Source organism: Megalobrama amblycephala, linkage group LG20 (assembly GCF_018812025.1).
Source record: "Megalobrama amblycephala isolate DHTTF-2021 linkage group LG20, ASM1881202v1, whole genome shotgun sequence".
NCBI lineage: Eukaryota > Metazoa > Chordata > Actinopteri > Cypriniformes > Xenocyprididae > Megalobrama > Megalobrama amblycephala.
Genome location: NC_063063.1, coordinates 25624044 through 25696132, shown reverse-complemented (window position 1 = coordinate 25696132; position 72089 = coordinate 25624044). Strand labels below are relative to the sequence as shown.

General features: G+C 36.3%; 2 protein-coding genes across 3 annotated transcripts; both read left to right on the top strand.

The window, feature by feature from the left end:
- The first annotated feature begins 24441 nt into the window (after nucleotides 1-24441).
- On the top strand, nucleotides 24442-31496 carry tekt3 (tektin 3). The gene is made up of 8 exons (XM_048171544.1): nucleotides 24442-24660; nucleotides 25296-25894; nucleotides 26675-26758; nucleotides 27442-27512; nucleotides 27638-27781; nucleotides 27965-28187; nucleotides 30774-30928; nucleotides 31066-31496. The coding sequence occupies exons 2-8, from the start codon at nucleotides 25322-25324 to the stop codon at nucleotides 31280-31282; spliced, it is 1467 nt and encodes a 488-aa protein (XP_048027501.1). The 5' UTR covers nucleotides 24442-24660; nucleotides 25296-25321; the 3' UTR covers nucleotides 31283-31496.
- Nucleotides 31497-45946: 14450 nt separating this feature from the next.
- Nucleotides 45947-59006, top strand: pmp22b (peripheral myelin protein 22b). 2 transcript variants are annotated; one of them, XM_048170571.1, is made up of 5 exons: nucleotides 45947-46104; nucleotides 46790-46884; nucleotides 47068-47161; nucleotides 54039-54179; nucleotides 56568-59006. In XM_048170571.1, the coding sequence occupies exons 2-5, from the start codon at nucleotides 46807-46809 to the stop codon at nucleotides 56726-56728; spliced, it is 474 nt and encodes a 157-aa protein (XP_048026528.1). In that variant the 5' UTR covers nucleotides 45947-46104; nucleotides 46790-46806; the 3' UTR covers nucleotides 56729-59006. The 2 variants fall into 2 exon arrangements, with proteins under 2 accessions (XP_048026528.1, XP_048026529.1); XM_048170572.1 differs by having other exon boundaries at nucleotides 45985-46133.
- Nucleotides 59007-72089: the final 13083 nt, after the last annotated feature.

Sequence of the window (72089 nt, the reverse complement as noted above, 5' to 3'; positions counted from 1 at the left end):
AGTAAATGAAGAGTGCATTGTCCTTTCTGGGTGAACTGTTCTTTGAGAAAGTAAATAGGATCAAATTTGTCTTTATGTCGAGTTTATTGCTTTATTAAAGCAAGATCTTGGTACTGTACTTGACATGTGGCTACTGTGCTTGTGAGAGCAATATTGGAGATGATAGGGTGTAATGTGGCTTGGAGGATCAGTCTGAGTGATAGAGTTTCATGTACAGCACCAGTAGAAATATGGAATGGATTGCAGGAGAGTTGGCAATACAGTATACAGTGTGCCATACAGGGGCAAACCACAACTGACCCCGGAGACCACGTTCCTCCTGAGCACTCGTCTCCATAGATGGAGTGAATCCTGCAGCTGTTTCTAAGGGCGGGAACTCCTCTGAATTTCAGCAGGTCATTAAAATACGGCCATGATTACGCCCCTGCTATCCCAGGCAGCCATGGGGCAGAGGTTAAGGGAGGACTCTCTGAGGGAGCTCCATCGTGGGAGGCCCGGCCTGACTCGTGATGGGCACGTGGAACATGAACGGAGATCAACAACTGAAGGTTCACCGCAGCAGTTAGTGTTTCACTCCAAGGGCTGAACAAGAAGAACCACACAGAAGGAGAGGGAATAGAGAGGGAAAGAATAACAAAAAGAATTTTAGCACAGTTCAGTTTGGATGAAATTATGGCAATATTTCAGTTTCCAGATGTGACTCCGCTGGAAAGGCCAGCTTAGAACAGCATGCAGGTCCATGATGGTTAGTGCTGCTGTAGGACCAGCATTGCCCTGTATTTCACCAGAATAAAATGGTCTTTCTGATCAAAGTGGACATCAAGTTGTCAGTGGGTTTACATGTTTCCTAACATAGGAGAGAGGTGTACAGCACAGCCTCTCGTCACGTTCTCCTAAGGTTTGCGTTCACATACTGTAGCTCTGCATTCTCAGCTGTTGGGATTCGGTCTGTCTGCATACTATGAACTAAAACCATGAACTAAAGATGGGCCCCTGAATTATCTTACAACTTCAAGGAGCAAACACCTAATGTACAATGTGCCATTAAATCAATGTTTGACCAACTTCAAAGCTTTAACATAAAGGAACAACACTGGGCATCATTAAAAAAAAAAAAAAAATTAATATACTTTAATTATTATAGTTTATTAATTAATCAATTAATATAAAAATTAATTAATTAAACATAATAATTCATAATTAATAAACTATATAATTTTAGATTTTATATTAATTTAATTAATATTAATATTAATTTATTATAGTTTATTTATTAATATAATATAAAAAATTAATTAAAAATATAATAATTCATAATTAATTAATAAAACATTATATATAATTTTAGATTTTATATTAATTTAATTAATATTACTTTATTCAAGTTTATTTATTAATTAATATAATACAATATAAAAATAATTTTAAAATAATTATTATTTTTACTAATTATTAATATCAAGAGTTCATAATTAATTAATAATTTATATATGAATTTTAAATAAAATGATAAAATGAATTTTAGATTTTATATTAATTTAATTATAGTTTTACTACACTTTTTCAAAAATCAAATATATAATTTGTTCTGGTTAGAAAAATATAGTAATAAACATATATTAATCTTTTTTAGTCTGAATTTATCTTGTTTTATGGATGTTTAGGGGTTTCAAAAACAAGATAAATTCAACTTTTGTTTAAAATTGACTAATCTTTTTTAAGCATTAATCTAACAACGTTTAGTTGATGCTGTTTATGCTCAAAACAATAAAAAATAAACAAACAAAAACAAATGAAATTTCTGAAATAAGTTTTTGTCTCGTTTAATTGAGTTTTATATTTTTTACTGGAAAATGACAAACATACAGATTAAGAATTTATTTATTTAGTTAGTAGTTATTTATTGTCTTGTTTCTAGACAGAAACGGAAAGTGATTGAGCATATGTTGAGTCCCATTCATCCAGACTGTTGATGATGAGAGAAATTTGGTGTGTTACAATTGCCTACTGTTCCCACAACTACAGTTATATCCTCACAAACACTCATCCTTCATTGTCCAGTCACCTCAGTGAAAGCAGTATCAGGACAGGATGGTCAGACAAACCACTGTTTTCATGAACCAGCCTTCTCTCCCAAATTTCTGTCCTCCCTTCTGGCTGAAAGAGAACCTCTGTTCTCTACCGGACAACATAGTGCAGCAGATACATCAGGAAAAGGACAGTCTTGTTAGCGGCTACACGAGCGGAGACACATGGCATTTCAGAATTATAGACTGAGTGGGTGGATGGATGAAAGGGTGAAGAGACTGGAAAAATGTCACCCCACAAATAGAGACAGGCTCAAATGTTTTGTCCCCTTAATGGACCACAGATATGGACATTCCAGTATAGCTTTTTTGTTAGATTTTTTGGGATTTGATTTGGACTAGAACTGAAGAATGTGAAAGGAGGGCTGGCCAAAGTGTAGCTTGTTTCACACAGAACTGAATCTTTCCAGACAAGTGATGTCTGTTTTCTGGCTGAGAGATATTTACAAAAAGAAAAAAAAAAAGAAGAAGAAAAACAACTTCATATCTTAGATATAGTTCACGGAAATGTTCTGGTCAGGACTGAGCATGTGTGCTGCAGAGCTATATATTTAGTTTACAATAATGAAGTTTTTTTTGTGTCACTAAGGCTGCATTTATATGATCAAACATATAGTAAAACAGTAATACTGTTTTCTATTTGAATATACTTAAAAATGTAATTTATTCCTGTGATGACAAAGCTGAATTTTCAGCATCATTACTACTTCAGTCACATGATCCTACAGAAATTATTCTAATGTGCTGATATAAGCAAGAACATGCTGCTTTACTGTATAATAATATAGTATGCTAAAGCATAGCAGGATCAAAAATTCACATTCCAAGCCACAGCCATAATTCTAGATCTCTCCCAATTAACACGTTTGATTGACAGACACACAGTGTACTGCATAGGGTGTGTCTAAGGGGGCTAATTTGAGATCACGCTCGTAAATTCATCCAAAACGTTAAACGTGACCTTCTGAAACATATATTGTAACTTATCCTGCTTCCGTTCACTGTCAGAATAGTTTTGGTGGGTGTTTAATCAATGTTTTGCCTGCATTTTGTCTGCTGATGTAAAACTGAGGTTTCTTCTCATTTGTACTCTCATTTTCAACTCATTTGTACTCTAATTTGACATGGAGTGGCAGTCTGTGTGTGTTCGGGTTTGATCTGGGCAGCCATCCAGGACTGCGTGCGGATGGATGAGCAAGCTGTAGCACTAGACCATGATTCATTGTGCCTGCTGCTGCTGAAGTCAGCCACTGACCACAGTACCCAGTTCTGGGCATATTAGAGTGGTTTTGCTCAGTCACACGGTTTGGAGAAACAGTATGCCAATATTCCCAGCATAGAACTGTGAATCTGACCTCGTATACTTTAGGGCAGTGGTTCTCAGCTGGTTTAGCTTCAGGACCCAGATTGGATTCTCTACCAATATAGGCAGCAGCTATTTACACAATAGTGGTAGATGCTGTTTGAACCAAGTATAAATAGCAACAAATGCATCTTGTTTAAAAGTGCAAGTAATGATGGATGCTACATGCAAAGTGTAAATAAAAACACAATGCTATGTAGACTAAAGGAAAAATTATGGTAGGCAGCAATGGTGGACAGAGTTAAATAGCATTTGGAATTTAGAATTTGGCTATTGCACTGACTGTTCTTTTTTTCTTTTTCTTTTTTTAACATGAAAGTTGTTAATATTTCCATAAACTGTTTTCAAAAGACATTAAAAGTAATCATTCTGATATGTTGATTTGATGCTCAAGAAACATTTCTTAATGATCACAATTGAAAACGGTTGTATGGCTTAATATTTTAGTGGATACCATGATACTTTTATTAGGATTCTTCAATGAATAGTGTCACGACTGCTCAGAGACTCAAATGGTTGAGGATCCAAATGCATTTTAATTAAGGGTAATCCACAATCAATGTCAAGAACAGGCAAAGGGTCATAAATACACAAGAAGGCAGTCCAAAACATACAACATGGCAGAAACACAGGGCAGGCTGGGTAATCCAGAAAACAGGCAGAGATCAAAACCAAGGGCAAGAGAACACAGGATAAATGCTCAGAATTGCAGCTGTGACACTAGACAATACTTTGCAGCTAGGGAATGGATGCGTGAACCAGGCTTATATAGACAGAAACTATCAATGAAATGAGGAACAGCTGAATGCAATCATGGCTGATAAGTCTGGGCAAAGGATGATGGGAACTGAAGTCTTTGATAGTGATAATAGTCTGGGGTGGAGTGCCCTCTGGTGGCTATCAAAGGCACTCCAGCTGATAATCATGACAAACAGAAAAGTTCAAAAGAACAGCATTTATTTAAAATAGATTTTTTTAAATGGACTTTACTCTCTATTTTGATTAATTTAAATGCATCTTTCACTAAGTAAAAGTCTTAAAATTTCGTAAAAAAAACTCTTACTGACCCCGAACTATTGAATGGTAGTGCAGAAAAAAAAGCTAATTTATAAACACATAAACCAAAAAAAGACAATGCAACAAACAGCAAATATTGTATTCGAGCCCCGCACATGACATGCAAGAAAAAAAAGTAAATTGTGCGCACAATTTACTAATTCGTTCCCTCGATTTGCAAAATAATGTGCACGATTTACTAATTCGTTCCCTCGATTTACTAAATCATAATAAAATTGACTGATATTCATTGTGAGGTGTAAAATACTGTAATTTCTTTCTTACGTTGCAATCTAATGGTTATTTTTCTTAAATGAGACTGCCTCGATGATGTATGCAGCCTTCGAAGGGTGCAGCGCCTGAATTGGGACAATTGTTGAAGCAATTGTTGAAAAATCTCTCGGCTTCCGTATCCCGAACGAAACGCGTTGATGGGCGTGCTCTTTCTTTTGCTCTGGGTGATGTGTGTGTGAACGCTTATCAGGGAGAAGTGCCTATACAAGGAATTCCACTCTCTTTTGACGTCATACAGGACACACTCGAAAAAAAACCTCTGAATTCTGTACCGAAACCCGAAGTAGAGGATTTGGCATAGAAATACTCCGTCATACGTCCAACTCGTGTTTTAAAACTTTGGCCATGTTTAACATGAGAATGCAATTCTTTAACAGTGTAAATAAGTCACAATGCATGAAATAGCATTACACCCCCCCTTTAAGTATGGAACACAGATGTAATTTTACTTTTTAATGATTCATACACAGACATTTTGGTGCTTTCCATGAGTTATGATGTGAGGTATTGCAAAGCTCAGTCCCAAAAAATGTGGACAGAATTACTCACATTTACATACCAAATAGTTTTCTCATGTACTCAGAGCATGTCCGTTTGGAAGAGCGGCCCACACCCCTTCCACGGTCACACCAACCCACCAGCCAGCACAAGAGAGAAAACGCCCACCGTGGCCTGCCGCTGCTGAGTCAGTACACATGACCCGCTCTGAGTTACATACTTCCATGACAACTACGAGTAACTAACATCCTACATAATGAAATCCCGCTCAATCCTAATTTCCAGGAACTGAGTAAAATATCCTTCCTGAAAGTGAAAAAAGCATGTTTGTGTTTTCTTTTTTTTTTTAGGAAATTAAAATGCATGCATGGTGCATTTGTTCTTTTTCATTGCTGACTTGCAAACTCTAATTTGATATTTGTTGACAAATTGCATAAAGTAATACCTCTTGTGCAGAGTGATTCATTTGAGATCCGTAATTATGTTTATGTAAAAACAACAATTGCCATATGTTACAGTAACAGTTTGGTTTGAGAGAGACATCATAATACACATCAAATTAGTATTTTTGGACTTGTGTATAAATAATATAGTATGACTGTGTAAATCACATCAAGAGCTCAGATTACCTGCTTCTCTTTTTTTGTGTTTATATTTGTATGTAGAATTCTGCTGGATGACTCACTCCTTCCATTAGCTGGCTGAGATCCAGGGATTAAAACACGGAGTTGCCCATCCCTTCTGTAGTAACACTAACTGACCAGAGAGGGCAGAGTTCCTGAAACAAAAACCAGACACAGTGTTGCCAACTTAGAAATTATGTTGCTAGATTTAGCAACTTTTCAGACTACCCTAGCAACTTTCTTTCAAAAAGCACCTAGCAACAAATTTAGCTATTATTAAAATTTATTTGGCAACTTTTAGCAACTTTTGAAAAGTGCCTCAAACTATAAAAAGGCACATATTTTCATCTAAATTACACAAAAAAGCAGCACTGTAGAGAGCTGAGGAAAGATGCCTAACAGTACATCATTGCTAGTTGCAAATTAATTGTTCAATAATAATTGTTCATTTATGATACAGTATGTTATTAGCTTGTTCCTATAATTGTTGTTCAGTTAGGTACACTGTAAGAAGAAATACGTAGAAAAATGGAAAAGGTACTGGTAATTTTCTGCCCGGATATTATCCCTTAAGCTGTGTAACCCTGTAATCCTAAAACACAAAATGCAATGCCTAATTTAAAATACAGGTAAAACACCTGTGAAAAATCAATACGGATAATTTCTTCATATTAACACAGTACACTGTGCCCTATTTTTAGCACACTAACTACCAATACACTGCTTAAAACTATAATTGCTCAGAATGTTTTAGTAGTTAATAAGAAAATACATCAAATGTAATTGTTCAAAAATGTGTAAATCTTCAATAATTCAAAGTTGTATTTAAAGATAAAAAAATCTGATCATAAAAATGTTGTTTATATTACTTTTACAAATAAAATGCTAATATTTTTTACAAATTATTTTTTTTTTACAAACAAATCTAAATTAACATTTTAAATCATATTTTTCACTGAAATTTAGGTTATCTCATTGTGTATTCTATGCAATAATGCATTTTTTTGCATCATGATTACACAATGACGTCATCACGCAATGACATCACATCATCATTTATCAAGTTTTAGCAACAAATCGACCTGCCTTTAGTAACTTCCACTGAAAATTAGTTGGCAACACTGACCAGACAGCATTGATTTTCCCGTGACAATCAAAAAATTACTTTGATGCAATGCACTGCCAAAACAAGATCACTGTTCCTCATTTTAATGCACTTTAAGGCAGCTGATGGAAAAAGTACCGCACCCTAATGCAACTCCAAAATATATTCAATTCAGCACTTAATCAGCTGTTTTGAGGTGGAACACCCATGGAGGGATTTTTCTGCACACAATTAAAGGCCATTAAAAGTATTAAACTGCATCATCAGATGTTTCTTATAGCTGAAGGAGCAGGTTTCTGGGTATACAGCAGAAGTTCTGACATGTCACGTAGAAAATCCTGTACAAATCATGGGAAACATGTTAATGTTTACTGGTCCTTTGAGTCAAAAGTCAAAAGGCCATGAAGGAAACACAATGAGGAACCAAGAGCAAGACATCATGCTCAAAGACCCCATTAGATCAATTTTGTGGATTTTTAGTCCATGTGTTAGAGGTCATTTAATGTACACTGAAAAAAAGCTGTAGAAATGATTTTCACAAACAATTTCACAAACAATTACAAGGAAACAAGTAACACATTAAATCAAATGTTGAAATTTTTAAGTAGAAAAACTGAAATATTTAGTCTTTATCTTTCAGGAAAACAAAGCAAAATTTTTTAGGACTCATCTTGTAACTACAAATAATTTTTCTGTAATATAATTATAATATAATATACACATTAAATTAAACATGAAAAGTAGAAAAACTGAAATAGTATTTTCTTGTAAAATGTACCATCATTGGTCCCACTTTATATTACGTGGCCTTAAAGTATTAGTTCACTTCAGAATTAAAATTTGTTGATAATTTACTCACCCCCATGTCATCTAAGATATTTATGTCTTTCTTTCTTTAGTCAAAAAGAAATTAAGGTTTTTGAGGAAAATATTAAAGGATTTTTCTTCATATAGTGGACTTCAGCGGCTACCAACAGGTTGAAGGTCCAAATTGTAGATTCGATGCAGCTTCAAAGGGCTCTACATGATCCTAGACGAGGAATAAAGGTCTTATCTATAGTGAAACGATCGGTCATTTTAAAAAAAAATTATATACTTTTTTTTTTTTAACCACAAGTGCTCGTCTTGCACTAGCTCTGTGATGTGCCACGCATTACGTAATCACGTTGGAAAGGTCACACATGACGTACCACGGCTTGGGGGCAAAAAACTCAAAAAACTTTGACTTATTCTTTGCACGTTCACTTTGTAAAGACTTGCTCTGTACTTCCGCCTACGTCACGCGTGACCTTTCCAACATGATTACATAATGCGTGGTGCATCACAGAGCAGTGCAAGACAAGCATTTATGATTAATTAATTTCTCAATTAATTTGTGTAATTTAATTTCTGTAATTACATCTATAATTACACTGTTGACCCATCCCTTACACCTTCCCATACCATCAAACCTGTCCCAAACCTTAACCTTATCCCACCTCAATAGCAGCAAAAGTGTTTTGCAATACAACAATAATTACATTGTACTTTGTTTTTTTTTTGTTTGTTTGTTTTTTATGTAAGTACATAGTAGTTAAGGCCACCTAATATAAAGTAGGACCCAATCATTTTTTACGGTGTACTCCTTAAAAAAAATTCTCTAATTTCTCTAATGAGAATGTCCCTTCCCCTAATGATTATAATAATATAATACTAAAGAATCATAAGTCAAAGTAGCTTGTTCTACAAGGAAAATACCAGCTGTCATATATTTGTCCATTATTTATTGGTTGTCTGACTTTTACTGGGAACATAAAACTCTGTTGTAAGTCTTTTGCTGTATGAATCATCATGATTTGATTATAGCTATATGAGTTTCTCAACATAATGTCTATTCTGGTTAGTAAAACTACCATTTACCATGCTAGTTTAATCTCAAAATGAGTGTTTAGTGACCAAGTGATCCCTGAGGACTACAATGCGCTTCACACCTACGTCAGAGACAAACCGCCGGACAATGAGCTGTGACATTTTGGGAGTATGACAGGGTTGTTGGCAGGTCTGTGTGCAGACTGGATGTATTGTAAGTCAGATCCTGGCCAGGATCCACGGCTGCTGCCCTCTCCTCCGCTGGGCCGTGTGGCTCTGAAGGAATGTGATGACTGGGACGGTGAACAGAGCCCTGCATTCATGTTTAGCAGGCAGGAACTTTGGCTCCCTGACTCCTGCCCGAGCGCGCTGTCAGACATGTGTGCTGGTTTCTGTCTGTCTGTGCTTGATATCGATCTCTCAATCTAATGTCTTTGTCTGTCTGTCTAATCTTCTTCTGTACCGCCTTTCTCAGTCTGTTGTCAAACTTTCTCACACTATTTTCTGACTGTCTGATCTGATCTACATGTACTTGCTATAGAGTTACAGTTAGGGTTAGGGTTTGGTTTAGGGTTAGTTACTTGTAATTATGCATAATTTACTGTTATTACTATAGTAAGTACAATGGCACTGTAAAATAAAGTGTTACCTTAGTATTTTCCTCCATGAAACAAATTTCTATTTGGCTGAATATTTAGGCTTTTTATGTGATTTATTATTTAAATTTAAAGTTATTTAGTTTGTTTTAAGCTGCTGCTGCTTTTTTTTTTTTTTTTTTTTTTTGGCTTTTGCATACAATAAAAATAGGGCAGTCATTTTCCAAAAAGGACTAAAAAACAAACAAACTGTAGTTTACCTACAAGTGGGTAATAAAACATTGGTAACAGTAATATGAAAACGGATAAATGTTGAAGACTTGCAATGTTATGCTTAATGTATTATTAATAATATTAAGAAACAATTTTCTGCTACGTATAGTTAATTGCTCTACATGTATGTTTGAAAAGCAGTTATTGATGTGTTAAAATGTATTATTAAATCACATATTGTGTGTTAAAGGTGCAATATGTAAGAATTTTGCAGTAAAATATCCAAAAACCACTTGGCTAGTGTTATATATTTTGTTCACTTGAGTACTTACAATATCCCAAATGTTTCCAACTATTTGTAAATCGTGAGAAAATTGCAATTTTAACCAAGGCTCCGGGAAGTGTGAGGAGTCGCCTGTCAATTGCGTCATACCCGCGTTTCCAGTTTTATTTTGTAGAAACAATGGAAACACCAAATACGCTTTAATACATTACATGTTTTATTAGACAAGGGAACAACTGTTTGGTTACATTTATAGACAGAAAACGTATTGTTGTTATATAGCTCAACACGTTTAGTCTTATTGGGTTTTTTTTGTGAGTACCATACTTTACCATGCTTCAGAGAAAAAAAACACTATTTTGTCAAGTAGCTAACATAGCATAATCAGATGCAGCTTCATTTTTAGTAACAGTAATACATAATTTTCTCCATCATACAATACGTTTGAAAATTAATTGCATGCCATTTATCAACACAAGCCATCCAGCATTTAATATATTCTAAAATCGATCTAGCTTACTGAAGTGTGCAACAAGTGTCTCACAGCAGCCGCCGAGCACACACACAGAGTAACGTTATAACATCATTTTCAACACTCTCAAATGTATCTAATATGATAAACAGAGGTGCGTTACTTCATACTCATGACCGGAAAAGCGGAAGCGGCGCCAGCGACTGTGGCATAATAAAAGTTCCGCTGCTCACTGCGTGTGTTGCTCAATCGCTCCAGCGGCCTCGTTCAGCTCCCACAACACTCGGTCCTGCTCTGCTTCATAATACAGTAACGTTAATAATCGCATTCATGAACATGATTTCTTCCCGAGTCCTATATCAATTCTATTCCACCGGCTGTTGAGGTGGAGACCACATGTCCCAAGATTCCACGCTCAAACTTGGCATCATCAAGCTACGCCTTTGTTTTGAATAGGCCTCTAGCGACCTCTAGCGGACAGAAAATATTACGTAGTGCACCTTTAATTGATGAAAATTATGTTAATTGAACACACCTTGTTGTGGTCCACCTCCATATAAACGCCAATCTTATAGCCTATAATACGAACATCAGTAAAGCACTGAACAAGTATTTGGAATAAGTACTTTCTTAGTTCAGATATGCTTTATTTTGATGTTCTACTATAATCAATATTATATCTAAAATTTTGATATGCATTGTTTACCCCCGGATGTTGTCTTCTGTGGTCTAGCTGTATGTCTAGACCGTATATTAGGACCGCCACTTTTCAAAAGCACAAATGCACCATACTAAGGTTTATCTGCCATCCCTTTCCCCTGTGGTTTAACCTAATCTGATCATTGGCGCCTGTGCCGTTCCACTATGTAATCCAATACTGTACCATTCTTGGTACCTCCAAAGATTTTCCAGCAGACCTACAGAGAAGAATGCAAAAGTACTCCAAACATTAACACTGCATGATGGTCTACTGTAGACAGAGACCTATCTTTGTCCATGAGCCAAATTAGGAGCACTAATGAGCACACTGCTAACCAGTGATAAGCTCTCTGCTGAAAATATAAGAGGAAAATTGAACTAAAGAGATAGCAAATGTGCTTTCTTATAAACAAACCTTAATTAGGATCTCCTCAAAGTAGGAAGAGGCTTTGGCTTCTATATGCCATTAAAGAGACCACCCATTGAGGATATTTATAGGAGATTCACTGAGGCTTAGAATGTGGCAGTTAAGTATCTAAATGGCACATGATCCAACACCTGAACTGTGACATTCCAAACATCACGCAGAATGCTTCTCACGTCGCCACATGTTTTCCATTCAAGACGTTTTTTAATGCATTGAAACAGATTTATCCAGACAAAAGCAAACACCATTAGTAAAGAGCAAATACTAAATATGCAAGAGTGCTCTGACTGTCACTGTTGACTTTGCGCACTTCTAGTGATATGCACAGTAACTTAAACAGACTTCTATAATTAAAATGCCTATGCTTATACCCCACAATTTAATGTATACAGTACCTGTCAAAAGTTTGAAATCATTAAAAAATTGTAAATGAAAGACATCATTTGTGCTCACCAAGGCTGCATTTATTTAATCTTTGGGGCTCTTAAAGAAGAATGATATACCAGATGCCTATGTCTCAGTAGGGGGCAGTTATTGGCCAATCAGATTTAATGCCTCATTTACTCTCCTGTTCAGGTGTGATGGTTCATGTCCTTTGTATGTGCTTCATTAAAAATAGAGCTGTTTTATTCAAGATGCTTTCAAAGGAGCAAACAAAGATGAGCATAACTAATGATGTCCATGCAAACTGAATTCTAAAAGTTTATTTTTCTTCTTACCAACATTCGAATATTAAAACTGCATACAATGCCCTCCCCAAAATAACTAGCTAGGTTACCTTAAAAGTCCATAGCTATCGCCAATATAAGTGCATACTGCTGTTAACACTTTCTCTCTGACAAGCAGATACGTTGACACATATTTTTCTGTTTGTTCATATGACGTTCGACATTAAGCCATTCTGAAAAGATACACACAGAAAACGAGCGTATGCCACTCTTTCAGATGTGAAATCTATTAATCACAAATGACCTTGAACTTGCGCGCAGCTGAATGGTTTCAGTTCTCCGCATTGTAAACGACGCCTAATTAATGTCATTTACATATAAAAGATCACCAGTCATTGTCCAAATCCTTTGATCCTTGAGTCATTGTCCCAATCCTTAGAATGGTGAGCTGCAAGAATAGTTTAGATTTCCAAAAACCTGCAGAAATCTTCCAAAGTCTGTTTTTAAAAATATGAGAGTTGGTGTGGATTTAAGCATACGCACACTCTAAAGATCAAATCTGTGCATACGCACGCTTAAATGAGGCCCCTACTTCCTCTATCCAAATCATTGTTCATTAGTAAAGAAACTGCATGACTATGTCATAATAGTCTGAATAGTCAGCTAGAGGAAAGAGAGGCCACTATTTTAACAAAGCAGGATGTTCGATCTTCCGTGACTGATACTTGATGGATTCCAAGAGGAAAGGTAAACATAGACCCTCCCCAAATTTCTGGAGACCCAACCGAGCCCTTTCCTGATGCAATGTCCCCTGGATTTCAATGGTGTTTAAATAGTAAATAGCATCACTTCCTCTATGCCAGAATTTCCAGACTTCATGTGTTCTGTGTAGAAGTTCATGGAAGAGGTGAATTGTGAGTTATATTGCCCAGTAACGAATAGGAATAGATGGAATGGTTCATCCTTACCTCACCTCAGATAGCCAGCCATCAAACCCTCTGCAACATGGAAACCTGAACCCTGCAATGCCGTCATTTGAGTGATCAAGAGTCAGGTTCTCTCTCTCTCTCTCTCTCTCTATCCATCTGATCCTCTGGAATACCAGTCTGTGTCAGGTCTCACAGTGTTAACATGAAAACCAACCTGCCTAACCCTCAGGGAGCATTGATTCATAATAAAAGCACAGCAGTTTATCCATCAATATCCATTTTGCATGTGGCAGTTTAAACCGCTCCTGTCAATTATCAATGCAAATTGTGTTTTTTGTCTTTTTGATGACCCAAAAGAATAAGAATCAGTAGAGGCAGCTCATGGCAACCATAGCTGTCAAAAACACCATAAAAATGGCCCATATGACTCATTGGAAGTCTTTTTTCTCTACTTTATTCAATTCGCATTTATATATATATAGCACTTTTCATAATACTTATCGTTCCAAAGCAGCTTTACAGAAAATGCATGTCAACATTACAATTTAGAGTAATCTGTTATCAGAGGCGACAATTTCAGAAATGTACAAAGCTAACAATGTATTAATTTGAACAATGTCTTCATTTAAAGGGTTAGTCCACCCAAACATCATTGAAAATGATGTCATTTATTACTCACCCTCAAGTCGTTCTACAAGACCTTCGTTCATCTTCGGATTAACCTTTTGGGTTCTTTTAGTACCTTTTTGGACATCTGAAAGTGTTAATTATCTTGCTGGCAATAGAGGCCTCACTGAGCCATGGGATTTTATCAAAAATATCTTCATTTGCATTCCAAAGATGAACGAAGGTCTTACAGGAGTGGAACGACATGAGGGTGAGTAATAAATGACATCATTTTCATTTTTGGGTGAACGAACCCTTTAAGGCAGAAACTATGAGCTTACTGAAGTAATAAATACATGTTAACAATGATTATGATATAGCAACATTTGGAATGTAGAGTTCGCGTCATCTGAAGTCCTCGCAGGGGTTGGGGTCATCTTTCACAGGTGTTGAGGCATCTGACGTCTTCATGAGAGGCCTCCCGAGATAAAAACAGAAAAGCAAATGGAGAATAATTAGCATAGCTGCTGTCCATAACATTAAGCAAAGGCAGTCATGTGCATTTGATCTGATATAACTGGAGTACAAGGTTATGAGATGCATTATGTCAATGTTTGGCAAAAGAGATTAGATTTAAACTGGGAGAGTGAATCTGAGCCCCTAACACTATCAGGAAGGCTGTTCCAGAGTTTAGGAGCCAAATATGAAAAGGCTCTCCTTCAGTGGACTTAGATATAGGTACAACTAGAAGTCCAGAGTTTTGTGATCATAAAGAGCAGGAAGGATTGTAGGGCGACAGAAGATGGGTTAAATACACAGGAGCCAAACCTTATAGGTCAGTAGCAATACTTTATAATTGATACGTAACTTAAAAGGTAACCAATGTTCAACAACATTCAAGAGTCATACATTTATTTACAAAATACAATACATTAATGCAAAAACAATCAATACATTTAAACCACATCGATACATTGAAAAACAAAATACAGTTATTCAAAAATAATCACTACTCTTCCCAAAGACTCTTTTTAGGAAAGTAGTGATTCTTTTTGAGAAGAGTAGTGATTGTTTTTGAATAAATATAGATTGTTTTTGAATGTATCGATGTGTTTTAAATATGTTGCGATTCTTTTTTTAAAAGTAGCGATTCTCTTTTAAAAGTAGTCATTCTTTTTGGAAAATTAGTAGTGTCAATTGAGTGCTTTTTGAATAAATGTATCAAATGTTTTTGAATAAATGTATCAATGCTGTTCTTTTTGAAAAATGTAAAAAAATGTTAGAGTCTTTAGTCAACATTTAGAGTTTAGTTAAAGTCTATTAGACTTTCTCAAGCCAACTTAATAATTTCTCGTACACAGATGTCGAACACTTCAATGTCTGCCTCAGCGCTGTAATGCGACAGGTTTTTGACTTTTGCTCCTTTCCGGTTGCTCTCTTTACCAACAGACCAGAGTTTCTCAATGTGAGCTTCCCCAAGCGGAGCCCCTCTCTGTTATCCCACTGTGGTTTTCTTCCTGATGACTGTGCTTTTACTAAAATAACACTGCATGAATTCACAGTTAGGCCAGCTAATAGCCTATAACAGGGAAAGAATCTTTTTTATTATTATTCTAATGTAGATGTTTGATGGATCCAGATCTGAGCAACTCACTCAGATCTTACAATGTGACTTGTTTTCTTATTTCAATAAGCATTTATTTACTTAGAGATTGAAACAGACTTCTATTTGCTAACTTGACCATAGAGACGTTTAGACTTTGTGCTGTTGAGCCGCAGCTTCTCACCAGGTGGTCTTATATCACGACTGTCGGTTTTCTATGTCAACAGAGTAAGCTGAGATTCAAAAGGGCATTGTGCCAGTGGTCTACTGTATCTCTTGACACACATTCTGAAGTACACACACACACACAAACACATCAGACCTCATGTCATTGCCTCTCCCCATGTTGAATATGCCCTGTAAAGGCCCACGTTGACATCCTTTGCTCTCCAAACAGCAAACACCTCCCCAGTGCCCACTGGCTTCAGCCTAGAACGTGAGTGTAACTTTAGAGTATCCTATATTTACCCTAGTACTGTGCGTCTGGAGGGTCTGCGGTGTACTACTGCATGCCATGAATGTGTGAGAGGACAAACCCATTTTTTGAACGCTATGGAGTCTTGCAAAGAGTATTCTGAGTATAGGTTTTCATGAAGGTGAAATGCGGATTGAATTGCGTTATAGTTTTGCAGAATGCGCTCTTAGGGGCATATTGGTCCGGTTTCACAGACAGGGCTTAAACTAAGCTAGGGTTAGGCCTTAGTTCAATTAGGGGCATTTAAGTAACTTTTATAAATGTTCTCCCGTGGCCTCATGGGATAGTAAAGTGTCCATCGTCTGCACACTTTAGAATCTCGCCGGAGGTAGTACGTACTTCTGGGTACTTTTTGTCTACTCTTTTATGAGTAGTGACTTCGGACATACTTTTATCACATACTGTTTTTCATCTTCTTATAGTAGGGAAGTTTTTTGGATTTTGGATGCTGCCCAAATGTTTTTGAGAATGTATGACCATTTCATCTGGTCGTGTATTTCATCATGACCAGATGAAATCTCTAAATTATCAAAGTTGACAGAGTGTGTTAAAGATATAAAATATTGGCTGGCTAGTTCATGCATTTTCTTCAGATAAGACTGAACCACAAACCTGTACACAGAATCTCTTAGATTACAATTTGCATTTAGGATATACTGTTACTTCATCCTCTACATCCTCTTCATCCTGGGTGTTATATTAGACAGCAACTTGTCCTTCGAAAATCATATTTCATGCTACAAAAACAGCCTTCTTCCACCTCAGAAACATCGCTAAGTTACGGAATATGTTATCCGTTTCTGATGCAGAAAAGTTCGTGCATTCATGACCTCTAGACTAGATTACTGTAATGCATTACTAGCTGGTTGTCCTGCATCCTCAATAAACAAGCTACAATTAGTCTAAAATGCAGCTGCTACATTTCTTACTAGGTCAAGAATATATGATCATATAACAACAATTTTATCATCTCTACATTAATGTTTTAAATATGTAGCATTTAATTTTTTAAATGTTGTGATTCTTTTAAAAAGCAGTGATTCTTTTTTACTTTTAGAAGAGTAGTGATTCATTTTGGGAAGTTTTTGAAATGTACTGATGCATTTCGAATAAATTTATTGATTGTTTTTTAATGTATTGATGCATTTTAAATGTATCGATTGTTTTTCAATAAATGTATCGATGCGTTTTGAATAAGTAATGATTCTTTTTTCAAATATAGTGATTATTTTTGGAAAAAGTAGCGATTCTTTTTGGGAAGTATATTGAATACTGTAACTAGATTATTTTTGAATGACTATCAATGTTTAATAAAAGTATTGATGCATTGTATCGATTGTTTTTGAATAAACTGATGTGCTTTGAATAAATGTATTGGTGTTTTAAATGTTTGTTTAAGTGATTGTTTTTGAATAAATGTAGTTTTGAATGACTATCAGTGTTCTTTAATAAAAGTATTGATGAAAATTGTATTGATTGTATTATTGTTTTTGAATAAATATACTGCTGTATTTAGAATAAATGTATAAAATATTTTTAAATTAATGTATTGATTGTTTTTGAATAATTTTTTGAGTGACTCAATGTTCTGTAATAAAAAATATTGATAGATTTGTATCTTGTCTGTTAATGAATATATCAATGCATTTTAAATATGTAATGATTTAAAAAAATGTAGTAATTCTTTTAAAAAGTGGCTATTCATTTGTAGAAATGTAACGATTCTTCAGGGAAAAGTAGTGATTCTTTTTGGTAAAAAGTAGCGATTCTTTTTAGTGAAAAAGTAGCGATTCTTTTTGAAAAATTATCGATTCATTTGGGGAAAGTAGCAATTCTTTTTAGTAAAAAGTAGCGATTCATTTGGGAAAATAGCTATTCTTTTTGGGAAAAGTAGCGATTCTTTTTAGTAAAAAAAAGTAGCGATTCATTTGGGAAAAGTAGCTATTCTTTTTAATAAAAAGTAGCGATTCATTTGGGAAAAGTAGCGATTCGTTTTTTTGGGGGAAAGTATCGATTCTTTTTAGTAAAAAGTATCAATTCATTTGGGAAAAGTAGCGATTCTTTTTAGTAAAAAGTAGCGATTCATTTGGGAAAAGTAGCAATTCTTTTTAGTAAAAAGTAGCGATTCTTTTTGGGAGAAGTAGCGATTCTTTTTGGGAAAAGTAGTGATTCTTTTTAGTAAAAAGTAGCGATTCATTTGGGAAAATAGCGATTCTTTTTAGTAAAAAAGTAGCGATCCAGTTGGGAAAATAGCGATTCTTTTAGTAAAAAGTAGCGATTCATTTGTGGAAAGTATCGATTCTTTTTAATAAATTAAAAAAAGTAGCGATTCATTTGTGAAAAGTAGCGATTCTTTTAGTTTAAAAAAAAGTAGCGATTCATTTGCAGAAAGTAGCGATTCTTTTTTGTAAAAAAAAAAAGAAGAAGAAGTAGCGATTCATTTGGGAAAAGTAGTGATGCTTTTAAGTTTTAAAAAAAGTAGCGATTCTTTTAGTAAAAAAAAGTATAGATTCATTTGTGAAAAGTAGCGATTCTTTTTAATAAAAAGTAACGGTTCATTTGTGAAAAGTAGCGATTCTTTTAGTAAAAAAAGTAGCGATTCATTTGCGGAAGGTAGCTATTCTTTTTTTGTATAGAAAAAGTAGCGATTCATTTGGGAAAAGTAGTGATGCTTTTAAGTAAAAAAAAAAAAGTAGCGATTCTTTTAGTAAAAAGTAGCGATTAATTTGGGGAAATTAGCGATTCTTTTTAGTAAAAAAGTAGCGATTCTTTTTGGGAGAAGTAGCGATTCTTTTTAGTAAAAAAGTAGCGCTTCTTTTTGGGAGAAGTAGCGATTCTTTTTAGTAAAAATTATCGATTCATTTGGGGAAAGTAGCAATTCTTTTTAGTAAAAAGTAGTGATTCATTTGGGAAAATAGCTATTCTTTTTGGGAAAAGTAGCGATTCTTTTTAGTTAAAAAAAAAGTAGCGATTCATTTGGGAAAAATAGCGATTCTTTTTTGGGGGAAGTATCGATTCTTTTTAGAAAAAGTATCGATTCATTTGGGAAAAGTAGCGATTCTTTTTAGTAAAAAAAAGTAGTGATTCATTTGGGAAAGTAGCAATTCTTTTTAGTAAAAAGTAGCGATTCTTTTGGGAAAAGTAGCGATTCTTTTTGGGGGGGTATTGATTCTTTTTAGAAAAAGTATCGATTCATTTGGGAAAAGTAGCGATTCTTTTTAGTAAAAGGTAGTGATTCATTTGGGAAAGTAGCGATTCTTTTTAGTAAAAAGTAGCGATTCTTTTTGGGAGAAGTAGCGATTCTTTTTGGGAAAAGTAGCGATTCTTTTTAGTAAAAAAAGTAGCGATTCATTTGGGAAAAGTAGCGATTCATTTGTGGAAAGTAGCTATTTTTAGTAAAAATCAAAAGTAGTGATTCTTTTTGGGAAAAATAGTGATTCTTTTTAGTAAAAAAAAGTAGCGATTCATTTTGGGAAAATAGCGATTCTCTTTAGAAAAAAGTAGCGATTCTTTTTAGTAAAAAAGTAGCAATCCAGTTGGGAAAATAGCGATTCTTTTAGTAAAAAGTAGCGATTCATTTGTGGAAAGTAGCGATTCTTTTTAATAAAAAGTAACGATTCATTTGTGAAAAGTAGCGATTCTTTTAGTAAAAAAAAAAAAGTAGCGATTCATTTGCGGAAGGTAGCGATTCTTTTTTGTATAAAAAAAAGTAGCGATTCATTTGGGAAAAGTAGTGATGCTTTTAAGTTAAAAAAAAAGTAGCGATTCTTTTAGTAAAAAGTAGCGATTCGTTTGGGGAAAGTAGCGATTCTTTTTATTTTAAAAAAAAAGTAGCGATTCATTTGGGAAAAGTAGTGACTCTTTAGTTTTAAAAAAGTATCGATTCTTTTAGTAAAAAAAAGTAGCGATTCATTTGTGAAAAGTAGCGATTCATTTGTGAAAAGTAGCGATTCATTTGTGGAAAGTAGCGATTCCTTTTAGTAAATAGTAGCGATTCATTTGGGAAAAGTAGTGATTCTTTTACGTAAAAAAGTAGCGATTCTTTTAGTAAAAAGTAACGATTCTTTTTAGTAAAAAGCGATTCTTTTTAATAAAATGTAGCAATTCATTTGGGAAAAGTAGTGACTTTTTAGTTTAAAAAAGTAGCGATTCTTTTAGTAAAAAAAACTAGCGATTCATTTGTGAAAAGTAGCAATTCTTTTAGTAAAAAGTAACGGTTATTTTAGTAAAAAGTAGCGATTCATTTGGGAAAAGTAGCGATTCATTTGTGGAATGTAGCGATTCTTTTTAGTAAAAAGTAGCTATTCATTTGGGAAAAGTAGTGATTCTTTTAAGTAAAAAAAGTAGCGATTCTTTTAGTAAAAAGTAGCGATTCATTTGGGAAAGTAGCAATTCTTTTTAGTAAAGAAAAAAGTAGTGATTCTTTTTGGGAAAGTAGTGATTCTTTTTAGTAAAAAAAAAGAAAATTAGCGATTCTTTTTGGTCGAAGTAGTGATTCTTTTTATTTTAAAAAAAGTAGCGATTCATTTGGGGAAAGAAGCAATTCATTTGGGAAAAGTAGTGATTCTTTTACGTAAAAAAGTAGCGATTCTTTTAGTAAAAAGTAACGATTCTTTTTAGTAAAAAGCGATTCTTTTTAATAAAATGTAGCAATTCATTTGGGAAAAGTAGTGACTTTTTAGTTTAAAAAAGTAGCGATTCTTTTAGTAAAAAAAAGTAGCGATTCATTTGTGAAAAGTAGCGATTCTTTTAGTAAAAATTAGCGATTCATTTGGGAAAAGTAGCGATTCATTTGTGGAATGTAGCGATTCTTTTTAGTAAAAAGTAGCTATTCATTTGGGAAAAGTAGTGATTCTTTTAAGTAAAAAAAGTAGCGATTCTTTTAGTAAAAAGTAGCGATTCATTTGGGAAAGTAGCAATTCTTTTTAGTAAAGAAAAAAGTAGTGATTCTTTTTGGGAAAAGTAGTGATTCTTTTTAGTAAAAAAAGAAAATTAGCGATTCTTTTTGGTCGAAGTAGTGATTCTTTTTATTTAAAAAAAAGTAGCGATTCATTTGGGGAAAGAAGCGATTCATTTGGGAAAGTAGCGATTCTTTTTAGTAAAACTAGTGATTCTTTTGGGGGGGAAATAGCGATTCTTTTTAGTAAAAATTAGCAATTCATTTGGGGAAGTATCGATTCGTTTGGGGGAAATGTAGCGATTCTTTTTAGTAAAAACTAGCGATTCTTTTGGGAAAATAGCGATTCTTTTTAGTAAAAAAGTAGCGATTCATTTTAGTAAAAAGTAGCGATTCATTTTGGGGAAATAGCGATTCTTTTTAGTAAAAATTAGCGATTCATTTGGGGGAAAAGTAACGATTCTTTTTAGTTAAAAAATGTAGCGATTCATTTTTGAAAAAGTAGTGATTCATTTGGAAAAAGTAGCGATTCTTTTTTGACAAATACATTCAACAACAGATTACATTTATTCAAAAACAATTTATACAATTACGAGGCTGTATCGATTGGTTTTAAATATATGTAGATTGTTTTTGAGCGTATCGATGTATTGTAAATGTACTGACTGTTGAATGTTCTTTAATAAAAGAACATTTTGAATAAATGTATCAATGCACTTATTCAAAAACAAGCAATACTTTATTTAAAAAAATTTTGACATATTTATTTAAAACACATCACGCTCCATCCATCCATCCATCCATCCATCCATCCATCCATCCATCCATCCATCCATCCATCCATCCATCCATCCATCCATCCATCCATCCATCCATCCATCCATCCATCCATCCATCCACACCCATGGTGGATCCTGCACAAAGCCCAGGAAAGCGCACCGTCTCTGTCATTGCCACGCTCCAGTGATCCATTCTTTTTACAGACATCCACACCCGCGGTGGATCTTGCACAACGCCCAGGAAGGTGCACTGCCTCCAGCCTTGCCACGTTCCAGTGATCTATATATCTTACAGACATCCATGCCCATGGTGGATCTTGCACGATGCCCAGGAAGGCACAATGTCACCAGCACCCTAGCTCCAGTGATCCATCACAGAGGACCAACCCGTGCCCCCTACCCCGCGGCGGGGGCTCATTGTCGCGGTTGAATCTGGCTTTGACCAGAGGCGAGCCACTTACTCTGGCTTGAAAGGGTTAGATAGGCGTGCCCTGGAGGTCCCTCCTAGACCTCCCCCACTTTCACTATACCTAGATGGAAAAGCCTTACGTTCCCCAGAGATCATCCAGGGTCACAGTCAAATCTGACTTTTCCCAACCTGGGGGGAACAGATCAGGCACCCTGAAGCTCCATTCCGGACCTCATCTCTCACCCAGGCTGTCTCACGCACTCTGAGCAGGCCTCACGATGGTCTGATGTGGCACTGGAAGTTCACAAACTTCTAGACAGCCATACCCAGGGTGGATCTTGCATGATGCCCTGGAAGGTGCACCGTCTCCAACCTTGCCATGCTCCAATGATCCATCCATCTTACAGACATCCACAACCGCGGTGGATCTTGCATGATGCCCAGGAAGGTGCATTGTCTAAGGCCTTAAATTTACTGTTTTTAACAGTTTTTTTTTTTTTTTTTTTTTTTTACAATATTTTACAATCTACATTCATGCAAAAAAAAAAATCAATACATTTAAAAATGCATCAATACATTTAAAAACAATCAATACATTTATTCAAAATGCATCAATACATTTTTTAAAAACACATTTGATACAATCTATATTTATTCCAAAAGAATTGCTACATTTTTTCAAAACAAATCGCTACATTAATTCAATAAGAATCAATACATTTATATTCAATGGCCTTGAAGAATGACTCTGAGACTCAGAGACTCATTTTCCTTTTGCATGAGTCAATACATGTCAACACCCTCTTCGGAACTGAGAGACACAAGCCCAGCGCAGAATAAACACACGACACCCAGCCAAGTCCTGGATGTATGTGTGCGTCTCTTAGCCTGGGCTGTAACAGGACACACAGATGATCATGCTGTGTTAAACAGGCCAGTCTTCGCTCATCCTGTTGAATGAATCTTTGATAAGGCAGCTGTAACCTATACTCGTTGAGGGGGAGTGGAGGTATTGGGGGCCATGCAATAATTAGAAGGTGTCATCTCACCTAATTCACAGATTCATAGCTCAGATTCCCTCCATTCAGGATGATGATTGTATACACAAATAATGGTAGCCATGACAGTGTGGGGTTTCTTGATTGGAGAAGTCCTTCATATGTCACCAGAGAGAAGTTTGTCATTTAATGGCTACTGAAAACTCAGCTTTGCTATCACAGGAATAAATTACAAAAAATATATACAAATAGAAAACAGTTATTTTAAATTGTAATGATATCTCACAATATAAAAAATAGTCTAATTTTAACTGTATAATATTGTAAAAACACAATGGGAAAAAAAAAAAAAAAAAACGGTTAATAACTGTAATTATACTGTAACTGTATTAACTGTAATTAACTGTTAATAACTGTAATTATCCCATACTATATACGGACGGGGACAAACTGTAAAAGATCTAATAAAAGATTCATGTAATTTTCAGTAAAATACAGTAAAACAGAACAAATTAAATAATTTACAGTGAAAAAATGTAAACAATAATGCTATAACTATCCTCTAGACAGGACGAAACATCAGTACAGCTTTCAGCAGAGGTGCTACTCGCTTTGCACTCAACGTTTACATTCACACTTCCAGCTGTGTTTCCTGTCCAGATGTGCCACACCCCTGCGGCAAGAACTCGAGCCCATTTCATCTGTGAAATATTAACTGTGCCATTTCCTAGTCTAAAAAATGCATAAAAGCCTATTTTCCCTGCACATAGATCTAGGTCTCATTATGCCAAACACCTTCAGTTTGATGGTCAGTTGAGACAAAAGTAAAAGCAGTACTGAAACACTCAGGAATCACATATTGAAGTCTCAGCTTTTAGTGTATCATCACATTTAAAAACAGACTACAGACACAGAGATTATCTGCACTCTCAGATATCAGCCCTGAATGGCCTCACTACTCTTTACAGTGGCAAATGAAAACACTGTTATGAATTAAAACAAATTGCATTGGACTTTTAGTAGCATGCTTGGCATTAAATGGCATGAAGCTATGCCAAACGATAATGTCTCTCAGAGAATCAGAATGACCCTTTGTCCCAGTTCATCCACGGCTGATCACTTTGACCCCGCTGAACTATGTTACTGCTAGTTCATGTATTCTGAATGGTTTCTGGATAGAGACTGCAATAACTCACCAGGGGGTATGAATGCCCAGAAAGCATGAAGTGAGAATATTTTGTGTTCAGAGACAAAGGTGATCAAGACAGATATACTGGACCCTTTCACCCAAGATATTTACATATATATATATATATATATATATATATATATATATATATATATATATATATATATATATATATATATATATACATATGCGATCTCAATCATATATATTTTGATATATCATCTCATATGTGATCTCAGTCATATATACAATCTCGAATAGCCCTGTCTACCAATGCATTTGGTTGCTATTGGTTAGTGATGAAGTAGTGTTGAATAACTGTGCTTTCGATTGAGCTCTTAAAGAAGTGATTCGCGGAATGACGACTGGTGAATGGATTATCTATCAATAATGCACAACAGTGCTGTTTGAGATCTCTCGCGCATGCGTAAAGTTCTCCACAGGTCTGCACACAGGTGCGCGCATACACCTGTCAACGGTGCACAGACTGCACACATGTGCACGAGCGCTTCATGTGAGGGACAGACGAGATTCAAACACACGGTGAGTTTAGAACGTTTTAATTCAATCTCATATAGCCTATAAAGATGTTTACAGATTATCTTGCTCGAGTTATTTAGTCAGTTTGATTTTTCTTTGATGCAATTTAGCGCATTTTGCACAAGATATTAATATAAAACGATGCAAAGCAAATGTTCTGTCCCAATGTTTAATTTGCATTTACACGTATTCATTTTAGCAGCGACTTACAATTAGGCTAATATTTGCATATTGTCTCTCTCAGCACTTAAGTAAATTAACAGCTACGCAAATGAATAGAATATATCAAAAGAAAGAGTTTAAAGCATCACTTGTTCTAAGTGTATATTAATGTTCTCCAATGCCTTGCATTGCAATAACAAGTTATAACTTTAATTCAGAACAAAAATTAAGTAAAGCTTTGATATCTTTGATATCTATAATATTTCCATATACTGTATTGTGACCAGGGCTATTTCTTTTTCTTTCTTTCTTTCTTTCTTTCTTTCTTTCTTTCTTAAATGTTTCATTTGCTTTATTTTACATTTTCACCTCAATGCAGTCTGATATCAGGGCGAATGCCCAAATATCCATGTCTAAGATACAGAATGTTCACCACAGTACGCACATTCCAAAGCAAATTTTGTTCTATTTCCCAGGGAAAAGGTGGCTAATTGATTGACACATGGAGCTAATTGGATCCACCCAGATGGCCACTTATGCTCGGCCCAAAACCAGCCACTTCCTGCCGGCCATATCCACCACAGCATCCAGTTATAGGAGCCACCAGCCAGCCCTTACCCTCAACCAGAATTCAAACATGCCCTGGAGGACTAATTCTTACTTTAGAAGTGGCAGCGCTATCCCGACTGTATCAGCACTTCAAAGAGACAACCTGGACTTAGTCCGGGCCAAAACCATGTTCTACCCCTCTAATAGGACGGCTCTCAGCACACGATACATGCCAGAGGACTGGTACAAGTCTAACCAGAGTAACTACAGGGAGTCTGAGTCGTCCCGGAACAGTGCTGAAAGGCTTCGGAGGGACACGATTCGACTGATTCAGGATAAGGACCAGCTGACTCGCAGAACTCAGGACACCACTAGCAAGAACATCGGAGAAAGACTGAATGACATCAGCTTCTGGAGGTCTGAGCTCAATCATGAGATAGACAACATGGTGACAGAGATATCAGCACTGACAGATGTAAAGAGAAGGCTGGAAAGAGCACTAGCTGAGACAGAAGGGCCACTGCAGGTGATATATTTATCTATTTAATAATAATAATAACATATATATATATATATATAATCTGTCACAGAATAGAAAAAAAAATGCTAAAACAGCACATTTGCACATTTCACCTCTCGAAACATTTCATATTTTTACTATTGCAACAAATATTCCATCAGTGCTTGGTAAACTGTCAGTTGCACACCTAATTTGGGTCACGGTGACAGCTAAAGACCCAGTAACTATAGAAAAGCCCACAGCTGAGTGTCAGGTGACCCATTGTTAGAAACCACTTGGTAACAGAACCTAGTGGGGTGTAAGATATACACAATGAATCACACTGAGCACTAGATCTACAATGACCTCAATGTGTTCCACCTCTGTCTTTACAGAGTTACCCGTCTGAGTCACAGTAAGAGACTGTTTCTATAGAGACCACACCAAAACATGGTGACTACTAGTATTGTGCTGGATGAGTTCCAAATTAGTGTAGTGCCACTGCCGTCACCTCACAGGACTAACCACGAGAATGATCACAAGACGTTCCCATAGTGATGCGATTGTTTACTAGAGCTTCCGTTTCCGTTCATATTTTGAGTGAGGAGGTTTATGTGATGTCCTGTATTCAGTAAAACAGCATTTGTCGTTCGGTGTTGCTTTGCAGCCATAGTATATCTGTTCTGAACGCTGTAATATATTATAATAAAATAAATAAATAAAATAAAAAAATATGTTCTAAATAAAATAAAATAAAATTAAATAGATATTGAATTATCTACATTAATCACTTTCTTCCCTCTCCAGGTGTCTCAGGAATGTTTGTTCCACAGGGAGAAACGGATGTCCATTGATCTGGTTCATGACGATGTAGAGAAAGATTTGATTAAGGTAAGGTCACCTGAGCCTTCATCTCAACACATAACCTGAAACACCTGAAACCAAAAAAACAAAAGCTCAAATAACGAATCAAGGATTTTGCGAGGGGCTTTCTTAAGCATTGTATTTTCTATTTACATAAAATGTAATACATGGCTCTCTGGAATATGTGATTTTGATTGGTCAGTGGACCAACCTATAGCTTCATGCATTCTTTTTTATCAGCACTTGAATGTATGGGAAGTTTCATAAAAAAGCAACATTTTGAACAAAGCTGAGAAAATCATGTTTTTGTCAAAGATTTTGTACTGATCCGATTCAGAACGATGAATAAAACATAGATTGAGTAGATTGAGGCAAATTTGACATTTTTTCTTTTGCTTTAGGAACGTAAAAAAACCTAATATATTTATTGTAATTCTCATTCACCATTATAGAAGTTTACCCAACTATTACAACTTCCGCTTCTAAAAACCCCCCAAATGTGAAAAGAGTCCATTCTGAGCAATCTGGGGTCAAATATTTTATATAATGACCACAAACCGTACATAACTTATCATTGTCCAAGGAAACTCATTTCCAAGTAAGCTGTGTTTTATGTCACAATTATAAATCAATCCATGAACTCACATAAAAAAAATGCTAACTAGTCATATTTCCTATTTTTGGCTAAAGTTAATTTTGCAATTTTGCAGGAAGTGGAGGTGATTAAGTCATGTCAGGAGAGAATGAGGCGACATTTAGAGCGAGCTATTGCTCAACTAGCGTGAGTCTCTAAGATACAATTTTGCTTTCTAATGGTCAATTTTGAATGACATACTTGAAGATTAACAATTGATCAAGGTGTCTTTGAAACACAATGCATGTGGTTATACTGATTAATATCCTCAGGTCGAATCGTGCAGCACAGCATGAACTAGAGAGAGATTTGAGTGACAAGGTCACAGCACAGAGAATCGATGACAGGTGTCACCATCTCAGAAACACCTCTGATGGAATCAGCTACTATAGAGGAATTGATCGCCTGGACCCATCGTGAGTTTTATTTGATAAAAAAAAAAAAGAAAAAAAAGTGAAGTATATGAAAACTTCAGATGCAAAAGCCTCTAAGTGCCGTCTGAAATTTTCTTCATTTTTATGGAGCTCATATATGTTTAGGTTCAGTAATTTCACTTTAGTGGCAATTCATTTTCATTGCCACACTTTATGTCTCCTCAGTATCAGTCTTCCAGACTCCTGGTCAAAGTTCACCGACGACAACATCCTGCATTCTCAGAGCCAACGCGCAGCATCTCACAAACTCCGTGATGAGATTGAGATTCTGCTCAATGCCACTTCAAACGAGATGTGGAACCAGTTTAACACCGTGAACGTGTCATTCACCAACCGTATCTCTGAGACGGCAGACACCAAGAACAGTCTGCAAACTCACCTGGCCAAGGTAACCGCAGGATGCTGAACATTGTCATTACTTTTATCCGCTCATTTCGGTTCTAGGAAGTCAAATCAAGTGAAAACTGGCTAATAATTGAGGTTTTAGCTGTTAGTTGTCCCAAAAGCGTGATATGTTATAGTAAATGTAAGTAGGAATTTGAAAATTGCAAAATAAAGAAGTCAATAGTCAAAACAGTCACATAGAATTATTATAGATACAAAAAGTATGTTAGTCAAATTTTTGCATAAAAAAGGGGGTCTCAACAGGTTCACAAAACAATCCACATTGTAATGTGCATCAGTCAATCAATACATAAATACATGTATGTCAAACTAAAATGATCCAGGTCCTTCAGTCACTTTTGACAGTATACTTTTATCTTAAAAGTGCCGTAGAATGTCTTTTTAAAAGATGTAATATAAGTCTAAGGTGTCCCCTGAATGTGTCTGTGAAGTTTCAGCTCAAAATACCCCATAGATTTTTTTAATTAATTTTGGGGTATCATTAAATATGAGCCGATTTAGGCTGCGGCCCCTTTAAATGCTCACGCTCCCCGCCCACGGAGCTCGTGTTTGCCTTTAACAGCATAAACAAAGTTCACACAGCTAATATAACCCTCAAAATGGATCTTTACAAAGTGTTCGTCATGCAGCATGTCTAATCGCGTAAGTATTGTATTTATTTGGATGTTTACATTTGATTCTGAATGAGTTTGATAGTGCTCTGTGGCTAAAGCTAACATTACACACTGTTGGAGAGATTTATAAAGAATGAAGTTGTGTTTATGAATTATACAGACTGCAAGTGTTTAAAAAATGAAAATAACAACAGTCTTGTCTCCGTGAATACAGTAAGAAACGATGGTAACTTTAACCACATTTAACAGTACATTAGCAACATGCTAACGAAACATTTAGAAAGACAATTTACACATATCACTAAAAATATCATGATATCATGGATCATGTCAGTTATTATTGCTCCATCTGCCATTTTTCGCTGTTGTTCTTGCTTGCTTACCTAGTCTGATGATTCAGCTGTGCACAGATCCAGACGTTTTGCCCTTGTCTAATGCTTGAACATGAGCTGGCATATGCAAATATTGGTGGCGTACACCCTGACTGTTACGTAACAGTCGGTGTCATGTTGAGATTCGCCTGTTCTTCGGAGGTCTTTTAAACAAATGAGATTTATATAAGAAGGAGGAAACAATGGAGTTTGAGCCTCACTGTATGTCATTTCCATGTACTGAACTCTTGTTATTCAACTATGCCAAGATAAATTCAATTTTTAATTCTATGGCACCTTTAAGGTATGCAAACTGGAATAACACTATATTCTTCTCCTGTGGTTTAGTAATAATAGAATCTATCCTACTTCCTCCTTACTTACTTCACTTTGACTGGACCGGACCCAAAATAAATGGCGTTTTCCTTGTCTGCTTGTGTAAGCTGTATAAAGATGTAGACGGGAAGCTCTAAACACTGGAGTCTATTGTAGAGGAGGTTAATGAAGGGCATGAAGAAGCTCTGTCAGCTGTCCATAAACTTTAAGCTCTTGACGGCTGTTATCAGAGGCATATGGTAACCAATAAACAACCTTCATTCATGATGGTGATTGGTCAAAATGAGATTACATCAAAAAATGGTTGTGAGGGACTGTGTGTCTATGTAAGAGATGTCTCTGTAACTAGACACTTGATCCTGAATATTTTTTATGACCATTATGTATTTAGGTGGATAATACAGAACAAACTAAAGCCCTTTCAGACCCCTTACACATCAATCAGTTTAAAGGCGTATTGAAGTTAATTTAAAGGGTTAGTTCACGCAAAAATGAAATTTCTGTCATTAATTACCCACCCTCATGTCCAAACCCGTAAGACCTTCATTCATCTTTGGAACATAAATTAAGATATTTTTGATGAAATCCGGGGGTTTCTGAACCACGCAGCAATGTCATTGCACCTTTCAAGGCCCAGACAGGTAGTAAAGACATCGATAAAATAGTCCATGTGACTACAGTGGTTCAACCCTAATGTTATGAAGCGATGAGAATACTTTTTGTGCTCAAAAACAAAACAAAAATGACAACTTTATTCAACAGTTTCTTAAATATTTTTTACAAATTTACTCTATAGCTTGGCAAACAATAGCAAGACAATTTGTAGAATTACATCTTCTGTAAAGAACTAATTAAATCATATTAATAAATATGTGTTGTGGCAATTTGAACTCTATTAAGTAATTCACAAATTTATTATTGTGATAATACAATAAAATAAAATAAAATAAAATAGTTCTGCTTACCTTGAGGTTCAATTTCTAAATTTCTGCTCTCTCCACTTTGTCCTGGCATGGCTGTGTGGGTTGGTGGGAAATTTGCCCAGAATAGAGCAATACCAACCTAATTTCAGATTAAAGTGCTTTAGACTGTCAATTATGATATATACAATATATACAGTTAGAAATAAGTGTACCTGACTGGACCGTTTTAACTTTGAGAAGGGTTTGGAAGTCAGACACAGAGAATAAGTGACTTTGTCACTTATTCAATCAACTCTCTTTCTCTCTCTTGCTTTCTTGTTTCCAGACCCTTCAGGAAATCTTCCAGACCGAGATGCTGATTGAAGCTTTAAAAAAGGCAATCCGAGACAAAGAGAACCCACTTAAAGTGGCCCAAACCCGCCTGGAAGAGAGGTCTCGCAGACCCAATGTCGAACTCTGCAGAGACAACCCTCACCATAGGTAACCTATTTAAGTCACTAAAGTCCAATATTTGTGTTATTTGCCATGAAAATGTCTCGGTACATATACAGACAACTTATGTTTTGCGAAATCAGACGCAAAAAGCTCTGTTCTCCTTGTCTTTCCCTTTCTCTCAGGTTGATTACAGAGGTGAGGGAGATTGAAGACACCATTCATAAGCTGAGAGAGAGATTGATGGAGGCCGAGAACACTCTGCAGACCCTGGTGAAGACGAAAGTTGCTCTGGAGCATGACCTGTCAATCAAAGCCAACTCTCTGTTCCTGGATCAGGAAAAATGCATGAGCATGAGGAAGAGCTTTCCCAGCACTCCTCGTCTAGTCGGATATACCTAAGATTAGTGTCAGAACAGCTTGACAGTTTCTACTTAGTTGACATCTTATACCTCACTATTATTGCTTCATTCACCTCTCTCTGTTAGGTTAAAGGTGGTACAGGGGATGTTTTCGTCGACTGAGTTTTTGAAATGAGCGCATGCGGAAGAACAACCCCCCTCCTTCACAGCTCATTTCAAGTGAACGCCTCCCAAAACTCGTGCACGAGTGTTTGTTTACCACGGGCATTCGCTGTGTTATTAAGCCGGGCACACATTTAACGACTAGCTAAAACATTCTGACTGTGCTCAACATACAGCGATTGTTTCCTGCTCCTGAAGCAGATTTATATTCTTTCACATGGAATTTGAACACCGACTGTAATCGCAGACTGAACGCAACTGGCTCTGACTGGACGCGTTTGAGCGCGATCAGTCATAAGTATCCATTTACATTCATAATCAGCCTTACAATCGTTAAGCCGCGCACACACTTAGTGGATTCATTATGTCGGACTCACCGCAGGTAACTCATAATCTGCAGTTGTTACTCCTGTCTCCTGACAAAAACACTGCATGCGGAGTGTGGAAAGTTACTAGAGCGCGCAGCCGTGCGTCTCTCACAAGGAACGTCATGGCAGTGATTGACAAGCCAGAGGGCCAATCGCGTAAACGATTGGCTGATGTTTTTAAGGCCCTACCTCGTGCACAGATGATGTATATTAATATTATTACTTTCAGTGCACCTAATAAATAGTCTTTTATCAGTTAGTAAAGACAGTTTCAAGTAATATTGCAAAAATGTATCAAACAAAACATCATCTGTACCACCTTTAAACACACCATAATGATTAGAATTGATTGTCTCTTGTACTTTGCCTGTCTGGATAAATCAATAATCCCTGAACTGCTAGAAAATAGTAAAATTGCCCTTTAGTGAAGTAACTTTATTAGCACAAATCAATTTGATATTTACCATGCATGATTATAGTGTTTTGACGTAGATGTTAAGTTTAGAGAAAAACTTGTTTCATGAAAAAAACAACATAATATTTTTTGTGTAGTGTTCTTTGAAAATGACCATTAAGGTTTGATTTAAGCAGTGAATGCACCTTTAATCATATTAGTATAATCCTGGTTAGTCTTATTAGCAAACATTAATAATGAGTATAATACAAAGCTCAGTTCATCAGCGATCGTAAGAGCTCCAGACATCTGTTGAACTGAGATTGTAAACTGGTTTGATTTCTGCTCAGGTGCGACATGACTCTAACAGTTTGCAGACAGTGGACACGACACCTTGCTTTTGTTTGTTTAGTTCAGAGGTCCACTTGAGGGCTGTCACTGATAAGTGATCTTCAATCCACACTTCCCCAAAAGCACAGAGGAGCTGTATAGTTCTCACGTTCTTCTGAAGTACAAACACACACTTCAGAAACAGATGCCACAGGCAAGCAGACGCATTGTTAAGTATACACACAGCATCTGGGTTTATTGATTCAGAGGGGGAATGTGTTTGCTCCTTTAAACAACACATTGGTGTTCTGCTAAAACACACACTTTCAAACTCTTTACTTATAAATCAAAGTCTGCTCTGTAGTCGGACTGTTTAACAGAACAAGATGCACTTGAGATTATGTAGGTGCATCCCTAAGAACAGAGAGTTATGCACTTTTTGAAAACATGCTTATCTAAATATAAACACATAGAGCAATGGAGATTTATGGAGATTATGTTATAGTTCAGTTGAGTATCAGTTTTGTCTGTGAATTTTCTCCTAAAATTCCTTAACAAATAAAAAAATAAATAAATAAACACAAATTTTGCATTAATACAGCAAGGATTCATTAAATTGATTAAAAGTGCCATTTACAGTGTTATGACAATTTTAAATTTCAAATAAATGCTGTTCTTTTGAACTTTCTAATCATCAAAGAATTCAGAAAAAATGCATAATGATTTAAAATATTAAGCAGAACTGCGAACTATGGAGACCCGCACATGACATGTGGAACAAATATCGTGGCCATAAATTAAGAATTCGTTCTCTCGTTTTAGTAAATCATGGCCACGTTGAAATAATTTGTTTGCTTGTTTTGATTTAACTAAAACAAGAGAACAAATTAGTACAATGTGGCCATGATTTAGTAAATCAAAGAAACAAATTGTTATATTGTGCACTCAATTTACTTAAAACAAGGGAATGAATTTGTAAAACTTGCTGACGTATTAGTAAGTCATGGGAACGAATTGTTAATTACATTGTGGGTAAATTTTTTGTACCCACATTATGGGCTCTGTAGTTTTCAACATTGAAAACAATAAGAAATGCATTGCCATTACATTTAAAATATCTTAAAAATGTTAAGTTGTTTTAAATAGTATTTCATAAAAGTATGCGTTTACTGTATTTTTTAATCAAATAAATGCAGCCTTGGTGAGCAAAAACATGAAAAAAATGTTACCGACTCATATGTATGTAGGTTGCATGCAAGTCATTTTGATTACATTTTTATCCCAAGTAACTGACAGTACACTTAAAGGAACAGCCTCTTTTGAGCAACCCCGTGTGAATGCCTTGCTCAGAAACACTATTTTGTCAGCTCATGGATTGCTCATTTTGGGCCCTCAGCCTTCATTCTTCTGGTTCCAAAATAACATCTAACAACACATCACATCAGTTTTCCCCTTCAGTGACTGACTGTTCTCTTATCCTGTCTGCTGCCAAAGAAAGCAATGCACCAAGTAAATATTGAAATCCCCAGTTCTCTCTTCTTTTCAGGTTTCTTATCATGGCTGTGAAAGCCTTTCTGACTATACTGAGTACACAGTGGTCCTCAGAGTCTTAGATGTTTGCTACAATCATAAGACAGGAGCAATACTGTTTTCTGCACGTCTGAATGAGAGCTCCGTTCCAGAGCCTGATTCGAATAACCAACCCTGACCTTTGAAATATTGCAGGAATGTGTTGCTTAAGACAAATATGACTCTGTTTGATCGGATGTTGACATAAGAAGGAGATTCTGGAGACCTTATAATATGTGTTATTTACTGCTGAATGGTTTGGCAATTTTCTCGTAGATATTATTTGCATTTCAGGATTTATAGAATCTTCATGTTGAGTTATGAGAAGGTTGTAAAACCTGCTGGTCAGTTTTCAGTGTCAGCCTGGCTTCATTCGCCACCTTACTGTCACATCTGAAGTGTGGTTCTCATGGTTTCCAGCAAAGAAAACATACAGACAAAACATTAGAGTGGGCTCTGCCAGCCCAGGAGAGTCATCCGGTGGCCAGCTGTGCCTGAAATTTAAGTTGGATCCCACGGTTCTCTTCTCAATGAGTTTTACACACAGACCACCACTTTAGACCATGATATTTGCCAACAAGTTTTATTCATGTAACAGTTTGAATCTCAGTGTGGTCCAAACACAGCTGGACACTGGGGAAAAAGTGTGAACTTTGAAAGTCGTTGAGGTCAATAGAAATGCCATGGACTGTGTGTGAGACTTTCAACTTCATTCAAAGTCAAACTGAGGTTGAAGTGACTCTTCATGACTCTGGTTCTGATTCAAACTCCACTTAACGATTCTGATACCATTATAAGTCGTTTAGCACATTTGAGGGACTGATTTGTAAGTCTTTTTGACTGAATGATTAAAAAGAACGGGCTCATAGAGTTGCTCGTGAATCAACATAATATGATGAGGTGTTGAATTATACAACAGTTAGTTATGGTCCTCAAGGTGGATTAGCTGAGCGACGTTCCAAGATTGCTGATGGGACTTTTTTGCAAGTTATATTGTGACATCCGAAATCGCATACTTCCCTATTATATAGCAGGCAAAAAACAGTATTTGACAAAATAAGTATGTCCGAATTGTAATTACATCTGTAATTAATTTCTGTTATTACATTTATATTTACACAGTTGACCCATCCCTTACACCTTACCCCTACCCTTAAACCTACCCATACCACCAAAGCTTTCCCTAACCTTAACAGTATCCCACCTCAATAGCAGCAAAAGTGTTTTGCAATTCAATATGAACCCAATAAGTACATTGTACTTATTTTTTGATGTAAGTACATAGTAGTTAAGGCCACTTAATATAAAGTGGGACCAGTGACGTCACATGATAATGACAGCATGGCGAATGTAGTGCGTCTGGATTACATTCATACTCTACACATTCATACTATATAGAACATACTTTTTTAGACATATGGTTGTGAAGTAATTACTTATTCAGAATAAGTACCTACTCAAGAATTTCAGACGCAGCCTTGTTGATTCAGGAACAAAAGTGACTTATGCATAAACTATTTAATTATTCACTCAATTCGTTCAAAAACATTCATTCGTTCAGCAACGAAAGATACCATGAACCATTTAATCATTCATTAAAGTGATTCATTCAAAAACATTCATTTAGGAATAAAAGAGACTGATATGTGTGAATCGTTGAATTATTCACTCAAGCAATTCGTTTAAAAACACAGATTCAGGAACAAAACAGACTTGTGGGTCGTTAAATCATTCACTCAACCTGTGTTGCTCGGAGACACATTAATAGTTCAGCTGTTTCTTTGTTTGGAAATAGTTGGCGAAGCAAAAATAGATAAAGTAACTGCCAATATTGTGTCAGATAGTTCTGTACAGTTTTAGTTTAGCCTTCACGCTGTATAGTCAATAGTGATGACATTTAGTAGTGTTCTTTTCACAACCGCTATGAAAACTATTTGGTTGTGTAAATACATAAAGAAGTAAACGTTGTCACTTTATTAGTAATGTAGCAAATGTAGTTTTGAGTAGAAAATATGTATGACCGTAAGTACAAGGAGGACGTTTCCATTCCCAATTATCACTCCCCTGACATATCTATCCTCCCTTCTCTCCATTCCAGAAAGCAATCCAGAGCCCACTCTTTCTCAAACAGTCTCTACCATTGTGTATTTCACATTACTGAGCTCTTAAAATCTCTCAGCATTACATAATTAGAGTTACTGACAGAGGAGAGGTTCTCTTGTTCCACCGTCTCTCTCTCTTTCACTCTTTTTCTTTACATCTATGTCAAGACCACATACCTCAAGCTCAAAATTTAACTGTGGACGTGCATGCTTTTCCCTCCTCAACAAAACATACGATTCAGTGGACACAAAAATAACTGGCCTTAGCCCTCTCCTCTTAACCCTGTCCTCAGAGAATGTACTCTGGAATCTTCACTAGAGTCTTGACATATTCAGGCTTTATTTTTAACTTCCAACCAGCCAGCCAACTCTTTTCTCATTAGAGTCCTCTCATTAGATTTTCACATCTCTCTGTAGAGGACGTACAATTACACAGGGATTATAATATCCTCTTTCATATCAAGATATTATCATTGTTGATTTGGTGTAGCTGAGAAAATTGCAAAAACATATTTTGCCACTTTTATTTAAAGGGACAGAACTTGAACTTAACTTTTTTTTACTTTAGAAAAGGAGTACCATGGTTTGGACATACACCATAACAGTATCATGGTATTCTTTTAAGTACTTTGGAGAGCTGTGTAAATGCCATTCAATTTAATCAGCACCATGGTATATCTAAAACACTTTTATATTATATAATTCTTTGTAAAGCTGATTTGGGACAATACTGTAAAAAGCATTATATAAATACACTGAAATTGAAATAGATACCATAATTCTAACATGGTACCACCTAAATATATTTTTTGTAAAAAAAAAAAAAAAAAATCATTACCATTCAAAGGTTTGGGGTCTGTAAGATTTTTTTATTATTATTATTTTGAAATAAATTGTGGCTGTAAAATACATTTAAAATGTTACAAAAATGTATATTTAAAATAAATGCTGTTATTTTAACTGTCTATTCATTACAGAAGAGGATTAGGGCCAAGCAATAATAAAAAATAAAAAAAACATCTTGAGATTAAAGTTGTTAAATTACGAGAAAAAACTCGTTAAATTTCAAGAAAAAAGTCGAGATTAAATGTTGAGAATAAACTTGTTAAATTACAAGAAAAAAACTCGTTAAATTTCGAGAAAAAAGTCGAGATAAAATGTTGAGAATAAAGTCATTAAATTATGAGAAAAAAGTTGTTAAATTACGAGAACAAATTCATTAAATTATAAGAAAAATGTCGTTAAATTTCGAGAAAAAAGTCGAGATAAAATGTTGACAATAAAGTCATTAAATTAACGAATTTATTCTCGTAATTTAACGAATTTGTTCTCGTAATTTAATGATTTTTTTCTCGTAATTTAATTACTTTATTCTCGTAATTTAATTACTTTTTTCTCGTAATTTAATGACTTTATTCTCAACATTTTATCTCGACTTTTTTCTCGAAATTTAACGAGTTTGTTCTCGTAATTTAACGTCATTTTTCTCGTAATTTAATGACTTTATTCTCAACATTTTATCTCGACTTTTTTCTCGAAATTTAACGACATTTTTCTCAAAATTTTATGTTTTTTCTCGTAATTTAATGAGTTTATTCTCAACATTTTATCTCGACCTTTTTCTTGAAATTTAACGAGTTTTTTCTCGTAATTTAATGACTTTATTCTCAACATTTTATCTCGACCTTTTTCTCGAAATTTTACGAGATTTTTCTCGAAATTTAACAACTTTAATCTCGAGATGGTTTTATTTTTTTATTATTGCTTGGCCCTAATCCTCTTCCGTAATTCATCAAAGAATCTTAAAAATATATATATCAAAAAAATGTATCCTCAAAAAAATATCAAATGTATCATGACATATTTCAAAAAAATCAGCATATTAGAACAATTTCTGACGGATCATGTGACACTGAAGACTGGAGTAATGATGCTGCAAAATTACTTTTATTGTATTTTTTATCAAATATATGCCAGCTTGTTAACCATAAGATATTTCCTTCAAAAACATTTGAAAAAAAAAAAAAAAACTTACTGACTCTTTTGATAAGTAGTGTATATCTGACATGATTCCCTGAAAACAGCACAAAATGCATTGTACTTTCATTTCTGCAAATAAATATACAGACTCTTCTACATTGTCATATCTATCTACTAAATTTGCTACCATAGTAACAGTGGCACCAGTCTGTGACATAATACAATATATTTCAGGTGCATCCAATAATGATAATGACCTCAGCATTGAATGAGTGCAGGGCTGAACTAAAGGATGTATTCTGTGTCAGGAAATAGTTCACATTCTACAACAATAAAGCTGTACAGAGTACAATGAAAAAAGGAGAGAGAATGTTTTCCTTGAATTGGTTGCCCTCAAACCACAGAATGATTAGCTGGTACATTCGTAACATAAAACAGGAAATCTGAAGTAGACAAGATATGCAGACCCAACTGCCCTGTTCAACTGCAGTTAGACCACAGCACAACGGGTAGAAAGGGAATCCCTGCTATTCATGATTGTGTGACCTCAAACGTCTTCATTCATATGACGTTTTACAGGATTATCAACCTCCTAGCACTCTAAATTAACGCCACCCAGCTAACAAACAAATGTTCTGAGAACGTTTCCCTAATGTTCCAATGTAGTGAACATTTTGCGAATGTTACTTCTGAATGTTTTCTGAACATTCCGAAACAAGAATTTAAACATTTAAAAAACTGTTAAGCCGCTTTTCCACCGAAATTACCCAGAACAATTTGTCCCAGGAACTCCCCCCCCCCCCCACTGTAGACACAAGTCTACAGAAATGTCTGAGGGCTCCATCTGATTGATTGGTTAAATGAACATCATATCGACAGCCAGTTTAGAAGAAAAGGAAGCTAATTTTGCGGACGGTGTCTCTTCCATTCTCTCTGTCTCCTGCTGAATCATGCTGTGGGATGATTCAAGCGTCCAGCCTCTGCTTTTATACTATCTGCTGGTGTTTATTTATGGCTTCGTCTCCAGGGAAACTGCAGGAAGTGTGACACACAACATCAAAATGGGAACTAGGGGAAGTGAGATTGAGAGGCCAGATACAAATACATGAATATAAGGCTATATGCTTGTGTTGGGTTGGTGTCTCATATTGTACACTGTCTAGGTGCTGTATGTGTGAGCTTAGTGCTCATAATGAAAACATGATGACAGGTCTGAATGAGTATAATAGTAACCAAACATCTGTGCAGTCCTTGAAAGTCCTTTATTTACACTCTTCCCTCGAGTCATAAAAGGGATCATTTGTTTTTATTCCCACAGATAGTCTGCTAGTCGTTTTTAAACTGCCTTAACTGTATGCACACTTTCTTTAGGAGCTACAACCATCTTTTTGCTCATGATGTTTATTCCCTAGTAGATCCTTTAAAGTCTGACTCATTCTTCAATGAAACTTGTTCAGTGTGTGAAGTTGATAACCCTATTGAGTTTCCTGTTATTTTATTGAGATAAGTCCCTCAACTGACTAATATGTGCATCTGAAGGCGTCACAATAGATAAGCGTTTTGAGGTAACCCTGTCATTTAACAGTTTTGTTTTCCCTGAAGGTTAAGAACATGCTGTGGGTGGACTTCTTCTGAAATGCTTGTTTTTTTTTGTTTTGTTTTTGGTAAAGTATAATGGGTATTTGGTTAAAGTCTCTAAATGGTACATTGTAAAGAGGAGAGAAAAACATTTGGATTCTTCGGGAAAAGAAAGGATTTAACAGATATGTGGTTTCAAACGTCTGTATGATGTTCTGTTCCCTTGATATGGCTCAGGTCGTTCAAGTCATGCCTAACAACACCCATTAACAGAGCAAAATCAATGTAACACATTTCCTTTGCAATGCGTGAAAGGTCTTTTTTCCAACTTGAGCTGTTGCAGGGCATGACGAGTTTCTCTAAACTATAATAAATTATTGTGCCTATCTGTGGAAAAGTCCTTGGGTTTGTATATTAAACAGAGAATCAACTAATTTTATCATGGACACTTGATGTTGTTGGTCTTCAATCTCCAGGGATTTAGAGTCAAGGAGTCATAATCACTTTACAAACCCAAACAATATAGATAATAATGGATAAATCTCTTAAAATGTTGGCACACAAACACTTAACCCACGCACATACCCCAAAACACACACCCCTGCTTTTAAGTCTGGCCTTGTCTCTCAGTGACTCACAAATATAAATCACAGACTCTTAATGGCTGTAGAGTGTAACATTAGAACCTGGTCAGGTGATGTGTGTGTGTGTGTGTTTCTGTGTGGGGTTGAATTCAGCACTTTAACACTACTGGCATGGATCCCCTACTCAAGATTTCTACAAACATTGGCATATATGGGACTGCATGCCATGGTATATTTGGAAAAATATTCAGATAACCAGTGAATATATATCAGCATATATCAGTGAAAATCTTGGAAATTTGAATTTAAGGGAAAATGTCTGTTATGGGAGAATGCCAACATAATGGATGCAGCATTATTCATATAATGGAAGTGCATCTCTAAAGTAATTAGAGATACTGGTCTGGTCTCACATAAAATTGAGGCCATTAAAGGTGCTAAAAAGGATGTTTTGTTTTATACATTTTTGCAATATTACTTGAAACTGTCTTTACTAACTGATAAAAGACTATTTATGTAACGAAGCGGGACTGAGGCAGAGATCCATTTGCAAGCTTTATTAAGAATATCGTAGTCGTACAGGCAGGGTCAATCAGGATCAGACAGGAACAGCAAGGAACAGGCAGAGTCGTGGTCAGAGTACAGGCAGTAGATCGAGGACAGGCAGATATCATTCACAGGACGGTAGACAAGGCAAGGGTCAGGACAGGCAGCAACGGGTCAATAACAGGGAACAGACAGTAACGGCAACAGACAGGCAGACAGGAATATAAACGCTCAGAAGTGATACCAGAGTAATCAAGACCTCGCGGTGAGGTGGTGTGAGTGAAAGTCCTTTATAGTCCTGTTAATGTACTGCAGCTGGGTGTGGTGATTAGTGATAGTGATTGGTGGAGTGAGTGCAGGTGATTGGCAGAGAGGATTATGGGTAATGTAGTCCGGGATGTGACAGGAACAGACGTGATCGTGACATAACGCCCCCCTCCCGGAAGGCGCGTCCTCGCGGCGTAAAAGGAACAGCTGGGGAGGGAGGGTGGGTGCATTGGAGACCTGCATGCAGACAGGAACGGGGTCCCCAATGCAGGTCCAGGAGCCTCGGGCAGCCACGGCGGGTCAGGAGCCTCGGGCAGCCACGGCGGGTCAGGAGCCTCGGGCAGCCACGGCGGGTCAGGTGGCTCGGGCAGCCACGGCAGGACAGAGTCCGAAGATGACCACGGCGGGTCAAAGTCCATTAATGGCCATAGGGGTTTATAGTCCATGGGCGGCCCTAGCAGTTCGGAGCACGCTGATGGTTGAGGTCGTGCAGGGTCCCCACCCACAAGCTCCCCACCCTCTGGTATATGGCCCCCCCCCAAAAAGTTCTTGGGGAAATCAACGGTGGCCATGGTCGATTCGTGGACAAGGAGCTTGTGGGGCGCTGGCAGGGCAAGTAGCACAGGTTCTGGAGCGGACTCGATGGCTGGAACACCCCCTATGTTCCTTGACACCAAAGGGGCGGCCATCTTGCCCGTAGGCACTGGCGAAACAGCCATCTTGTCCATCGCAACCGGCGAACTTGAGTGCGTTGCAACCGGCGAACTTGAGTGCGTTGCAACCGGCGAACTTGAGTGCGTTGCAACCGGCGAACTTGAGTGCGTTGCAACCGGCGAACTTGAGTGCGTTGCAACCGGCGAACTTGAGTGCGTAGCGACCGGCGGGCTTGAGAGCGAAGCGGCCAGCGGGGCAAACGGCTGCTCTGAGACGGCAGCAGGCCGTTCTGGGACAACAGCGGACTGCTCTGGGACAACAGCGGGCTGCTCTGGGACAACAGCGGGCTGCTCTGGGACAACAGCGGGCTGCTCTGGGACAACAGCGGGCTGCTCTGGGACAACAGCGGGCTGCTCTGGGACAGCAGCGGGCTCGGGCGGGCAGACTGCTCCCAAGTCCATAGAGCTCGAGTACATCCTCCACGCACGCATGACAGCCAAGACATAAAAAGTGAAGACAGCCCTCTTGGCCATCACAGGACTGACAGGGAAAGCATGCTGGACTGGAGTGGACTCACTGGCTGGAACGGGCTCGGGAACGGATTCACTGGCTGGAACGGGCTCTGGGCAATCAGCAGAGACGTGACGTTGCTCTGGGCGATCAGCGGAGACGTGACGTTGCTCTGGGCGATCAGCGGAGACGTGACGTTGCTCTGGGCGATCAGCGGAGACGTGACGTTGCTCTGGGCGATCAGCAGAGACGTGACGTTGCTCTGGGCGATCAGCGGAGACGTGACGTTGCTCTGGGCGATCAGCGGAGACGTGACGTGACTCTGGGCGATCAGCGGAGACGTGACGTGACTCTGGGCGATCAGCGGCGACATGACGTGTTGCTGTTGTGATGGTAGCCGCCATCTGGTGCGTGTTACGTGGCGCGGCGGCCATTACGTGACCTACCATGGTGTCGCATTCCTCCGCGACTCCCACAGTAAACAGAGACCCAACAGACAACAATGCATAGTCCATAAAGCTGCTGAGTGACGAACGCGGTCCCTCTCGTCTTAGTTGATTCTGGAGAGGTTGGTTGACGCCATCACAAAAGAAATCAATCAGAGCACAGTCCGGAAGATCAGAGAGGTAAGCAATGTCTAGATATTCCTGCACATATTCCTCTAAGGATCGCGTGCCCTGCGAACTCCACAATAGTAATTGCGTAATGTCCATACCGTGTAGATGCTCTCCGGGAAAGCTGCTGGATCGTTGTGGCGGCGAGGTCTTCTGTAACGAAGCGGGACTGAGGCAGAGATCCATTTGCAAGCTTTATTAAGAATATCGTAGTCGTACAGGCAGGGTCAATCAGGATCAGACAGGAACAGCAAGGAACAGGCAGAGTCGTGGTCAGAGTACAGGCAGTAGATCGAGGACAGGCAGATATCATTCACAGGACGGTAGACAAGGCAAGGGTCAGGACAGGCAGCAACGGGTCAATAACAGGGAACAGACAGTAACGGCAACAGACAGGCAGACAGGAATATAAACGCTCAGAAGTGATACCAGAGTAATCAAGACCTCGCGGTGAGGTGGTGTGAGTGAAAGTCCTTTATAGTCCTGTTAATGTACTGCAGCTGGGTGTGGTGATTAGTGATAGTGATTGGTGGAGTGAGTGCAGGTGTTTGGCAGAGAGGATTATGGGTAATGTAGTCCGGGATGTGACAGGAACAGACGTGATCGTGACAATTTATTAGGTGCACTGAAAGGAATAAAATTAATATACATTATCTGTGCACGAGGTAGGGCCTTAAAAACATCAGCCAATTGTTGGCCCCGTGGCTTGTCAATCACTGCCGTGACGTTCCTTGTGAGAGATGAGCGCGGCTGCGCGCTCCAGTAACTTTCCACACTCCACAGGCGCCGCATGCGATGTTTTTGTCAGGAGACAGGAGTAACAACTGCAGATTATGAGTTACCTGCGGTTAGTCCGACATAATGAATCCACTAACACAACACAGCGAATGCCGGTGGTAAACACTCGTGTTCCAATACGAGTGTTTACGAGTTTTGGGAGGCGTTCCTTCGAAGGAGGGGGGTTGTTCTTACGCATGCGCTCATTTCAAAAACTCAGTAACAGTCTTTGGTTTCTCAGTCGACGAAAAGATCCTCTTTATCACCTTTAAAAATGAAATATGTGGACTGTCTACTAAGGATAATGGTATTTGATCAAAATGTCCTAATTTGTCTTATTACTATTTCAATAACATTTAACCATGTCTAAGCATTTAGTTTTATGGTAAATAAAATAAAATAAAACACTAAAATAAAATAAAATAAAATTACACTAAAATAAAATAAAATTAAACCAAATAAAAAAATAAAATAAAATAAAATAAAATAAGAAATGTATAAACAAAATCAAATGACTTCAGCTTAACCGACACGCTTACTGATGATAAAAGTAAAGTTGAAAAATAATAAACAGAATAAATAACAAAAATCTGGAAAAGGTATGCTGCAATACTGCAGCTATATTACTCTAAATTTCAATAAGGAATTTATTTATTTACTTACAAAAAGTGCACATATTTTTAAACAGTAGATTCAAATGTCCCTCAAAGTGTTGAACAGTCCAGTTAAAATCCCAGCCGTCCTCTGATTGAGCAAAATAAAGTCAGATTTAATGGAGGACACAAGACCCTTACACTCATGTCAAGTTTGCATTCCCTAACTTATCTCTAGTTTGTGTAACTGGAACGCCAGAACATTCCATAGTACCACAGGGATTATTGCTCCTTGCTTGAGTCAATGGGTGATAAGCAAGAACAACAAGCCACTGTCACTCTGCTGGAAAAAAATGTGTGGACTCTCACAGATATGCAACAATGCAGCGTTTTGATCAGTTCAGTTCCCATCCTCATATTCCACGGCCTGAACTTACCGAACAATCAACATCTGCACTTCAAATCCATGCATTTCATCTCTTTATATTTGCTATGTATCTGTATATATGGGACAAAATGTTTTCCACAGCATGTCAACTATTAAAATAGCATGTAAACTCTAGTTAAATATATGTAAACCGGCAGAGGTGCTGTAGTGATGCCTTACGAATGTAATCAACTCCACAAAGAGCCTCAGACAACACAATTGACCTCTGATAAGACTGTGAAGTACGAGCCACAAATCATAGTCACAAACCTGACAAAGCAGTGGGACAAAATTTTTTTTTAATGCATCTGTCATCCAAAAACCACCACCACCACAAAAAAAAAAAAAAAAAAAGGGTTTAAATAAGTTGTCCTCAGTTGTCCATTGTTATTCCTTGATTATCCAAACACTCTACAAACTATCTCTCATATCAGGAACAGAGCTCAACACTCTTTCAGTCTCTCTCTGCCATCCCTCTTTTTATTGACTTCCTATTTGATGACTGATGAGAGGGAGATGGGAAGGGAGGGGAATCTCTTGTAGAGGAATTCTGCACATTCCTGGAGGCCTCCCAAAGGCCAGCTAATGGGCATACTCATTTTCACACAGACGGTATCAGGGAGAACTGAGAGTAACCATTTAACAAGTTTGTATCGCTCATTCCCATAGCAACAAGCGAAGAAAAAGAACATCCTGCAACTTTCAAATGAGCCAAGAAAAAAGCCCCCAAACTACTTGCGTTTGTTTACTTGAACAGCCACATCTGAAAACAAAATATACAGTACAGAGAGTGGATAATTATCTCTTTACTACCACCTGCTCTATTGCCTTAGAAACAATCTAGAGTTCAAAGTCAAACTGCAATATGATCATGTGTTAATCTAACCACGACTAAAGGATAAAGACACTATTCCGGTTTAAAGTGATACAATTTATTAAAAGAATTATTATTATTTTTTAATTTATTAACAAACATGATCCAAAAGAAAATACATTTGCTGATGAAAGTATGTGAAGAATGACATGGATGACAGGAAGGAAACCTCTGCTCTCCCAGAAGAGCACCTCTCACAACTACTACAACAGCATAGGCTATTTTTTCATCCACGTTGGTATCCATGAGAACCAAACACAGCTCTCGTTGAGTTTGTATGACTAAGTGCCCAGTGGTTTTCCTGCGCTCTTACGCATAGTGTGCGCTGTGGGGCGCGCCCTGACGTAGACGCGCAGAAAAAGGGGCGTAGTACTTCCATAATGAGACTCTTTAAAGCTGCTGCTCCATACAGAATATTAATCTAGTCGCAGGGATCTGGACTTTGGAAATACGCAGTACTTTTGAAACGAGTGGCGCGGCTGCATTTCGGCGTTCTCATCCATTTTTGTGGACTTACTTTCATTTTGCGAGCAGTAAGTTGGATTTATATTGCAGTACAAAAGTACGTTGCCTGTTTATGAGTAGGTATATTAAAAAAAAAGAAAAGAAAAGCGGATCAGAGGAGACAGTAGCCTAATTCTTGCCTTCGGGATAAAGTGCTCTGGCTCATCCATACGCTCATATCTGACTTTGTAGAGGGAAACGCGTGACTGGTTGCTTTATTATTTTGCAGTTTTGCACTTAGTTGTAACTCTTTTGCGGCAAAAAAAAAAAAAAAAAATGATGATGATGTGAAAAAAATGGTGTACATTATGTCAACTAACTGCGTTCTGAGTAATTGCAATTTTCGGGCGAACATTCTAGTTCATAAATAGATTTTAGAAAGTTTTAATAAATCTGACAATAAAAAGACATGGTTATATTAAAAGACGTATGCTACTATGTAACAATCAGCTTTTGATGCACTGGTTAAAACTTTGTTGTTGTTAATAAAAACGCCTGATATATTATATTAATTACATTATATTTTATTATATCAACTCAAACTCAAATAATATAATTTATTAATATTTTATTAATAAAACTTTTACATATTTATACATAATAACAACCTAAATAGTAATAGTAAATTGCAAAAATAATGTTAAAGGGCTATATTATAACTTATAACTCATCATTGTTGTACTTTATCAATAATATGTTCCGGTGTTTGTACAGAACCGTAAGGAAACATCATGCTGCTCCTCTTACTGGGAATCGTCGTCTTGCATGTGGCAGCACTGGTTCTGCTCCTGGTGTCCACTATAGTCAGTGTAAGTAACTATTCTAGAGTTTCAGATCTATCTATCTATCTATCTATCTATCTATCTATCTATCTATCTATCTATCTATCTATCTATCTATCTATCTATCTATCTATCTATCTATCTATCTATCTATCTATCTATTTTGGATGTTTAATCCCTGCTAATGAGTATTCTTGCATCCTCTAACAGGCATGGGCTGTTAACCCCAACAGCAGTTCAGACCTCTGGACAAACTGCACCTCAATCAATAATGACTACAGATGTGAGCCTGCTGACACTGGAGGTAGGATCCTGATAAATGTTTATATTTCAGAATTAATGTATGAAACCAAACAGATTAGGATCAATAATATTCATGTCAAGCTTGGGAAAGGTCTGATTTTCTGTAAAGGGTTAAAGAGACACCCTCGGTATGTTACACATAGCAGGTTATTCACAGAGGGCTTTATTCTGGCATAACTGTCAAAGCCCCTTTGCCTGTTTACCATGCTCTGGGGTGGGTGTGCCCACTCTGCCTCACTCTTCAGTACTGCCATCTAGGGGTGAGAATGCAAGCATGCAGTTTCAATCCACAACAGACCCCTCTTAAACATCAGCTCATGCAGACTGTATAAATAGTCTGGTTGCTGGTGCTGAGCTCGGGCCCCTTGTTTGGGAGTGGAGAGTGCTGGGTTGCAAAGCGGTTTGAGAACATATGGGGTGGGGCAGAGGTAGAGCATTTGAAGCAGCTTAGATTTTGATCCGTGTGTGATGGCGTAGCATCGGATCACCGTAGGCCGAACATGGTGTGATTTGAGTCACGCCCACGGATCAGAATGCCAGTGACGGGGTTGTAATTATTGGTTATTAATAAAATAATGAAGGCAGTTTGAAAGAGAGAGAGTATTAACCAAATTTTCAGTAAAAATACAAACTAAATGTGTTATTTTTGAGTTAATCTTGCCATAAAACATGTATATAAAATATACATTTTTTTAAATTATAAAAAAGAAAAATGTTGATTTTTAAGTGAACATTCTCAATCAGATCACTGTTACACTATTGGCTGTTCTTGGAGGGTGAGATGATGTCATAGTTTTAGAGCGGGAAACGCCTCTCTGTGCACTTTGGTAATGAGGCGGGACCAGAATGCTTTGCTGTGTTATTTCATAGCTCCCAGTCAGTTGGCGTAGCACCTATAATGTGCTGTGTTTGTTTAGGGCGTGGTGCAGGGGTGGGCACATACTGAAGGGCTTTTCTGTCCTGCACTCATGCGCTCGCTCACGTGTCGTTGCTATGGTGCTGGAAAAAATGCAGTTTTTCTTTAAAAGTTTGCACTTTGCAGTTACTTCTTATGGTGGTTTTTAATGGTCATCTAGGCTGTAAAAAGGGTCTTAGGTTTTAAATTGTTGCATGACAAGCAATGTCTTTGAATTAGAACGTTTTGTGCGTTTAGAGCTATAGATGGCTTTTAACTTGCACGCAAATAACAGCATTAAAAACGTGAACCTTCATGTACTGTATAGCAGGGATGCATTGAATTGTTTGAATGACACTGAAGACTTTAACATTGTTTCTATTTCAAATAAATGCTGTTCTTTTGAACTGTCCATTTATCAAAACATCCTGAAAAAAATTTTATCAAAAAATGTAACATAATAAGAAATACTTCTTGAGCACCAAATCAGCATATTAGAATGATTTCTAAAGGATCATGTGACACTGAAGACTGGAGTAATGATGCTGAAAATTCAGCTTTGCCATTACAGGAAAAAAATACATTTTAAAATATATTAAAATAGAAAACATATTTTAAATTATTTTAATATTTCACAGTATTACTGTTTTAACTGAATTTTGATCAAATAAATGCAGCCTTGGTGAGCATAAGTGACTTTTTTTTAAAACTTTTTTTTTTTTTTTTTTTTAAATCTTACCGACCTTTTGAATGGTAGGATATGTCAGTCACTGTAATATTTATATTCATAAATGAGATAACACATTTAACAATAAGGTTGTACATACAAAATTAAGTAACAGAATAGTCAGCATGGACAATATTTTTTACAGGATATATAAATCCAAAAATGTTAAAATGCTAACATGGTAAAACATTTTTAAAATTAGTTGTATTTAAGTTGTATATTGCATTTGGGGAATTTTTTTTTTTTTTTTTAAGAAACATACCGTTTATGATTTCTCTAACCCTTATTGTATAATGCATTTCTCATACCTACTTTTCTTTGAATAAATGACCTTTGGACAGTAGCTCACATTCTTCACTTCTCTACACTGTAAAAAATAATTTTTGGTTTAACTTAAAAAAGTAAGTTACCTGGGCGAGTTCATTGAAATTAAAAATTTGAGTTGATACAATGAAGGCAATTGGTTTAAACAAAAGAAAATATTATGTTATCTGAACCACATTAATAATCTAAGTTGATTTGACAAAAGAAACAATGTTGTGATAACAAATCATGAAAATAATTTTTTACAGTGTAGTAATGAAGACAAAAACAGTTGCCATTCTACTGTATAAGATGGTGAATCAGTGGCCAGTAGTGAATCAAAATGGAAAATATTGGGTAAAACACAAACATACTGCTTCAGTACTAATCGTATAATGCAAAACAATTGCTGCAGGGTCAGGGACAAATCAAGGGGTTAAATCGAACCTGGGCTCAAAATAAGCAATCAAACCAAGTGTGAAACCCTCCTACGATCACCTGAATGGTGTATTTTACACTGGGAGTGATGCAGAACAGCTGGCATGGCGAAGCTACTCAACACCGGCAGCTAAAGCATGCGTGAAATCCTATTCATCATCCTTATATAGAGAGCTGTTTCATGGACCAAACCGGGGTTATGGCAGTCTAGTATGAGCGCACATACCTCACACCCCTGTGTTATGTTTCCCCGGTGCATATTTATCATCTGTTAAGCCATATTCTTCACACCCAGGACCATACGTACCCCTCTAAATGTAAACACAAGGCCTCCGCTTTCCAAAACGATACCTTCTGTCCTGAAATACACATGCATGACTGCTGACAGAAATACATAGGGTGTAGTCAAGCTCAAAATGAGTATAGCCGCACCTTTTTTCAGGGTACTCCAAATGTTTACTTTATGTGAGGATAGATAAACTGAGGATAAACTTAGTTACAGTGAGTAAATGGACTGTTTGAGGGGATGTGCTTCTATTTTTACTCCATTGTTGAGAGATAATTGAGAGATTGATTGTGTCATTTGTATTGTGTGGGTGCGGTAACCCCCGTATGTAAACACACAGATAGTTACAGAACATTGTATTATTTATGGATGCATACTAGAATAGTCTCCTCGTATGGTCTCTGATGAGATGTTCTAAGAAAAACAAATGCCATTTTTACAATTGTTTCCATTCTGAGATATTTACAAGCTCAAAAACGTTTTCTTGTCCTTTTAGGGTTATCCATGCCTGCCTGAGCTTTACGATAAATGAGATCATTACTAGAATTTTGGAGCATTCATATTGCCAATTCTTCACCACAAAAGTGCAAAGATCTTGTTTATGGACTTGAGAAGTTCAGATTTTCCAGGATTTTATCAAGTGTTTCTATATTCTTTTACTGGATATTGTAAACTGTGAGTCTGATGGTCTTATTTTTAGGCTTTAGTTGAGGATCTGTTTGTTTTGGAGGCTATAGTATTGGCTCTGATTTTGTTTTAATCAGTAGTAGGCTGATCTGCTTTAGGGGCTTGACAGTTCTAGTGGCTATAAGGGGAGCAGCAGACACAGCTGAACATGAGAGGAAAGAGAGGGAAAGAGAGAGAGAGAGAGAGAGAGAGAGAGAGAGAGAGAGAGAGAGAGAGAGAGGTGGAAACTTGATGCTACAGGAATGACCCTTGGATAAGAAATAGACATGCTGGACAACCCATGCATTCCACTTATTACTGCTTGGGCATGGAAAAGGTAGAGACTGAGATAGAAAGAGATCAACTACGACGTGTTCATGCTCACGCTTCTCCTTAGACAAGTTTTATATAATCAGAGTAATCAGGGTCATATGTTTTAGAAGAACAGCTTCCCTAAAAAAAACAAAACATAATTTACTAACCCTCACGTCATTCCAAACCTGACTTTCTTGTGTGGAACACAAAAGCTATTTTTGAAAAATATTTCTTTATTTTTTTCTGTACAGCAATTTTCGTAGCAATGCCATAGAAGAACCATATGTGGTTCCTCAAACAACCTTTCAGTTAAAGATGCAATATGTAATATTTTTGCAGTAAAATATCCAAAAACCACTAGGCCAGTGTTATGTATTTTGTTCACTTGAGCACTTACAATATCCCAAATGTTTTCAACTATTTGTAAATCGTGAGAAAATTGCAATTTTAACCAAGGCTCCGGGACGTGTGAGGAGTCGCCTGTCAATTGCGTCATACCCGCGTTACCCTCGGTTTCCGGTTTTATTTTGTAGAAACTATGTAAACACCAAAGACGCTTTAATATATTACACTTTTTAATAAACAAAATTATTTGTATTAACAGTAATACATAATTTTCTCCATCGTACAATTTGTTTTAAAATTTATTCCATGCCATTTATCAACACAAGCCATCCAATATTTAATATGACATTCTAAAATCGATCTATCTTACTGCAGTAAGCAACAGTGTCTCACAGCAGCCGCCGAGCGAACGCACAGAGTAACGTTATAACATTTTCAACACACTAAAATGTATCTAAATAGAGCTGCGTTACCTCATACTCATGACCAGAAAAGCGGAAGCGGCGCGGGCGACTGTGTCATAATAAAAGTTCCGCTGCTCGTGAGGTGTGTGTTGCGCAATCGCTCCAGCGGCCTCGTTCAGCGCCTACAACACTCAGTCCTCAGTCCTGCTCTGCTTCATACTTACCTCATCCATGAACATGATTTGTTCCTGAGTCCTAACGTTATCCCTATTGTTTTCAATCGGCGGAGAGGTGAAGACCATATGTTCCAAGATTCCGCTCTAAAACTTGGCGTCATCAAGTTACACCTTTGTTTTGAATAGGCTTCTAGCGGCCAAAATTATGACATATTGTACCTTTAACAAATTTTTAAAACAACCATTTTCTTAAAGGGATAGTTCACCCAAAAATGAAAATTCTATCATTTACTCACCCTCAAGTTGTTCAAAATCTGTATAATTTTCTTTGTTCTGTTGAACACAAAGGAAGATATTTTGAAGAATGTGTTAAACTGAACAGTTTTGGGGCATCATTGACTTCCATAGTAGTTTTTTTCCCCTATTCCTGGTTACAAACTTTCTTCAAAATATCTTCCTTTGTGTTCAACAGAACAAAGAAATGTATACAGATTTGGAACAACTTGAGGGTGAGTAAATGATGATAGAATTTTCATTTTTGGGTGAACTATCCCTTTAAGCCCTGGGTATACTGCGTTTATTTACATGTACGCTAGTGTACATGTCACAGTCAATGCACAGCCTTGGAAAGTATACTTCATTTACTCATACACAGGTGTTCGACGCATGCAGAGTTTTGAGCAATCTCTCGCCATGAGTTACAACCCATGTAAACATCTTTGTATTCTTTCAGTCTAGACTTGTACAAATAAAGGTACTATCTAACCTCTTCACACAATCTGTCATCTATGTAGGCCTCTATTGTTGCTGTAGCTTGCATGGGTTCCGGTCTGTTCTGTTTATGCCGGTTTTCTTTGACTATCTTGTGAATCGACACCCCCAGGGCACATTTGCCACCTTGTGGATAACTAATTACTGCAAAAAAATTAAATGTGCATGTGCAACCTGCACGTTTAATGCGCGGTTACAAAAATCTGGCGGTGCACGTACTCTTCTGATGACAAAATTCGCGTCACGAGCACTGTACGCTGACCCTCGTGTATGCGTAAAAAAGTTAACTATACTTTGGGCTTAAGAGTAATCAGGTCTTATATGTTTTAGAAGAACTGCTTCCCTAAATAACTCAAAAATGGTTCATTTTTGGTGAACAATTTTTACAAACAATCATTTTCTTACTGTGAAAAGCATCTTAATAATCCAAAGAAACTTACCCTTATGCAGCTTTGAAATGAAATGAGTGAGTAAATAATGACAGAATTTGCCTTTTAGGTGAACTATTCCTTTAAAATTCGCTTGTGGATAACAATGCTAAAACAGAAACACTGAATCATTTGTACATAATGGGACATTCCAAAGCCAGAATACACGCTAAACATTAAACTAAAACATCTGCCACAGCATTCTTCATCAATCTCAGACTCAGACAAACCAGTCTCACTGCACGCTACTGATGGAAGAAATTAAAGGGATAGTTTCACCCAAAAATGAGAATTCTGTCATCATTTACTCACCCTCAAGTTGGTCCAAACCTGTATGAGATTCTCATTTATGGGTGAACTATCCCTTTAATGTCCAAAGCTTTTGTCTTGCAAATTGGTCTATACTACCTTTCAAAAGTTTGGGGTCAGTAAGATTTTTTTTTTTGGAAAGAAAGAATGAAAGAAAGGTTTCCTGCTATGCAGAAAATACTAATGCAAACATTTACTTTCTGCTGTCCACACATGTAAAAAGGTGCTCTAATGCAAGATAAAAATGACATACGGGAGGCTTTTAAAGCCATTAAATGTAGGTAATATGGAGTTAATGGAGCTCCTTGTGTAAGCTGCCGCATTTTGGCCCTGGGGCGACAAGAGGAGAGGATCGATATCAGGTGCTGGTAACCTGCTAAGAGCTTTTAGGAACAGAAACCTCATTATGTGATTGCACAATGCATTAAGGGTTCCTGGATTCTTCAATGCTCTTCATATCCATAAAACAACCATCAAACATAATATGTAACATTGGCAACATCATGAATTAATTATGAACTGATATTTGGTGTTGCTTTTTGCCGACTCACCTCTGTCACTATCAATAATACATATCTCCAGTTGCACGCCATTGTAAAAGTGCAACTACCGGTATATCCTCTGTGATCGATCGAGAATAGCAGATGAGAAAAGAAATAACGATCTGCTTAATGCCCATTCGTGTTCATTTTAAATGACCTTCTTCTTCCCAAGAGAAGAGCATATGTTTTTATTTCTGCAAAGCTCAATCTGCCCTAAGTGGTTTCAGGAATAAGAAAATGCACTAATGTTTTGAAATGCTTTCTGTCTTTCAGTTTGGATCCAGGCAGTCCAAGCTCTCATGATCCTGTCAATCATCTTCAGCTTCCTGTCTCTCTTCCTGTTCTTCTGCCAGCTCTTTACGCTTCAGAAGGGTGGACGCTTCTTCCTCACTGGAGCATTCCAGATCTTTGCTAGTGAGTATCATCAAAGACTTTATAGATAGAAAAACGGTGCACTCGTATTATAATGAATGGGAGAAAGTGCAACGTGCAATATGGCGGAATAAGTCCCGCCTTCTAAATAAGTCATTGCGTCACTGCAGCTGCCATTAGAAGCTCCGGTTCCTATAGAAACAGATGCACGATTAGGACTGCGCATGCACATTAGCTTGATCCAGCCTAAAAAATGCCATTTTTTGTCATGATTTGAGCGTTTAGAACTGTTGTTTCAGATTTCATTGGTTATTTCAAATATGAAGTTTAATCGAAAGCTTGTCAAACATCTTTGGAGAACTTGATGTTTCCCCATTCAAAGAGATAGGAGCTGCACTTGCATGCCCGAGAGGCGTTTCAAAGATGGCCGCAGAGTGAAATGACTTGTCTTAAAGGGACTTCATGTGAAAATGCCGCAGTGGATCAACTTGGTTGTTTGCAGATGCTAATGAGGTTGACATAACATGCTGACACTCATGTGGTGTTAATAGACCCAAAGCATTCGCAGTAGAAACAAATGAGAGCGATGAATCTCATATGCGTTTGAGCTAGTTGGCTCAGGTGATCTGAGATCAATTAGCATTTATTAATAAAAGATGATCTATGGGACATCGACTGATCTCTTCTGTTCCTATGGAGGTATATCTGCTTTCATTCGGCTAGATGAAAAGACCTTTGGCCTTAGTCTTGTTAGTTTAATGAGTCCTGTCAACTCTCATTAAGCCACAGACAGCGCAGGAAACCCTTTAATGCGCTCAGCCGCGGTTATAGGCAAACTTCCTGCAGATAATTCGGTTACGATTTCTTGAGATTAAATAACGCGGCACGCAGAGTTATAAATAGGCAAGGCTACCAAAACGAAGCGTTTCTCTTCATTTATGGACTTGTAACCAATACGTGTAAAAGATAAGATACGGAAAGATGCATTTTAGTCATTTACTGCAGCTAATGTAAAATGATAACTCTCGTTATAAATATTGAATTAAATTCTTGGGTCTTTCAGATGTAATGATGATGGAATATTATTAGAAATCATTACTGTTCCTGGATAATGAATAATTCTGTGGGCGCCATGAATGCTTGATCTTTCAGTACGTACTGAGGGCTTTTAGAGTTCATATCTGTGAGTGTCATCAGTGAGGACGGACACTAATTGAAAGCTAAATGTCAGAGGAGAGCTGAGGGTGTAAACAGCACAAAGCCAGACAGTTACAGGTGCCCACTGAGTTGGCACAGGATACACAGCTGCTGCCACAAGATGAAATGTCAAGACTGGCACTCTGAAGGTGGTCTGTGGACAGCATGACATAAAAGAACGTGAAAGTGCCTTGTCATGTTTCCTCCCTCTCATGCAGACTTCATAGTCAAGACTAGGCCAAAAAACACATTAGTTGGGTGACTGTTACTTAGTAAATATTAAGCAAGTTTCCTTATTTTTAACTGTTGTACATAAGTAAAGATGTCATTCTGAATTACAACCATGTCTGTAGACAGGGTTTTAGAAATACAGAGAAATTCAACTTGAAACAAAGCTTGAAAAAAGTTGTAATGCTAAAAATTGCATGATTACAACACATATTATCAGACATTAAATGTAATATCCTAGCCACAAAAGTGTTCCCAAACCCTTAAAAACTAATGCAAAGTAAAGTAAAATAAATAAATAAAATTGAAAAAGTCTTTAAAATGAGAAAAGTTTAGGGGTTAGTGTTTTTTTTTTTTTTTTTATAAATAAAATAAATAAATACTTTAATTTATGAAAGGTGCATTAAACTGATCAATTAAACTGATTACAATTTGTTCTCTTCTTTCAAATAAATGCTGTTCCTTTTTAACTTTCTATTTATCAAAGAATCCTGAAAAACATGGTTTCCAAAAAATTTTAAACAGAACAACTATTTTCAACATTGATTTTGAAGTTTCTGGAGCAGCAAATCAACATATTAGAATGATTTCTGAAGGATCATGTGACACTGAAGACTGGAGTAATGATGCTGAAAATTCAGCTTTGACATCACAGTAATAAATCGCTCTTTAAAATGCATTAAAATAAAAAGTAGTTACATTTTAATAATATTTCACAACATTACTTTTGATCAAATAAATGCAGCCTTGGTGAGCATAAGAGACCAAATCAAAACGTTCTTTATTATTACTATTTTCTACACTTTAGAATAGTGTTAAAGTCATAAAAAGCATGAAATAGCATAAGTAGAAGTGTGTAAATTATGTCCTAATGACCAAAAAAAAATGTAATAGCCTAAAGTTCCCATGGATGCTTAATAATATAAAATACATATGATTTATATAGGGTAAGTCTTTTTTTGCATTTCCAGATAGTTAATTTTCCTTGTCTTCCTCCTTCCCCAGGTCTTTTTGTTATGAGTGGAGCTATCATTTATACGGTAATGAACGTCGAGTGGGTCCCCGAGACAGAGTTCTATGGCTTTTCCTACATCTTGGCCTGGGTAGCCTTCCCTCTGGCGCTCATAAGCGGGTTAATCTACGTCATTTTGAGAAAACGAGAGTGAGGTGGCACCGCCCTCTTTTGGCCGCTACCTGGAAATACAGCTTTGAAGCCAAAGTATCGCACTGCATCCACAGAGAAGTGAAATCACGCAGTATCTTCACCCAGGGGTCAGTCAAAATCAACGCCACTGCCACCCCAAAAAGACATATTCAATACTGTCATCATTTGAAGATGTATATAGTATCTATGGTTTAAAACCTATTTATAACACTTTTTACATATATGTACATAGTATTTTATGTTTGCTCTGTTGACAAAGAACCTCTGAAGAGCTTTTCTTTTAGCTAATTAAGTGCCTAGAGTGTGTGTTTGTCGCAGAAACGTGCATCATCATTAGCCATAATCTGTGTTTGTGTCTTTTTTTCTTTCCTTATACGGCCAAAAATACTTATAAAAAGGTTTTTGATGTATTTTAACCAAAGTGCATGTATTCAATTATAGGGACAATGAAAGGAAGTGTTTTCAATGAAGCTGCATTGAGAATTCATAAATGAAGTAACTTAAAGGGATAGTTCACCCAAAAATGAAAATTCTGTGATCATTTACTCACCCTCAAGTTTTTCCAAACCTGTATGAATTTCTTTCTTCTGCTGAACACAAAAGAAGATATTTTGAAGAATGTCGGTAACCAAACAGTTGATGGTTCCCCTTTGACTTCCATAGCATTTTTTTCCCCATACTATGGGGATGAAAGAATATTCATTTTGGGTGAACTGTCCCTTTAAATACCAAGGTTAGACTGGCAGTGTTGAAAGCTTTTTTTTTTTCTTTTTTTTTAATAGTTTCTTTGTTTTCCAACAAAAAAAATGGTGCTATCTATTTACCATTCCTTTCACTAATAGCCATTTAGCCTTTATTTAGAAGGACATAACATGACTGAAAGTCAAAATCAGAATGCCATTGAATATATTGTGCTTGTGCCTATAACACAATGCTGTATATACATTACTCACCAAAAAGGTTCATTTTATAATAAAACAAAGAAAATGTGTTCTGAGTAACACTGGGTTATTAGTTTAGTCTTGGGAGATTGTGATGGAGGAATTGTAGTAAAAACAGACCAGGAACTATTGATTTTAGTTGGATTTAGTTACTTTTAAAAGCAGTATTAGCAGCAGGATTTGAGAAAGGCAGTGATTCATTTAAACAGTAATGTTGCTTGTATGCTGCATTCAAATCCAATTCAGATGTATAATGTTTGATGGGTTTAATCACATGTTGTCACAATCAACAGTTGAGGCAAACACCCTTCATATTCATATCAGATGTGCATAAAAATATAAAATAAAATGAAGGAACATGAAATAATGGTAGTTTTTTCCAAGCATCAGAATGACAGCTCACAGTCCCCTTGTATATTGCGCAATATATCCAGAAAAAACATTTAAAGGCATTGAAGTGGCAGTTTTGTTGGGTGAGAAATGTGTTATGAACTGACCACTGATAACATGATGGTGGACACATCGTAACACCTGCATGCATTGGAAACACTTTTCAATACTTGAAATATAACATGCTGCAATGTCTACCATCTTGAGATGCTTTGTTTCTACTCACAGTAACTCTCAACGTACTGTAATAGCATGTGATTGTATTAAAAGACTCATTACTTACAATTAAAGGCCCTATTCTGAGGACCATGTATTAGATTGCTTCTCCTGCAACACCAAAAACAATAAATGATGTTTTGTTATGATGAACGGAACATGTTGCCTGTTTTCATGGTTGTAGTGAATAGTGTTCATCTGATGAATGTCGGACTAAATCCCGTTCTGCTTTTTATTTTCTTTGACTGAACAAAAAACCTTTATGCTGCTGCAGAATAATTTATTTTAGCAGCAATAAAACAGTTTCTTGTGTGTAAAGGGATTTCTGTATGTAGTGATTAATAATCCCCTTAAAAATATCAATATATAATCAATACAGTATGTGGTCTGTTCTGACATGGGACCAGCACTAGAAAAATGTTGCATGTGCTCATTTCCCAACATTAACACATTTTAGACTGTAATTGTTACTTGATATTGTAAGACTAAAACATGAAAAAACAACTCAGTAGTTTTGTATTCATTTGATCTGGCTAAACAGTGTAATGTTTGTATTTAATTGAATTTCTGAAAACACCTGTACTGTAAGTTGTGTCTGAAGGAGTGTGAGCTCTGATGAAGACTTCATTCACGAGAACCCAACTCTGTGCCTCTGACTCGCTTCTCTCATCAAAGCTTGTGTTTGTGTGTTTATTAAAAGCTATTAAAAAGAAATACTGCTTGCCAGAAAAATTGTCTCGCTTTTTACTGCAAAAATGCAAATTAATTTAAAAAGTTTACAAAAATGGCTCTGACAGCACAATGCAATGCAAAAAAACAAATAATAAAATAAAATGCAAATAATAGTAAACAAAGTAAAACATTTTTTTAAAGAATCTCTCTCTCTCTCTCTCTATATATATATATATAAATGTATTTTTACTTTATTTACTATTAAAATTTATTTAAAAAAAAAAAGTAATAAAAAATAAAATTAAACATCCTTCAAACATCCAAAATCAATCAACATCGGAAAAATATATATATATATTTATATATATATATATATATATATATATATATATATATATATATATATATATATTTTTTAAATATTTATATATATTTATTTTTGTATGTTGATGTTGTATATATATATATATATATATATGTATATATATATATATATATATATATATAAATATGTATATAATAAATAAATAAATAAATATATATATATATATGCACACACACACACACACAGTATCAAGGAACATCGAAAAAATAAAAAATAAAAAATAAAAATATACATGTTTTATTTATTTTTTGTCGATGTTGATTTACATTTATATATATATATATATATATATATATATATATATATATATATATATATATATATATATATATATATTCCATATATGTATTTTTATTTTTTTAACTTTATTTACATTTTATTTTATCTTTTTTTTCCATTGTACAATCAGAGCCAGCTGAGAACCACAGATCAAAAAAAAATAAATAAATAAATAAAAAGACCGTCAGAAAATGGTGCCACATAGTGGTACAATTTAGACAGTGCATCTTATTTTGAGACAAAACATGAATATACTACAATCTATTAATTCGAAATTACCGTTTTTTAATACATGCCATGTGTGAATTGATATCTAATGGCATATTTTAGCTGTATGACTGCACCTCTTTTTTTGTTAACAAAACCACTTTTTAACTCTGAGACAGTGAATAACGATATCTGATAGCTGCAGGTCACTACAGTGTACAGACACTAAACTCATCTAGCTAGAACAGAATGTTATTAAGTCAAATGTTAGATAATAGTTAAATACATTAGCCCTGAGAGTATTTTCCCCCAGATTGTAAATGTCTAATTTTTCTCCAAAGAACCCTGCTGCCCTCTAGTGAGATTCATGATAACTTTGCAAGTAACTTGAAATAAACTTATAACACACACACAAAAAAACTCTAACAAAAGAGTTAACGACTAAAAGAGTTTAAGAACAAAACAGATTAAGGAAAAAAGGCACGAGAAAGAAAATTTTACAGACCATTTCACAAGGCGCCACAGTCCATTTAATCTAATTATACCATTCATGAAATCATCAGCAATGGAGTCATCAGTCTTCATTTAGCTGCACTTTGTTTGCTGGGTGAATTTTCACGTGTTTCATCCACCTTATTTTTCAACGCGGAAGTAAGCTGTTTTCTGTGAATGTGCGAGACTTCCGATTGATTAGGGAAATGACGAGAAGAATATCCGTAAACGTGCAGTAAACGGTAAAACTGTTCGCGCTACACACCAATGTGTTTATAAATAAGATAATACATTCAGATTATATGGTAAGAAACTCTATTTTGCAATATCAAACAGGAAAGCAGCATAACAACTTCTTTTGTACAGCTAAAAATATCTTGAAGCAAATAACACATTCAATTTACAAATGGTCGCACTTTCGTGAAAAATAAGGTGGATAAAAACAGGTTAATTTCCTGTTCTCATTTTATAATAGAATTATTCAGCAAATTATAAGATAAATGTGTATTGAGATTTACATAAAAATGATACAAATATAATAATAATAATATTATTGCATTTTTGCAAAGTAATTTTATATTATTTGATTATATTTTATATTAAAAAAAGTAAAAATATTTTATTTATTTATATGTAAACTAGATACTTTAAACTTCATGATTTAAAAACGCTCAAAACACATGCTCCTTCATTTATTCATACATTATAGATATAAACACCCAAAATGACTATTTAAGGAAATCAGATGATGTTGGGCTCTCTTGGGAATGTCTGTGTAAGGCAGACAAATTAATATTACCCATGTGTCTTATCTTATAATGATGGTAATTAATGAATGTGACCACAAAACCCCTGCAACTTAAGTCTGTCAGAATGATTTGCTGCACCCCGTCCCAGTTCCAAAAGCCCAAATCCTTATGAAGTTCTGGAAACGTATGTTGCAGAGAAAATACTAATAAAAAACAAAACAAAAAAAAACAGATAAGGTAATGAAACAAATTTATATGCATATGTCCACATTTAACTTTTGTAAGAAACCTTAAAAGGAGGGAAGAAACAAGTTGAGAACCTAAGACTCAAAACACAAACATGCACAAACATCAGGATAGTAAACACACCCCGTCAGCTTTAAACAGCACAAGCTTTGTTTATGCCCCCAATGCCCCTCCTCTGTCGCCACCGTAATTGTTTACGTCCTCCGGGTCAAGAACGAGACTACAAAATAATGACATTATCCATCGTGTCCCTCTCACTCTCCTCTGCCCCCCTGCCCATGTCTCAACCCTTTAATTCTACCCACCCGATGTCATTAACGCCTCCGCTATCCATTCTCCAGTCTTCAGGGAGATAATATTCCTTAATTTCTGGAACACAATGGGAAAGGACGCAAACAGAAGGCCCACCTTAATCTATCAGGACTCCTTCAGTGGCTCTGAAGCTCTCTCTGACAGGCATAGCATCGCTGGACCATGGACTGGGGGAAAAGAGAGACAATTAAACCTCATGAAATGCAAATAGGGCCTTTTTTAAGGCAAAGGAGGGGGTTATTTTCCGCCTGGAACCACCATCTGCTGGCTATCACCTGCACAAAGCATCATTGGGTTGGGAAATTTGTAGCTTTAATATTTTTTCATGTTAATTAAAAAAAGAGACACTGTGAAGAGGGGGAATGGCTTACGAGAACACAGCTGGTTTCGATCAGAAGGAACGTTCAGCGGTTTGACCCCTTTTTCACATGCACATGCAGTGTCCAAAATTTGTCCCGATCTTCAAAATCAAAAAGTTTACACCCCCTAAATGCATCATGTTTCCTTCTGGAGCATCAGTGAATGTCTTTTTAAAATTATATTTTAGCATTGAAAACAGTAAACAGGCCTCACACAAACACAAACAGCATATAGCTGATATATAGCATATAGCATATAGGTAATTGCGACTATTTATCTAACTAACATTTCTGACTTTTTTTTCCTCACAATTGCGAGTTTGCATCTCACAATGACTTTTTTCCTCTGAATTCTGAGATTTAACTCGCAATTGCAAGTTATAAAGTCAGAATTGTGTTATAAAGTCATAATTGCGAGTTATAAAGTCAGAATTGTGTTATAAAGTCATAATTGCGAGTTATAAAGTCAGAATTGTGTTATAAAGTCAGAATTGCGAGTTATAAAGTCAGAATTGCGTATTATAAACTCAGAATTGCGAGTTATAAAGTCAGAATTGTGTGATATAAAGTCAGAATAGCGAGTTATAAAGTCAGAATTGCGAGTTATAAAGTCAGAATTGTGTATTATAAAGTCAGAATTGCGAGATATAAAGTCAGAATTATGTGATATAAAGTCAGAATTGTGATATAAAGTCAGAATTGCGAGTTATAAAGTCAGAATTGTGTGATATAAAGTCAGAATTGTGTATTATAAAGTCAGAATTGTGTATTATAAAGTCAGAATTGCGAGATATAAAGTCAGAATTATGTGATATAAAGTCAGAATTGTGATATAAAGTCATAATTGCGAGTTATAAAGTCAGAATTGTGTATTATAAAGTCAGAATTGTGAGTTATAAAGTCAGAATTGCGAGATATAAAGTCAGAATTATGTGATATAAAGTCATAATTGTGATATAAAGTCATAATTGCGAGTTATAAAGTCAGAATTGTGTATTATAAAGTCAGAATAGTGAGTTATAAAGTCAGAATTGCGAGTTATAAAGTCAGAATTGTGTGATATAAAGTCAGAATTTTGAGTTATAAAGTCAGAATTGTGTGATATAAAGTCATAATTGCAAGTTATAAAGTCAGAATTGTGTGATATAAAGTCAGAATTTTGAGTTATAAAGTCAGAATTGTGTGATATAAAGTCAGAATTGCGAGTTATAAAGTCAGAATTGCAAGATATAGTCGCAATTCTGACTTCTTGAAATTGTGAGTTATCATACAATTCTGACTATATATAAAGATATAACCTCTTTATATAGAGATAAACTACAAAAAGTTAATAAAGGTATAAAATCAGGATTGAATTTGAACTCGCAATTCTGACTTTTTTTCCTCAGAATTGCCATCGCGAGTTATAAAATCAGAATTGTGAGATATAAACTTGCAATTCTGACATTTTTTCAATTTTTTGCAATTCTGACTCACAATTGTGAATTTATATCTCGCAGCTGCGAGAATTAAAGAATCGTGAGATAAAAAGTCGCAATTTTTTTATGTCTTTGATTTGAATGTGATATGAACTCACCAACTGGCAAACAACGCTTCATTTACTTGCCAAAATGTCAATTTATACTCACATTTTGGAACCTGCATGGTAACTCGAGCCAAAGAAAAAAAACAAACACAAACATATACATGTACACGCCAATACATAAACTCATTTATATGCTTACAAACAATCTGGACAAACACCCCCTTGACCCTTCACACATGCACAAACATCACCTTTCACTCACACACACACACACACCATCTCCTATCAAAGGTGACCCTCGCACCATTGCCTCAGTCCCCCGGCGGCTTCATAAATCCCGTAATATACGTGTGCTTGTTTAGAACCTGATCCCTCCTCACCCAGAGGTCATCCATGAGCTGTACCCCAGAAACACGTCTGGACGCAAGCCTTCCCCAGGGCACCGTTCCACCAGGGTCAGAATGGACCTGCTGTTTTATTTTCTCTCCTCCTCCGTCCGCTGCTGCAAACGTTCATTCTTCACAGTCACAAAAGGCCTTTCGCTCCAGAGGCCTCAGATTTACCCCCCAGTGGCCCGATCGCAGGGGTTTCAAGGTCAAGACCAGGCTGAAGGTCATCAAAGCCAGATCTGCCCTCTACACTGGAGTCTGTCCATCATGATGTCCAGATGAAGGAAGCACTTGCCGCTTATGGAGCTTCAGACTAAATCAAACCCATTCAGTCCCATCTATCATACTCAATCATGCTAATGCATGAGAACAGACGATCTGGTCATAATAAAGGCTTTGAAAGGGGTGATGAGACAGACAATATATTTCCTCTGTTTAACACTCAAACTATGATGAATTAGGCAAAGTGACTTAAAGGAATAGTTCAACCAAAAATGAAGCTTTTGTGATCATTTACTCGCCCTCATGTGTGTTGAAACCCATGCAGGAGCACAAAAGGACTCATTTAAAGCTGAATATCCATCAAAGTTTTTAATGAACAACAACTTAAATTACATTCTTTTCCTTACATAAAGCTACACTGTAAAACCTGATAAGTTACGGTAACTCAAACCATTTGAGGAAACCGATTGCCGTAAACCATTTAAGTTTTAAAACCAATAAGTATGAGTACTGTAAACTCATATACATTGAGTTACATTCACTTATATTTTAGTGTTGGCTTAGTCAATCATTAGAGTAAAGTCAACTTTTTAAGATTTTAAGTTTATTTTATTCATTCAGTTTGAATTCAGGTAACATCAGGTAATTCAGGTATCAGCTCCTGAGCAAAAACTAAAACTAGAGTCGAAACTGACAAAAAATTATTTTAGAATATTCTTTCAGGCCTACATTCATTTTTATGTAAAACTGCCTAAGGATGACAAGCAGAGAACTTTAATGTGAAAAATAATGTGAACTCTTTTGTATATAACTAAATTTGTATGATTTATGACCACATACTCGCATATACTGTACCAAAAATATAGCCCAGCATCTCCATAATAAGGCTGTATATTTTGTTTTCTGAAGGATTGTGGGTCAGAGTCTCTGCCCTGAGGTGTGAATAATGCCAGCCTGAACACACACGCCGTTGGGCACATGCCACTGAATCAGGCCAAAACATACCTTCACTATTGCTCTTGGATTTCAAAGCAAGCTGCAATGAGCTGGGAGAGATAGGAATCTCACTCTGCCATATGGAGCAAATCACACTGGAGCCATGCCAGCAAAATTATAGCCAACTAGAGACAAAACACAGGGTATCATGAGGACGATTGAATTAATAAAGACACACACAAGAGATCGTCTTGAAAACTCTCAGATACTCAAGACATTCCACAAGATATGAAAGATTTCATGACCATCAACAAACATGTAACTGTTGTATGCAACGGGATATAAAGATAACTTTTTAAATACTAATCACAAGCATTTTTTACCCGATTGGAAGCCCAGCTTCATATGATTATTGGGCGAGCCTTTGCAAAAAACAGCCAGAAACTGTAATGAAATACATAACTGACCGTTTTTAATCACTGCTAGGCCTGTTTTATGTTAAATAAAAGTTTGCACTGTAAATAATTAAAAATAAATACAAATAAATAAATAAATACAAATACATTTTTAAAAATTAATACAATAAATAAATAAATAATTAAAATAATTATTAAAAATAAATACAAATAAATTATTAAAAACAAATACAAATAAATAATAAATGAGAAATAAATAAATAAGAAATAAAAATATATAAATATATACATACATGTTTTCTGGTACACATTTCTAAAAATCAATCAGATAAATTTACTTGAGAAGTAACACTGCATAAATAGCCATTACTTGTTTTCATAGATTGCATCTTAAATATTGTATCTAAAATAAAAGTGTATTTTTCTGCCCTAGAAGATTTTCACATTTTTTATACTCAAAATATATTTTTAAAAAATCTCCTAGTGCAATATTAAATACTGAAAACAAGTCATAATATCTCCTGCAGTGTTGCTTCTCAAACAAACAGATCTTATTTCAAAGGTTTTTAAATATTTTAACTAAAAAAATAAGAAAAATATTTACAAAGAATACAATTTTGGTGGGTCTCTAATAAGATGCACTGCCCCCAACTGGTCAGCTCAGTGAACTTCAATTGAACTGCTTTGTTCTATACTGTAATTTATTATAAACAACCCAGCAGAAATGACTTAGAAATTACTTCCATATCCACAGGCCTCCTGAAAGATATCTCTCTGATTTATTCCTGGCATTAAATGCCCATATGTGCAAATAATTATGATAATTTTTATTTGAAAAACAGTACTAAGGACTTAGATAAGAAAAATGACAGGTTCAGACTCAATGGGAAGATGATGTGGGAGAGAGAGAGAGAAAGAAAGGGAGAGGAAAAAGAAAAGAAGGAGGTGAAAGGTCAGGGTTAATGTAAGCATGATTAGTAAACCTAATTATCCGACCTCAGTTTGAGCTCTTATGGCCTTGAAAAAGCCAATCACCATTAATCTAGAAGCCGCAGAGAGCAGCAGCAGAGATTAATGTAGTAATCGGAGCACGATACCTCCTATTCATCATATCCATCACAGCCACGCTGATACTGCCAGCACTTGACACTGCGTGAGGAGGGTAATCAGCACGGCAACGGCAACAAACATATTTCAAATGCATCACAAGAAACACTTTTAAACAAAACAAGTGTATGGCATAGATTTGAGACTAAACGCATTGTGTCTGTAACATGGATTGCATTTTAATATAATTACAAATTAATAATAATAATATAAAATAAGTGAAATATTGAATAATATATTTATAAAATAATGTAATGCTCCACACTATGTATGACTCTGTAAATATGTATTAGGTGTTATGGTCATTAGGGTCGCATTCGCACTATTAAATGGTTCATCCAAAAATGAAAATTTTGTCATTTATTACTTACCCTCATGCCGTTCCACACCCGTAAGAGCTTCGTTAATCTTCTCAACACAAATTAAGATATTTTAGTTGTAAATCCGATGGCTCCGTGAGGCCTGAATAAGGAGCAATGGACACTTCCTCTCTCAAGATCCATAAAGGTACTAAAAACATATTTAAATCGGTTCATGTGAGTACAGTGGTTCAATATTAATATTATAAAGCGACGAGAATATTTTTGGAGCGCCAAAAAAACAAAATAACGACTTAGCCTATATAGTGATGGCCGATTTCAAAACACTGCTTCATGAAGTATCGGAGCATAAATGAATCAGATCGCGTGTCAAACTGCCAACGGCTGAAATCACGTGACTTTGGCGCTCCGAACAGCAGATTCGACACACTCATTCATCTGTGCTCCGATACTTCCTGAAGCATTGTTTTGAAATCGGCCATCACTAAATAAGTCGTTATTTATTTATTTTTTGGCGCTCCAAAAATATTCTCGTCACTTTATAATATTAATATTGAACCACTGTACTCACATGAACCGATTTAAATATGTTTTTAGTACCTTTATCGATCTTGAGAGAGGAAGTGTCCATTGCTCCCTATGGAGGCCTCACGCTCACGGAGCCATCGGATTTCAACTAAAATATCTTAATTTGTGTTCAGAAGATTAACGAAGATCAGATCTTACGAGTGTGGAACAGCATGAGGGTAAGTAATAAATGACAGAATTTTCATTTTTGGGTGAACTAACCCTTTAACTAACTATTAACTACGACTTTTGCCTCAGTAAACTCGTAATTACTGCTTATTAATAGTTAGTAAGGTAGTTGTTAAGTTTAGGTATTGGGTAGGATTAAAGGATGCAGAATGAGGCATTAATATGTGCTTTATAAGTACTAATAAACAGCTAATATCCTAGTAATACACATGCTAATAAGCAACTAGTTAATAGTGAGAACTGGACCCTAAACTAATGTGTTACCGGTTTTATGTTACAGTAATTATACAGAAAAATAAAAGTGTGACCAATTCCTTTAAACAATTTATCTCTGTGGTATCTACCTTTAAAGGTAAAGGTCAATGTGCAAGCCAACATTTACACACTTTTCTCTCCTATGTCTGGATAATGTTCACACTGTCGGTATTCTCACACTTCAGGGCGGTTCTTGGAGAATTCTGGGTGTCCTTTCTCTGCCCTCTGACCCCAGCTCAGTTTTTTCTCCAACAATCAAAGGCCATATGGTAAACATATTTCCCTGCTTCATTGGGTTTTACTGCACTTGCTACAAGAATGAAGGAGGCTGTGTCAGGTTCATGAGGGTAAACGATACAGTCAGCCATTAAAGAGCTTTTATTTCTGTTAGTGCAGACGGAACGGCTCTCAGGGACCATTCAAACCCGGCCGTCAAATTATACAGGAACAACATGACCACAGAACACTTCTCCTGCGGGCTGGCCTTAGAAGACTATTAGGCCAGTGGCTGACCATATTATTGACCTAGCACTAGTTTGGATATTAAACAGTAAGAGCTCATAAAGCAGCCCTTTTGAAAATGTTTAATAAAATACTTGTTTGCTTCAGGCATAAACAACATTTTGGTGTGTGTTCAAGCAGCATGAAATGAATATTCCAGTTTCAGTCAAATTAAGCTCGACCTACAGCATTTGTGGCATAATATTGATTACCACAAAAATTAATTTATACTTGTTTCTTATTTTCTAAAAAGAAAAAAAAAAATCAAGATTCCAGTGAGACATTTACAAGTGAATTGGGCCAATATATAAACATTAACCCCTTCAAACCCTGCGTCCATTGGAATGGACATCACATGGATTTTGGTTTAAACCAATAAGATTTGATGTTTTTATAATATAAGTACTGCCTGGTCACTGATTAGTCCCTGATCTACCAATCACAATGAAAGAATGACCCATAACTTAATCTGATTGTGCTTCAGACATCACAAAAGTCAGGCATGGCTAACCAACTAGACAGGAGGAGGAGGAGGAGCTCCTTTTTTATCTTTTATATGAAGATCTATGTTCATAGCATCATCAACTTGCACCTATTATAATCTTAATAATATCAAGTGATATTTTTTGAAGTTTGATGTCCATCACAATGGACATTAGGTCTTAATCAAATAAAATTGTATATTTTATTTTTTTCTGATTTTGTCTGATTTTTGTTGTATTCATAAGCTGTCATTCAGTTTTTCATTAGTTTTAGTGAAAAACAGAAATAGCAAATGTGAAATGAGTGCTGATGCTATATGCACACAATCATATATTTATCAAAAACAGCAAGTACACACAACATACCCACAAACACACACAGACATATACACACATATTCCCATTTACCCACTGCAAACAACAAAAATAATAAAACGTTTTTTGAGAATTCATCTTATCATCTTACATTTTCTCTACATTCGTATTGCATTGCTCTTTGTTACAGTATGTGTTATTTTCAAAATCTTCAAAGCTATAGTTCAAATATTGTGTTTGAACTCTAGCTCATAAGAACTGTATGGTGAAAATATGACCATTTTTTTGTTGCTTAAGCCCTGATGTCTATTGTAGTGGACATGAAAAAAATCTATTAAAAAATTCGTTTGCACAAATCTTTTTTTTAAGACTCATTTATACATTAAAGAAGAGCAATATCAATTTTGCTCAGTGGAACATAATTCAGGTCTGAAGGGGTTAAAATACTTGCTGTTTCAAAAGTATAGCCACAAGTAAAATAATTATACATGTTAAAGGGTTAGTTCAAGATCTTACAGGTGTAGAACGACATGAGGGTGAGTAATATTTGACATTATTTTCATTTTTGGGTGAACTAACCCTTTAAAGGTGCCCTAGAATTAAAAATTGAATTTTCTTTGGCATAGTTAAATAACAAGAGTTCAGTACATGGAAATGACATACAGTGAGTCTCAAACTCCATTGTTTCCTCCTTCTTATATAAATTTCATTTGTTTAAAAGACCTCCGAAGAACAGGCGAATCTCAACATAACACCGACTGTTACGTAACAGTCGGGATCATTAATATGTACGCCCCCAATATTTGCATATGCCAGCTCATGTTCAAAGGCATTAGACAAGGGCAGCCAGTATTAACGTCTGGATGTGCACAGCTGAATCATCAGACTAGGTAAGCAAGCAAGAACAATAGCAAAAAATGGCAGATGGAGCAACAATAACTGACATGATCCATGATATCATGATATTTTTAGTGATATTTGTAAATTGTATTTCTAAATGTTTCGTTAGCATGTTGCTAATGTACTGTTAAATGTGGTTAAAGTTACCATCGTTTCTTACTGTATTCACGGAGACAAGAGCCGTTGCTATTTTCATTTTTAAACACTTGCAGTCTGTATAATTCATAAACACAACTTCATTCTTTATAAATCTCTCCAACAGTGTAGCATTAGCCGTTAGCCACGGAGCATAGCCTCAAACTCATTCAGAATCAAATAAACACTGTACTTACGCGATTAGACATGCTGCATGATGAACACTTTGTAAAGATCCATTTTGAGGGTAATATTAGCTGTGTTTATGCTGTTCAAGGCAAGCGCGAGCTCCGTGGGCAGGGAGCGTGAGCATTTAAAGGGGCCGCAGCATGAATTGGCGCATAGTTAATGATGCCCCAAAATAGACAGTTAAAAAAATTAATTAAAAAAAATCTATGGGGTATTTTGAGCTGAAACTTCACAGACACATTCAGGGGACACCTTAGACTTATATTACATCTTGTAAAAAAAACGTTCGATGGCACCTTTATTATGATTATTATAGTATGGAAAAATCACTTTCTAATTAACCATTTCTGTGTAAAGTTACATCCCATTTTTACAACTTTGTTGACTATGACTATTTTCTTTAACTTTCTAAAACAGGTTTACATCTCAAATAATACACAAGTTTTAACATCATAATTAAAATGCTTTTATAAAATTATATTCACATTCCTGCTTTAAAATCATCCCAAAGTTGGCCTCATTCACTTCTATTGTAAGTGCCTCACTGATTTCATTATTTTTTTTAATTAATGTTATTATGTTCAAAGAAAACGAGGAATGAGTCGACATTATTTTTGTGGTAATCAACAATCAGTTGAACCAGGAATTTTCAATTAAGGTCACAATTCAATTTCAATTTCAGTCTCACATTGATAAAACTCATCCTGAATGTACTCTAAGCCGCTTTGGATAAAAGTGCCAGTCAGTTGAATAAATCAAATGAAATTGCTTATTACATTCATGACAGTTTCCAATTACATGTTGATAATATTGATTATTCTACTATCAAGAGAATCTTTCCCTTTTTTAAGTGGGTTAGACATCAAATAGCCATTATGTGTCTGGTAAACATTAGAGCTTAATTATATTACTCTGAGAGCAGTTGACGTTTTGAGTGCCAGAATATTGGCAACTTGCTCCCCTGCTGTTTTCTTTCTAAGTATTTCTGTCCAGTTTTTGGTCAGTATACATCCCTCGATGGTCAGGACAAGGAAAAGAACTTGCAATTCAATCCTCCAGCAATGTCATGCCATATAGTTCAGTCTGTTATATAGAGTCTTGGGTTGGACCTTTCTGTTTCAGTTCATAACGGTGAGCTATAACTCACACGGATAGACCCCTGCACCCAAGCACTGACCCGCATCTGGACAGCATCTGGGGTCGGAGCGGTCAGCCCAAGTGCTGAACCATCTGTGCTGGGTCCCGCTCGCCCTCTAAACCTAAAGTACAGGTCAAGTAAAATGGAGGGAGGAAAGACATATAAAAAATGGAAAATGCATAGATGGGAGAAGAGCAGAGTGGGTTTATAAATGGGTTCTGAGGCAGTTAGCCTTTGATAGTGTGATGTCCAATGGCACTTGAAAGAGTAAAAAACATCATACGGACAAAGTGTACAGGAAGTAAACAACCACATGGCACCAGAGGGAAATGTTTAACTCTGGAGTGGGGGATGAAAGAGAGGGTATGAAAAGAACGAGAGGCGTTAATCAAAAGACAAGGATGTTTCATCCATGATAGGAAGAGGATATAGGAACTTGGGAAGAGATAATTGATAACAGATCGGCCCAGGGGCCGACTCAGGTGCAGATAGAACACCAGGATGTTGCTTCTCATGCTAATTCAGAGG

What these genes read in the sequence shown, in the direction of transcription:
- pmp22b (XM_048170571.1), top strand. Translation starts at nt 46,807, where the DNA reads ATGCTGCTCCTCTTACTGGGAATCGTCGTCTTGCATGTGGCAGCACTG. An exon ending in TGAGCCTGCTGACACTGGAG is followed by an intron (nt 47,162 to 54,038) that starts GTAGGATCCTGA and finishes TCTGTCTTTCAG; the next exon opens with TTTGGATCCAGGCAGTCCAA. An exon ending in AGCATTCCAGATCTTTGCTA is followed by an intron (nt 54,180 to 56,567) that starts GTGAGTATCATC and finishes CTCCTTCCCCAG; the next exon opens with GTCTTTTTGTTATGAGTGGA.
- tekt3 (XM_048171544.1), top strand. Translation starts at nt 25,322, where the DNA reads ATGGAGCTAATTGGATCCACCCAGATGGCCACTTATGCTCGGCCCAAA. An exon ending in TAGAGAAAGATTTGATTAAG is followed by an intron (nt 26,759 to 27,441) that starts GTAAGGTCACCT and finishes GCAATTTTGCAG; the next exon opens with GAAGTGGAGGTGATTAAGTC. An exon ending in AGAGACAACCCTCACCATAG is followed by an intron (nt 30,929 to 31,065) that starts GTAACCTATTTA and finishes CCTTTCTCTCAG; the next exon opens with GTTGATTACAGAGGTGAGGG.